General features: G+C 40.8%; 6 protein-coding genes across 6 annotated transcripts in view; 2 read left to right on the plus strand and 4 right to left on the minus strand.

The window, feature by feature from the left end:
• mast1a (microtubule associated serine/threonine kinase 1a) overlaps nt 1-1650 on the minus strand; it is a 72393-nt gene extending 70743 nt beyond the window's left edge. The window contains exon 1 of the mRNA XM_061060766.1: nt 808-1650. Within this exon, the coding sequence (XP_060916749.1) occupies nt 808-846 (39 nt within the window). The 5' untranslated portion in view covers nt 847-1650. The remainder of the gene's footprint in view (nt 1-807) is intronic.
• A 14870-nt stretch (nt 1651-16520) lies between these two features.
• rnaseh2a (ribonuclease H2, subunit A) lies at nt 16521-21463 on the minus strand. The gene is made up of 9 exons (XM_061060788.1): nt 21367-21463; nt 21048-21182; nt 20215-20286; nt 19214-19340; nt 19030-19117; nt 18788-18925; nt 17539-17626; nt 17327-17450; nt 16521-16897 (listed from the first exon to the last, which is right to left on the minus strand). The coding sequence occupies exons 2-9, from the start codon at nt 21172-21174 to the stop codon at nt 16735-16737; spliced, it is 927 nt and encodes a 308-aa protein (XP_060916771.1). The 5' UTR covers nt 21175-21182; nt 21367-21463; the 3' UTR covers nt 16521-16734.
• A 1592-nt stretch (nt 21464-23055) lies between these two features.
• Nucleotides 23056-27266, minus strand: LOC132991861 (transcription factor Sox-10-like). Its single transcript, XM_061060802.1, has 4 exons — nt 27120-27266; nt 26030-26710; nt 25355-25623; nt 23056-25195 (listed from the first exon to the last, which is right to left on the minus strand). Exons 2-4 carry the CDS (start codon nt 26467-26469, stop codon nt 24408-24410), a joined length of 1497 nt encoding a protein of 498 aa, XP_060916785.1. The 5' UTR covers nt 26470-26710; nt 27120-27266; the 3' UTR covers nt 23056-24407.
• A 16653-nt stretch (nt 27267-43919) lies between these two features.
• Nucleotides 43920-54586, minus strand: LOC132991867 (ATP-sensitive inward rectifier potassium channel 12-like). The gene is made up of 3 exons (XM_061060814.1): nt 54340-54586; nt 47999-48177; nt 43920-46506 (listed from the first exon to the last, which is right to left on the minus strand). The coding sequence occupies exons 2-3, from the start codon at nt 48088-48090 to the stop codon at nt 44865-44867; spliced, it is 1734 nt and encodes a 577-aa protein (XP_060916797.1). The 5' UTR covers nt 48091-48177; nt 54340-54586; the 3' UTR covers nt 43920-44864.
• Nucleotides 54587-66656: 12070 nt separating this feature from the next.
• Nucleotides 66657-69502, plus strand: LOC132954807 (serine/arginine repetitive matrix protein 2-like). The gene is made up of 4 exons (XM_061027422.1): nt 66657-68040; nt 68470-68609; nt 68967-69120; nt 69211-69502. The coding sequence occupies exons 1-4, from the start codon at nt 66973-66975 to the stop codon at nt 69304-69306; spliced, it is 1458 nt and encodes a 485-aa protein (XP_060883405.1). The 5' UTR covers nt 66657-66972; the 3' UTR covers nt 69307-69502.
• A 360-nt stretch (nt 69503-69862) lies between these two features.
• The window catches only part of triobpa (TRIO and F-actin binding protein a), a 5797-nt gene continuing 4623 nt past the window's right edge, over nt 69863-71036 (plus strand). Inside the window, exons 1-4 of the mRNA XM_061060825.1 lie at nt 69863-70170; nt 70388-70456; nt 70667-70756; nt 71022-71036. The exon at nt 71022-71036 is cut by the window's right edge and continues 80 nt beyond it. Coding sequence (XP_060916808.1) covers nt 70144-70170; nt 70388-70456; nt 70667-70756; nt 71022-71036 — 201 coding nt within the window. The 5' untranslated portion in view covers nt 69863-70143. The remainder of the gene's footprint in view (nt 70171-70387; nt 70457-70666; nt 70757-71021) is intronic.

Genomic DNA, 71036 nt, shown 5'->3' on the forward strand with positions numbered 1-71036 from the left:
AGCTTTTACCTCTGCCTTCCTGTGTTTGTTATAATGTACAAGATACAGTATGGGTTAAGAGACCAGCATGCATAATGCAAATGTTATGAAATAATCTCAGTCTCTATAAACAGGCCGGACCCAACTAGTTATTTTAGATTTATAGACATTTTATTCATTAAAAACAGGTCTGTTCTAAAAACTACATTTACTCTACTGTGTTTACAGGTTATGAGCAAACTTTATTGTTAGGGGAATTTATCTCAACTCAGGGTGTAGATCAGAGAAAATGTGGATGGACTTTGTAAGGTATAACAAATGTGTTTTTTATAATCCACAAACAGCTTCTCACTTGGTTTACCAGCAGTGTTGGTGTATCACTATGTGCTGCTGATATTGCCAGATTAAGTAACATATACTGCCATATTTGTTTTTTTGCCAGGTCACCAAGTCATATCTGACATGTTGCATTTTCCATGTAATAAATCAAATGACTTAAGGTCTTTCTTTAAGGCCTATATGTCACCTTTAAGAGTGCCTTTTCACACTATCGATGATACATAGGACAGCAGTTTGTCTGGGCATGTCTTTTAAAGTGCACATAAATATAAAACCAAGTTCAAACTGTTAGCATTAGCCATGTTGATTTACATCCTCTGTCCTACATCTGTGTGGACAAAGAACCACCATATAAGATTTTTTTTTTTAATCTAATAATGACGTGCCATTGTAGGATATAGTTAAAAACCTTCTCAGCTGCTTATATCAGTAATATGTGACCCGTGCTACAGGAATAACTTTTGAAAAAGGGGTCAAAAGAGTTCTCACCTGCAGCCTCCGTCTTCGGATGATGCCAGAATCATCCATGGCGCGTGGCAGGTTCACACTTGTCAGAGGGGTCTCGTGGCTCCGGTGGTTTCCAGGTGACGGCGCGAGAAGATGCACCTACTCTCGCGAGCCACAACGGCTCATCAATTCACTAGCAATCAAAAATAAAATGTGTCGGGGCTGCTTTAAACCTCATTAACCGGCTAACACCTGCTATTTATTATGTTTACTGTGTCTTCTGTCGCGTTACAACTAGAACGGTACCACAAATGACAAAAGTGCAAACAAGTTTCACTTTGGTAAAAATGTGACCTGTCCTGCAGACACTTCTGACCAGGTTGTTCTGTGCGAGGCTATACTCAGTGCGGCGTGCACTGCGTGAACTCAAGTCCAGCTGAAAGACTGAGAAAACACACTCAGATCACAGACGAGACTGCCACATCGGAAGCTATCACAGCACAGATTTGATGCTTTGTAAACATCTGCACCCCGACACAAAATAATCACATCCCGTCATCAATACTATTACTTAAAAAAAATTAAAAAAAAATCTCATCGTATAAAAATTGCTTCTTCTATCGCAATGGTCCTCCCTCGATCTGTAGCGATCCTCTACATGTTACAGTATGGTGCACATTCAAACACAGCCTGTGTGCTGGGATGAAACCAATGCACACGGGGAGTTCATTGCATCCGTATTGCACACATCACCACACAGCTGTATCGGATTTATATGACACAACACACGCTGTCAGAGCTTAAATGCATTTAAAAAAGGCAGATCAATGAGAATCTGTAGCGAGTCTATAGGCTACGTCCCTCCGTTTTAAACCCCCTCTCTCTCGCTCTCACACACACACACACACACACACACACACACACTCACTCACTACATACACACACACGTCGGTAGTAAAAGCAGCTCGCTAACTTCACGTTTTCGTCCTCTGGTTGGCAGATGTGTCCGTTTTTGGAGCGCTCCCACAGGTAGACGACGTGTTCACCCTCCTCTTCTTTGGTGTATCATCGCTTTTCTCGCCAAAATTGATCCGTGGAAGCTACACGGGCTTCGCTCCATCCTCAGCTCTTCTTTGCCACCCACTTCCTACTACCAAATCACGTTTAACCCTTTAGACACCAGAAGATTTTTTTTTTTCCTTCTGCATTTATAAGCTGGTGAAAGTGGGTTTTTCAGCAGTATACAAGTTTTTCATGCTTCAAATATAACTGTGTACTAAAATAATTTGAGCCTCGGCGAAATTTAAATTGTTTAATTGATTGATGAAATGTAAAGCAGTCTACAAATCTATTTATCAAATACGTATTAAAGCTCTTGTGCTTCAAGTTTTTAGCAGGCTGTGAAACAGACTGAGATAAATCCTGATGCCTGTATACGACCTACACAAGCAAACAAGTCCAGAATTTACGAGATTTATTATTTCTATGATTTTTTTTTTTTTTACGCCTGACACAGCCTCTGCAGGGTAGCTACCAAACAAAGTGATTGACTTCATAATAACAACACAGATTTTTTCCATTTTCCATGGCAGGTACACAGTGGCTGTTTTTCTTATCGGTTAAAATATAGCAAAAGAAAACACGACTAATGGTGCTTTCACACATAAAACAAAACTCCTGAAAAACTTTTTTTTTTTTTTCAGGTTGAGCTGTATGATCATAAACAGCCACATTTTTTACAATGACTTCATCCAGGGTTACTCCTGCATGCCCCCTTGTATTTTTTCCTCAGAAAGTCTGGGGGAGCTGATGTTAGAAAACAGCAGGTGGTGTTGACATTTATATCCCGTGACTAATGCATGGTGCATCGACTTAATGCATGCGGCAGGTTCGATCTCCGTGCACACATTTAAACGGCGTCATTATGTTTTCTGTTCTTCAGTATGTTGTTTTGCACTCTTGTTCATATCGTGATTCAGTCAAACTACACGTAGCATTGATATAAAGGCATTCAAATATTCTCATAATAGCGTTGCATAGCGGACTCTGTTGCTTCGTCTGTCACTTCCGCATCGTTTTTACATCATGTCTTGCTTCAGAAGACCCCCCCCCCCCCCCCCCCTCTCCAATCTGATATGGATAGTCGCTGTGGGGTGCATATGTGAACAGCCAGGTCAGGAGAATTTCAGGCGCAGTCCTGATTCAATTCTCTAGAAATGTATGTAGAAAACGGCTTAATAAAGGAAAAATCCGCAGACAGATAAGAGGTACAGCTTTGTCCAGAGGGGGCGCCAAAATCAACAGAGACCAAGAGTTCCTCACAGGAGCTTTAAATGCATTTTTTTTTTTAAACAGTCAGATCGTTTTTTTGTGACATCCAACCAAAACAATTTAACTAATAATTTAAAATGTGAACTCAATCATAGGTTGCAGCATAAAATGATATTTTAATGACACAAATTAGTCAACTGCAATATAAATCGTGGTATCAATCCTACATTTTTAAGCATTAATGATCTCATACTGTATTTCAATTTTTATGATGTAAAAACACAGAATTTTTTATCCATATGGCTCGCTGCAAACTGCAACATTGGACTGAATAGACAGCAAATTGAAATTCACAATCCCCTCAATGTTTGACAAGTCCTGTGTTCTTGGCACGCAGGCTGCGGTGGCATGATCCATTTCCTTTGCACAATGTTTGCATAGAAAGTTATTCAGTTACTTCACAGTTAGAGTGCCGGATCGAGATGTGGTTGTGCTGTTTTCTGCACGTGTGCCTGACGTCTGACTGAATTAACGGTGCACAGAGCCCGCCGTCATGCCCCCCCCCCCCCCCCCCCCCCGCTATTCCAATGAATAACGGCATCAAGCGTTATGCATTATTCAACAATCACACCTGTCACACATGGGATTCACTGCAACATAACATTTCACAGCTCCTCGCCCTTCAATCCCTCGCATCCCTGATCCAAATGTTAATGAATGAACGCTGGCCAAGAACCAAATTCCCACCGTGGTAATCTTAAAGAGAAACACTTTCTGACATATTAACTGAATCTGCAGATCTAAATTTAACAAAAGGTGAAGCGCCCTGCCCCCACTCTGAGTCTGCCAACAGATGTCAATGTGTGGTCAATAAAATGAACGCTGTCTGATCGATACTAAAGGAAAGACATCACTAAGCTGAACTAATCACTGACTCATCCCAATCATCAAAGGCCAAAGTCTCTCGGCGTGTTCACACAGTGTAGTTCGCCTGTCAGGATGAAGCCTCCCTGTTAAACATTCTCACTAAAAAGAAAGACATGAGAGGAATGCTGGTCAGAGGTGGCTGGGGGGGGGGGGGGGTCGGATCAATGTGGAGAGAGAAACACAAACACACACGAGGCGGAGCAGCTGGTCCGGCTCCAGCTCCGGGATGGAGGGAGACAAGAGGGAGACTTAGTGGCTTTTAGCATCGTGGCCTTAATGTTCTTCATCTCTCTGAGCAGACAGAGCTGGCAGGCTTTAGTCCCCCCCCCCCCCTCTTGCCCCCCCCTCGCCTGGAGATTTACTGCTGACAGATCACTCTGGTTTCAGCCTCAGCTCCCCACCACCACCTCTTCAGGGCTCTCACTCTCCACAGCACATATGTACATGAAGAACTCGCTCACCTTATGGTTGGTGGAGCAGCGCCATATGTTTGCTTCAAAGAGGACTACAATGGTTTAAAAGCTGAACTGATTATTTTTCCATTAACTGCAGATTACATTTTCAGATTAATAAATTAATCTCTTTATGGTCAGAAACTGTGAATATGAGCCAATCACAATTTCTCAAAGCACGATATTAGGTCCACAAATTGCCTGTTTGTCACATAGAGACTAGAAACATAGACCGTATAAAACATGGACGTAGTCTCAGTGGTGTCACATGTTGGTTTATGAAGAGGCGTTTTGAAGTTGAACAATGGCGATTGTCTTGTTAGAAATGTTTACTCTGCTCAACTTTATAACAACCTAGTTCCTCAGACTCAGACGTCCAGCGGCAGTCAGATATCTGAATGAACATTTTTAGTTGTGACTCTGACTCACGGCTGTAAGTGATGTCTCAAATGGTTTCAGTGGTTTGTTTGTTATTTATTTACTTGTTGTGTGCTGTGATGGTACTGTCGATAATGTTGTCTGTATTTCCATGACATCTCAACTATTAAACTCTAATAGAGCGTGTGGTGTTCAGACAGCTTCGTTACATACGCTCAAGAGATTAAGTTAAGCACTTCCATAAAAGTTGGAAACAGATTATCAACAATGATCAAAATAGGAACAACCATTGCAGAGGTATCCTACATTTTAGAGCCAAGTTTGAGTAAATCTCCAAAAGAAAATGGATCCAACATTTCTCAATATGCAACTCAGTTACTTCATTCATAAAAATAAAGCCTAATGGCAGAACTGAGATCAAAAAATAGTTCAGTTAAATTTCATAAAAGCTGTGCAAACTGTGTTGAATTAGCATTTGTAAAAGCTTCCTTTCTTCAGCGCAGTGAGGTCGTAATAAACTAATCTAATGAGACAAAATGAAACATCAGAGATCCACTGATTTTTAAAAATCAGGGCCGATCTTGATACTGATGTTCGTAAAACAATTAGCAGATTCCAATGTTTTCTTCATTCTTTTTTTTAGTTACTCCTTGTGTCTGCTCTTCAAAAGAGCGATGTGATTGGACGTATTCTCATTGTTGTTAGTAGTCCCTCCTCTTACAATGCCGGTCACTGGAACATGTTTGACAGACTGCATGTGGTTGATCTTCTCCGAGACAGTGTAAGACTCCTACACGGACACTGTGACGTCTTCTGCCAAAATAAGAATCCTCTTCTCTGAATCAGCTGTTAGGTATACTAGCTTGGTTGAAAAAGACAAAAATACAACCGTCCTTTAAATGTTTTAAATGTTGCTGTTGTTTACAAAGCTCCTCCCTGCCTATTGTGTGACAGGGTGCATATTAAGGGACATGGTTAATATTGTAGATATTAAACATGTTGGCATTGGCCTCGGTATATCATATCGTGATCTACCACTAAAGAAAGCACTGGGATAAACTGGCAACACGACTAAATGTGCTTTGGTGTCAGAAGGTGAAAAATGATGTTTCACAGGGTGACCCAGATACCAGCTTGTCTGCCTCCCTTTGCACATTTAGCATGTGCTGCTTTTCTTATTAATATTAAATAATGAATGAAGGCACATGAATTTTACATCTTTTTCTTTTTGTTCATTAGGTGCTCTGAGATTTGGAGAGGGGAGGGGAGGCAGCGGTGTAGAAACCCTTACAAGCACAGTTTGAACATGACAGCGGAAGACTTTTGTCATATTGCTTCGTGCAAAAGCTCTCAAAAATGATGTCATCCCTTTCTCAACGGATGCCCCGAGGGAGGTCGGATGGGGTCAGCCCTCTGCAGCCAAAAAGCTTGGCAGGGCTGGGATTTGGGATATGCCTGCCGCTTGTGTGAATCCCATTTCCCGTCCTGGTAAGCCTGTCTCATAAGAGCCACGTCAGCTCACATCTCTTCATAGACTGCAAGCACCTCCCCCTGTACTCACATCTGCTGTGTGTGTGTGTGTGTGTGTGCGTGTGTGTGTGCTCGTTCAGGTCAAAAAAACAGTCAGCATTCCTCCCTTATTGTTGAAAGTCAAAGTTTTCCCATAGTGATGAATCACTTCAACCAATAAGACGAACAAGGAAAACGAAAATACTCAACACAGTCCAGTCCACAGTCTTATTATATTCCAGTAACAGATCCAAACTTTGAAAACCTAATGTTCAAATAATGTAGTGGGTTTTTTTTTTTTTCAAATTACAGTTGCTTATTTCATTTTTGATTACTTTGAGGCGATGCTTACAGCGCACTGTAAAAACAAAAAGTCATGATAACATAAAATTCTAAGTTTGTTTTACTTCAAGTCTATGAAAATGTTGTGTTAACTCAATATTATACGTTTATGTCACCTCAACTAATTGAAAGATTTCCAATTTTGAAAAGTGATTCATATTAACTTAAAAATGTCTCGCACCTGAGACCGGCGGCAAGTCTCTCTTTCCCTCTTTCCCTCTTTCCCTCTTTCCCTCTTTCCCTCTTTCCCTCTTCTGTACCGTCAAAAGCCATAAAAGAGCAGAAAACAAAAGCAGAAAAACAGCAATTTATACAAAAGACAAAATGGATGATTTCATTGCAGATTTTGTGTGTACATTTTGGCCACGTAGGTGTCCAGAGGGTAGGCTACATAAAAAAGACTAATGCAATCAAATCAATTTTGTTGCTAGTCTTTCACATATCCAAGACTCTAATCACCATTCAACTAATAACCTAGCATTTAAAGGGTCACAATCCTGAAAATAATTAAATGTTTGGTAGTTTTGAGCAAGTCAGAAGTTGTTTAACTTCACAGCAGAAAAATATAAATAAATTTGAGGAGGGCACAAGGATTAATGTTCCACTAGTGGTGTAGTTTTACCTTGATATACTGTAGAAGAAGCTCGTTACGAGGCAGGATACTGCTCTCAGTCACCAGTTAACATGGTAACTCTTTTAAAACGTTACACCGGCACAGACTTTGCCGTTTCCAACGATATAAATAGTGTCCTGTGTGCTGTTAAAGTATCGTAAGTGCCCAAACTCAAATTTTATCTTAATGTCTTAGTTTTGCTGTGGTTGTCAGGAGATGTAAACGTGTCATTTATAGGAGATGTTAAATTAAAAGCCTGTGCTGCAGTTCTACAGGGTTTTCAACAGTGGCCGTTACTTTCCTGACGTCACTGAAAGCTACGAATTAAAGGTTGAAGAACTTAAGTTGGTTGGTTTCTATGATAAAAACAAATAACCTGTAGAGATGATACCTTTTTTTAATTGTTATTTGAAAGGAAGTTGAAAGTTTCCACAAAAGCAAAGAGAATCACTAAAAATGTATAAACTGATTTAAGTTGACTAATATATATATATTCAATTTAAATTGATGAATTAATTTAACTCAATATTTTAGGTGGATTCAACTTTTGATAAAGTATTTTTAATTTTTGATCAAAGTAAGTCAAAAGAAATAGAAAGACCATTTTGCCTCAACTAGATGATTTCACAGGAACTGAATTGTGATCAAATGTTTTGTTAACTTAAAGATTTTAGTGCAACTGACTTGAAGTTAAGTTTATTTGAGTAGAACATTTTATTTCTCTGGAATAATCACAAATGTATCTCAACTTATCTTTTTAAGTCCATTTAACTTAACATTTTAAGGCAGCTAACTTTTTAAAGTTATAACAACTATTTTTTTTCACAGTGTGGTTGAATCTGATTTGATCTGATTTTTCAAGTTTGTGACGTCTTTCTAAATATTTTTATGACTGAATGAAAGCCCTGCTGTTACTCCATACATCACTCCCTCTTATGTCTCTATATTTGACTTATGTGACGATCATTTTAAATGGATCTTTTACTGTATCGATGTGTTAACACAGACTTTTGATTCTTTGGCTGCAGATTGTTTGTGAATGTAAGCAGACTCCATTTCTAAGGAGTTGATGAAGCTGAAGAGGAAAGGCATCTGAGAAAATAAAGTCCATTCTTAATTTTGTGTATATATACACATAATATACAACAATTACACCTTTACATTTCTCCACACAGTACCTTTAAAGGACTTCTAATTTCACTTTTACGTCCTATAATGCTGAGATTTTACGAGTACTGCACTCAGCGAAATGAAGGGGCAGGGACCAAACAACGCAGACGAATTAAAATATGATTCATTCCAAATTCCCTAAAGGCCAAAAGCTACAAACTTATTTTTATATTGGTGGGGTCCCACGGTGCATTTTAAAAGCACCCCTCATAATGACTCCAATAAAGCATAACACAGGATGTTCCCTCACTAAATGACTATATTAAGATACTCAATGCATACCAGCGGCCGCTTACCCTTTGACGCAGTAACTTGCACAGTCATCTGACAGACGCTCCTTCATGTGAGCAGTGTGGATGTGGCCTCTGCCTCTGTTTCGTTGATAAATCCCACATTGCCTCATCTGTATTAAAGTGTGGGAGCTGCTGCTAATTAGCATTAATGCTAACATGAGATGACTTTGAAGCTGTGATGAAAGGAGGTTGTGTGAGCATTGATTACTTGTACAATCTGTGCTATCTAATCACAGACGGGGTATTTTTTAACATTGCTGCATTCTTCTTTAAGTGATCAAAAACAACTGTACGTGTAGTAGACAAACTTCAACCCTCCATAAACTCTTAAACATCACATATTACACATATATTTTTATCCCTGCACAGGTTATGACCATTTCTTAAATCTATTCTTAATTGCACAGTTTAAGTTTGATTCATCTCGGGGTATTCTTTAAATCTTTTTTTCAGGTTAATATATATGTATGGGAGGGGGGAGGGGGGGCGTCGGTGTTACGGTTTTATTGTAACAAATGTTTCATGTCATGTACGTCTTTGTAACCTGCTACTGGATGCTTTGAATTTCCCTCGGGATCAATAAAGTATCTATCTATCTATCTATCTACATTATGACTTGTCGGAGCAGGTGAGGCACACTGTTGAAGTTCTTAAATTGACATCTCAGTGTGCCTCACCTGCTCCGACAAGTCATAATGCGTGTTGATTTAACAACTTCAAAACTCTTCTGTTTGTCTAACTTTATTTAAAGAGGACATATTATCCCCCGTATCCAGCTTTTCAAACAGTCCCCCTGTGGTCTTAGTGAGACATCTGTGCTGTGCTTTGTTCAAAATATAACATGAATTAACCACCAGAGGAGGTTTGTGACCCTGTATAAACCAGCTCTCTCAGAACGCGCCGTTTTGGTGTGTGTGTCTCTTTAAATGCAATGAGCCCCGCCCCCTGAGTTTTCCTGGTAGACATCACTCCTCTGTAGCGAGAATAAAAATGGCGGACCTGCGCAAAAGTTTTGTTCTAGGCTGGGGGTGGAGATACCAGGGGAGGGGAGGGGATTTTTTTTACTAGTGAACAACCACTGTGATGTCACAAGTTGAGCAAATTTGAAACGGAGCATTTTTCTCTGTGTTGTAAGACTTATGCAGACCACAAACAAAGGACTGGATGGGTTTATTTCACATTTTGTGGGTCAGTAGACTCTCAGGTTACCCAAATATATGTTCAAAAACACTGTCAAAGTGGATTATTCATCACATGTCCCCTTTAATTACAGTATTGACAGAGTTCTGTATGTCAACAATACCTCGTCTTTTTCCTCGGTTCAACTTTGGATCAATTAGTCCAACGCTTCTAATCTTTTGTCCCCGGCTCTCCATTTGAATCCTCCTTGATCCTCTACCTCTCCCCGTACTGTCACCCTCACTGACCCTCTTCCATCACCTCTTACTGTCCTGCATATCCGATGTGTTAAGCACTTACACCTCCTCTCTCCTCCTCCTGTCAGCTCCCAACTTCTCCTTATTTCCTGACCTGTGTGTGTGTGTGTGTAAAAGTGGGTCACAGACTACAGCTGCGGTAAGAGCCGTGTCTGGGAAGAGGAGCTTCTCTAAATAAAACAGCATATGATCAGCAGTCTCCGGAGCGCCTCATCACACATACATCAACTGAAAAAGATGGAGGGAAGAGGGGAAGGAGTTCAGGAAGGAAACATGATGTACAACCAGCTTGAAGGGATAAGTGGGTCTCTGGCCTTGTAGTCTCTTTAAAGATAGAAGGACTCTCCGCTCATAAGTAATATATATTATATATATTATACATTAAGGCGAGCAACTGCTTCTATAACAGGACTCGCATGATGGATAGCCATATGAGGTTTTCTAATAGTATCTGAGCCGTGGTGTTTATGAAACTAGTAAATCTGTTGTGTGGTTTCTAATCGGCCACAAGCAGATGGTTTTTGTTGATGATTCTGTTGCTATAGCAACACCTGCTTGTGGAGTTCTATAGAGATAAACTGAAAGTCACATCACAGGGATCCCTCAGCATCTTATTGGATTCATTTTAGTGGACCAAACATATTTTAACAATCATCTTTTGACTAATCCTCACCCCCCGTTTTTTTAATATTTGTCCTCCATTTATATTATTGATTATTTAAAGCCCTCTGTTTGAGTTTTAGTTAACTTGTTTGAGGCTTAAGACTTGTTTATAACCATAACAAGCGACTATAATGGGCTAACTGTTGTGTGCACGTTAACTTTCTTTCCTTTGCATCGTGCAGCTTATCTTAACAAGATCAATTACCGTGTGGGACTTCCTCTCCGGACTCTCCACTGGGTGATGCTTTTTCGAGCATAAGGGGTTAGTGTCACTAATGTGACAGTGGGTCAGTATTCTAGCAAATCCGGTTACCTTGTTAATGTATTAAAGTTACACAAGCGGCATGGCTAAAAATGACTTTCACATTTGAGAAAGTGTTGAGTGATCACTCGTTGCATATTCTTCCCTTAAAGCCGAGGCACACATCCAGACACTTTCCTCTCAGTTACTTAGCATGGTGTTAAAAGAGACCAATGCAAAAAAAAAGGGAGAGCAGTAAATCTATATAAAGTACAAAGACTAGTCTCTAAAAAGTGTGAAAGGGGCGCTGATAGACTAGCAGTAATGTTGCGCACCCCATGACCCCTTGTCACAGCGACCTTGGGTCTGACCTTGACCCTTTGCTTCATGCCATCCCCCACTCTCTCCACCCAACGTGTCCTGTAGATCTTCAGCTGTCCTATCTAATAAAAGCAAAAAGGCCCAAAAATATAACTTTAAAAAAAGTTAAAGAATTTCAAAATAGCTCGCTGATTCACTCGTGTGCTCATGTACAGAGACTGTTGATGTCTCTCCAGATATAGAGCAGTTTTTATTTTGAGGGTAATAGGGACACCATGTGGAAAGAATCTGCTATTCCAAGCCAAATGAGCAAACATATGTAGAGCAGGTCTAAAGAAGAATCAGGGCAGGGCAGGTGAGGGGGGCTCGACAAAGATAATTAAATCTGAGCTTCAGGTCCAACAAAGTCTGAGGAGACCAGTTCACACCGCTGATCCAGGTGAGCAAGCAGCTTAAAACCAGAGTCCTGCTCCATGTAGACCTGAAGCTTTGAGATCTAATGTGACTCAAAACGCAAACTGAAGGCCATGTAAACAACAATTATGAAATTGACGACTTCAGAGGTAATTGCTGAATGATCTTTAAATTTGTTCACGGGGGACTTCGCAGTAAAGATTCACTGACGAGGCCAGCATGAAATGCCAAGCGGAAATTTCTGCAGTTTAATGAAGAAATCCTCAAAGGTCACTTCTGCACATGATGACATTTACAAAGATGCTGCAGATTGCCATTGATTTACTATTGAATAGGCATCATGAGCGACATTATATACATCACTACATGTTTATTACAGTATGTCATAGAGACCCAGATGTTATCAGGAATGTGTGATTTTTGTTAGTATTTTATCATTTTTCGGAAAAGCGACTAGTAAACCAGTCCTGGTTTCTGTAATTGGGATGTGACTGTCAAACGACAAAAAAGCAAAAGGCAGTTACGTTGTATTTCTGCGACGACGCTCAGTCATAATGACTCTAAACACAGATTCCCTGAGTGGGCGGGGACATCACTCTTCCACATAGTTGTACGAGGGCTAACGGTTGGAGAGGGAAAAAACATTGAACTTGAAACAAACATGTCTGAAACATGTTGGAACGTCTGAAATAAAATGACAAGCCGAAGGAAGCACCGCCATGTCTGTTTGAACACAGAGCCGGGAACAACAAACCAACAGGAAGTTTGACTTCACTATTTTATGTTTTGACTTTTTGTGCCTTTATGTAGAGATAGGACGGTGGATATAGACAAAAATCAAGGAGAGCTAGAGTGGGGAATGACATGCAGGAAAGGAGCCACAGGTCGGATTCGAACCCGGGCCACCCGCTTGGAGGACCAAAGCCTCCATATGGAGGCTTTGGTCCTCCAAGCGGGTGGCCCGGGCAAGCACTTACCACTAGGCTATCAGTGTCCTGACTTCGCTATTTATAGGAAGTCTAAAGTCTGCAATATATTTACATAGGGAACATTTGATCTCAGTACTATTAATATTCAGAATGTCGTATATTATGCCTTTAAATATACCTGGGCTTCACATGCAGGTACAGTCTATGGTTGGAAATCACTTTCATGGACAATAACGTTTCTTGGGTTAGTTTTTCAGGTCGGAAAATTATGAATTCTGGATTAATCCAGAAGAATCAAATCTCTGCTGTAATGAACTTTTTAAAGAAATAATCCTCTGATAAACAGACGATACATGATGCACTTCAATCACAAACACTGTTCAGTCTAAAGAGTCAATAAACTGATTTGTGCACACAAGTTATAAAGTCAAGGTTGGACTAGAAGAAGAAAATGGTTGCGTCTTATGAACATATTTCACTGTTAATCCTTCTTTTCTTTCGTTCATAGTTGAAGCATCTCGTCCCGAGGGGCGTGGCATCAGGACTGCTCACTCATTCATGACAGCTTTCTGTGTCAGGAGTGGAAACCAGTGCAATCCAATTAAAGGGAAGCCGTCAAAAAAAAACTGGGACTCCGTGTCTCAACCTGAGGGATTAAAGACCTGCTGACCCCATGTGAGCGAGGTCACGGTGAGCTGTCCCTGGTGCTGAAAACAGTGGCAAGCTACAGCTAATGGAAGAAGACGGTGCTGTTTTAAAGGGTAGAGGAAAACTAAATATTTATGTATAAGCATTGTCTTAGTTTGTATGTAACACAATAAAGATCACAGCTAAAATAACAATGGATCAAAAATTCAGTTTCAGTCAAGGTAAAGTGTTTGATGATTATTTTTTGGTCTTCTTGCCTTTATTGGATAGGACACCTGAAGAGAGAGCTGGGAGGAGAGAGAGGGGGATGACATGCAGCAAAGGGCCGAGGTCGGACTCGAACCCACGGCCAGTTTTAAGAGCATTATTTTTCTGTTTACGGTTGCCAATTTAAGCAAATTAATAAACATGGACCATCACAATTTCCAAGAGGTGGAGGGATGATTTAGTGAATTAAAAACAGGAGATTATTTACATTAATGATACACTTCAGGGTGCCTAGGACTTCTACTTTTGATTCCCTGGTATCAAAACTGGTATTTATATTGTTTTCTTTATTTACTAGTATTGTGTTAAAGTTTACAATCCTGTTGATCCTGACAACCTCGATATATAGATTTATACAGCAGGGATGAGGAGCAAACTATTACAGTTTTGTATTTTTCGTCTAATAAAAAGCTAAAATGATGAACCCTTACAAAATAGACTGTGTGCTAATTGTTTCAGCTCCAGTCTTCGTTAATATCAAGAATGTCGTCGAACTGTATTTAGCTCCTTCTCTCCTTTAATGTAGGAGGAAATCTTTCAGTTTTTGCACTTTATAAAACTTTTTAAAAAAACTGGATCGGATAATTAAAACGTAGAGGATATGAACGAGAAAAATGTCTAAGACAGTAGGCGAAGGTCAAGATTTATTCTTTTACTTTTTAATGAAGAATAAATAAATGACATTAATATAATGTAAGAACTAGTTCAATATCTTAACAGATGAAAAAGTATATATTTAATTAACAACAAATTGTGTTTATGGCGGTTTAAATCTAATAAAGAAACTAGAAACGTTGGAGAACCTTCAGGTGAAGTTTTATTGTGTAACTGTTTTGTATTATTTCCTAATCAGATGAACTCAGCTCGCCCTGATCAGACTTTGATTAATCTTTTTAGTCTGTCTACTCTTACACCATACGAGAGGGGAGTCGTCTTGGGTTATAGTAGTCATACACTGTTATTCTGGCAAACCTCTGGAATCAGTTACAGACATTAAACAACGGAAAATCAAACTCTAATCTGCCTAACCGGGCGAGCACCTTGGTCCTCATCTTCCTCAAGACTGTCTGAGTCCTGTTTCTTTTTCTAACTCTGAAATTTCCCTTTCTTTAATAGAAACTTTCAACACTCATGTCTTCATCCAGAAATACTGAATATCGTTAAGATTGTGTTGAGAGGAGTGCAGAGCTTTCTTCTCACCTCTGATGGACATGATGGGGAAAATGTGCAGCACCTGTTCAGGACGTAAACAAACACTGTAAGTTATATATGTGAAAATGACCTCTAGGCTTGACGGTTCATTACTGTTTATGCCTCATATAATAATTTATTATACCATGAACATTTCCATTCATTCACTATGAAGAGGAGTTGATCTAATAGAATTAGATCACGACCTTAGTCCTCTTCCAACACTTGCTAACTATTTTTAATCCCATTGACGCAGTAGGAGCTGGGGCTCTTTAGAAGGATTAGATGAGGAGCGTGGGAAGGTTATAAACGGGTGTAAAGGAAAGGATCAGGATCAGGGTTCAGACGGGACACACAACAAGCCCTGCATCCTGAGGTTTGAGACAGAGCGACCCAGACACCTTCTGCAGAGGCTGCAGCAGAACCCAGGACACCCAAGACACGCCGTCACAGAAACCAGCGCGTGGATCTTTTCACTCCGACCAAGAAACATCCACAGCGATGAATCCTGTGGTTGAAGCCGTGACCAACGCCGCCGCCTTCGACAGAGAAACTCTCACCAGAAGAGCCATGAGGGCAGCACCCCGAGGAGCGTCGTCTCATTTTGTGGGGAGCTCGATCGTGATCCTGTCCTCGTTCGCCGTCTCCACTCTAGCTATGAACTGTGGGAAGAGGGTCCAGGAGTCTAGACACAAACCCAACACGAGCTAGCGACGGTGGGCAGATGGATATATGCATTTGATCTTCTTTTTTTTTTAGTAAGTCTTTGTTAAGCTAGGCAAGTTGATGAATATTTGTTTTTCTAACCATGTATTGGACACCTCGCTTAGCACGCTGCCTTTGTGTGCCCTTGGGGGGGAGGGGGGGGAATGGGATGCGAGTTCAACTTTTGAAGCGGCGATAAAAACCTGCAGAGAGTCAGGAGAAGACGACACTCTGGGCGGACGGGAGGCAGGACAACAACACTGCTGCGATCTCTGAGAGGACGAGTTTTTTTCGACAACCATCTCAGCATCCATCCATGACGTGCCTCGCATGCTCTGTCGGGCTAATACTGATGCACTCTGGGATTTAAAAGGAGGGGGCACAATATGCAGTAATACCATCAAACCTTGTCTTCTTTTCACGTCAAACCTGTAGAGGGTAGTTTTGACTCTGAATGAGAGACGGTGTGGACATACTGTGGACGTTTCAGCTCAAATGTGCAAGTGTTTCCCCTTGCAGAGCTGTGCATTGAACCTCCTTCATATTTTGGGGGCTGACTGAAATGTTTGTATAAAAAGAGTGTGTAAGAAAGTTATCCAGTTTGAAGGCTGTAGGATATTACTCTGTGTATACTAATGCATGATTACAGTGATTTTATCCAGACGTATGACGGTATGTAATGAAGGTGACATTTGGCATCTCTCAGTACAACTAGTACAGAATAAACAATGTGATATGCTATTCGGGAGACTTTTTTTCACTGAATCAGTGTGTGTGTGTGTGTGTGGAACAACCTTTACCGAGTAGTTTGTCAGCAATCACATCATTCTCATTTTGGGACCCATAATAGTCCAAATAAACTGGTTTTCAAAAACCGCGGTGTATTCTGCTGTATGGCCACCAGAGGGCAGTATTGGCACACAGCCGGGTTTTCTTCTTCACAGACATGTAGGAGACCTCTAACAAAAGGCTCTAAGGAAGCAAATCACGAGGTTTAGAACATTTTTTATGTATTAAAAAAAAAAGAAAACTGGTGAACACAGGGCAAGTAAAGATAGATCTTCACTCTACGTCACTGAAGATTCAAACATCACATATCTGTAATGTTGCATTCAGGTCCATCGTCATCAGTGATGTGAAGTCATTGAGCATGTTACAGGTTCCTTCTAAATGAAGGAATGTCCTCCGACGCGCTGTCTTCAGAGAGTGTCGAGGTTCTTCAGTCTCCGCTCGGTGAAGAAGCGGTGCGTCTGTGGGCTCGGGTTTTGGGTGTTACCTTCGGCTGATGCACTGAAGTAGGACAGCATTGACTTGTTGTTCTTCCGCTGGGCTGCTTTCTCCCCATCTTCTTCGTCATCGTCCCTGAGGACAGATTTAATAAAACCATACTGAATTTTTTTTAACACTGTGATTAGCAATGGTCTCTAAAAGTCCAATGATTTGTACAGATATTAAGCGTGAACTGTTAAAGGGGGGGTGGGGGGGTGTTGTGGTTTAGTACATAGTACAGTAACACTTTAATTGATTCTCAGAAATGAGCTGATATCCAGCAACACATCTAAATGAAAAACATTTTTTACAGACAAGCTGGGAAACTATGTTAAAGCTCACTTTCTGACATCATTATATCGTAAATCACATTTTAAAGGAAGAATGTGCAACTTTTTGATCCAGTAGACGTCGCCCCTTGAGCTCCAGCATTAAACCAAAACAAACTGCTTTCTGGTGACACCTCCGCTATTCCTAAATCAAGCTATGTTTTCTTAAACGTTAAGTTTGAATGCTCTTTACCAGTGGACGGCCACGCCCCTGTTGTCCATCAGGGTTCTGGCGGTGCTCCAACTGAACCGAACAAACTGAGGGTAACCGAACACGGGCTCCAGGTACTTTTGGAGCCATGCTTTAGTCTTTGGATCTAAAAAAAAAAGACAGGAAGGAAAACGGTCTCAGTTTATCTTAATGCAAGAGAGGATTATGATAATGTTTACAAACGACGGTTATACCGTTAGGATATCCTGATCCATAGTCTGCATCCACCTCTCCCAGGTCCTCTTGGAAGTTCCAGCCTTTTACGGCACGATCCCTCGCCACCTGGACATTTGAAATATCAACAGGAAAGATTGATTAAGACTTCTTACATATTAATCCCAGTTCAGTCAGTGGACACTGAGCTCAGTAGTGTCACATTAGCTCTATAAAGGTTAATGAAGAAAAAAAAAAAAAAACAAAGCTCAGAAGACAAGATCAGTTATCCACTCATCTTGCATTGACTGCCTTAACAAAACAGTCAGACTGAAGAAACTCAGGACAATTTCCTGACTGTCAAGCAATCAACAGGTTTAAGAAAGACACACTACTAGACTATCTGTTATCCAACATGAGAATGAACTGAGCTGAATTTGTTGTCTAAAAACTCGTACTTCAATACTTTCAATACCAGGTTTTTTTTGTTTTTTTAAGATTTATTTTGGGTTTTTTGTGCCTTTAATGTAGAGTTAGGACAGTGGATAGAGTCGGAAATCAGAGAGAGAGAGTGGGAAATGACATGCGGGAAAGGAGCCACAGGTGGGATTTGAACCTGGGTCGCCCGCTTGGAGGACTACAGCCTCCACACATGAGGCACGCGCACTAACCACTGTGCCACCAGCGCCCCCAATACCAGGTGTTTTAAAACACAGTCTCAGTTATTAAAAAAGGATCAATGTATTGAAGTGTCCTGAGGCTAAAAATAAAATGCCGGTCTCCAGCTGCCACGATGAAAGGGACACAGAATTGTCTAGCTCTCACAAACATGTCGGCAACCTTTTGGTGCTGAAATGTTGCACAACATGTTTGTGCAATCTAGTTGCGGTAATTGCAATTTTGACAGCGTGCAGAAGTTGGCAATTCAAGACAAGAAAATGCCCCAACATTGGAAGCCCAGGAGCTGTAATTGAGTTGCCTTGGTACTGAAAAATGTGCCAATACAAAAGTTTAAAAATATGGTATCGTGCGAACCCTTAACACTCTGTGGTGAGTGCAGTGCATCTCAGATTAGTTACACAAGACTCACTAGTGAAAACCGGATGTGGATCTGACCGGCTGTAACTTTATAAACACACAATGAATTAAAGGATAACTAATCCTGTTAAGATATCTTTGCTTCAACCGAGATCAACCAGGGGGACTCGAAGGAACCGTACAGCCTTCTAATTATACGGGGTGAACGAACACTTGGTCAGTGACATAATGAGACAGCTTGTTGGAACTAACCTTGGCACAGATACTGGCTGCACTGACGACGGGGAAGAGCGAGTCAGCCTTTGGCCTCACGGTCACCTCGATACCTGGGAACAGCTTTGAGAGTTTATCTTCATACTTCTCTGCTGGACCAACTGTGTCCACAAATACCTGCAGGAAAAACCAGAGTGTTAGGGATCTCATTCTGTCATGAGAGACATTAAAGTATAATTTATGTGTAGTGGGCGTAGACTATAAAGATTTCAGTGACGTACCTCTTTGAGCTGCACGCCACTGTCCAACGCATACTGTACTAAACCGATCGCTGTGTCATGTGACAGGGCGTTCAGGTTGTATTTTGTCCTGAAAAAGCGGACATTTTACTTGGGAGTTAAAATACAAAAAATGACAGATTATGAATGTGCATTTAATGTGGATGATACGGCACGTGGCACAAACCTTTGTAACATACTGGTAGAGATGGTGTTTGGCGAGAGAATCTGCAGAGCCCAGCCGACAAAACTGCTGGCTTCGTCTATTTTCTCGAAAAGGTTCTCTCTTTCCTCCTCTGTTAGAGTCTTTGAATCTGACGACAGAGGAGACAAGTTCATCAAAAATGATTTCAACTGTGAGAGGTTAGATGTACTCGTTCATTTACAATTATGGAAGGCGACTCTGATGTTTGTTATCAGCGGATGGCATCATATAAACTTCAATGGTAAACTCTGAAATTGTCACAAATCAACCTTTTTTTTATTTTGCATGCTCCAAAGCTCCCAGTACAGGCTCTTGTGATATCACACATTGACAATTACAACTCCTTACTGGCAGGTCTTCCTTCATGCACTATCAGAACCCCTGTAGATGATCAAAAACGCAGCAGCACGACTGGTTTCAAACTACCAAAAAGAGCGCGTCACTCCGCTGTTCATGTCCCTACACTGGCTCCCAGTTACTGCTCGCATGAAATTTAAAACTCTGCTGCTCGCTTACAAAACAGCGACAAAAAAACCCTCATCTTTACCTAAACTCGCACACTACGCTCTGCCAATGAAAGGTGTCTGATCCAACCTTCACAACACGGCCCCAAGTCTTTAGCTAAAGTCTTCTCCTCTGTCGCCCCCCGGTGGTGGAACGAACTCCCAAACTCCATTAGATCTGCAGAATCCCATTGCACCTTCAAGGAAAAGCTAAAGACCCAGCTCTTTCATGAACACCTACGGCTACACACTTAATTATACGGATGATGAAGATGGTTTGTTTGATAATTACGATGACGATATTTAGGATGGTTTTCATGCTGCTTAAAACTCTCAAGAACAGCTGTTGATGTGGCGATTTGCCTGTCAGCACTAAATACGTTGTTTCCTCCTTTCTAGATCTTTGCTTGTGTTGTACTTACGTCGCTTTGGATAAAAGTGTTCGCTAAATGGGTGGTAGAATTGCATAAGTATTTTTACCTGCCACTTTCAAGTCCTTCAGCTCTCCCTTTTTGGAAACAGGGCAGAAACATATTCCATACACCATGGGCCCTGGGTAAAAAAAAAAAAAAAAAAAGACATGAAGACTGGACGTAAAGCACATACAAGTGCTACAACAAATTAACAATACATTGTTTTCTCTTTGACCAATAAGGAATGACTGCTGCAACAAAAAATATACGCATGCAGTCTTGTTCACTCATAAGGTAGAGATGTGAGATATAAGATAAGATAATCCTTTATTTATCCCACAATGGGGAAATTTACAGTGTTACAGCAGCAAAGAGCAAAGATTGCAGACAAAAAGTGAACACAGTACAATTTAAATAAAAAAAAGAAAAATTAAGAATGTACGAAAAAAAAAAAAAAAATAGATTAAAAAAAAAAATAGATACTAAAAAAAGATTTTAAAAAAAAATACATTTAAAAAAAAAATTGATACTAAAGAAATGATTTAAAAAATAAAAAAATGATTTAAAAAAAAAATTGATACTAAAAAAATGATTTAAAAAATAAAAAATAGATTTAAAAAATAAAAAATAGATTTAAAAAAAAAAAGATACTAAAAAAATGATTTAAAAAATAGATTTAAAAAATAAAATAGATCAGCTATTGACAAAAGTGTAGTCCGTAATATTCCGTGTAACACAGACATGCACATAAAGTGTAACGTGTTATTGCACAAAGTGGATTTGGTAAATATAATATAACATTAATATAACATTATTATTGCACAATGTCAGAGTGAATTGTCCGGTTGTGTGTGTGTTTATTATTTATTTATATTCTTCTGTCATAATAATTGAACATACCCAGCACAGGCCCTCTGCCTGCCTCGTCGATGCCCAGACAGCAGTCCTCAGTCCGGCACACATCCGGGACCTGAGAGGCCAGCCTGCAGCTGACCGAGTTGTTTGAGTCAAAGTGGCTTAAGTCCATGACCGAGGCTGAGAGGACAACACACACACACACACACACACACACACACACACACACACACACACACACACACACACACTCATTATCTCTTAGTGTAAAGTCTTCACTAATGCAAAACCCAAACATACATGTTTTATCCAGAATACCCGGATGTTTTCTGTTTAATATAAAAATGAATGCATTTTTTCTTACCTTCTTCTAGTGCAGCGGAGGAACTCTGTGCAACTCTCGTGTTATGGTTCTGTGCTGCAGATTTGGCGCCCTTTGAATGACGTCACCTGCTTCTTCTTCTTCTTCTTCGTTGCATGTTAATAACAAGCCCAATAGCGCCACCAGCTTGTCTGGCGGGCGGGCTGGAGATTTACTGCTTTCCTGCACACACACTTAAAATCTGTCTTTTTATGACCTGTACACGAAGCAGGCTACTTACTTACACGTTTTTCCGCAGTTAAAAGTAGCAGGACCACACCTCTTCCTGGTAACAGTCATAATAGGTAAAGTGCACATCTTAAGAGGTACTGAATATTTCCCTCTGTTAACTATTCAGATTCAGAGTGTTGATTAAACACATTGGCTCCTTTCAGTTTATGTGTTTCATGTTGACAGCATTTCAGTGCTGCGGCTTGTCAATGGGGAGTTATGTTTAACTATTTAATACACTTCTGAATGTATATTGGAGTAATATGTTCCTCTCTGAAATGTGGCATAAATTAATTAGGACAATGGGGAAATATAAAACGTACTTACCTTATAAGGCATTTTGTGATTGACTAATGGTAAACAAAACATTAATGCATTACAAAATATGAACAGTTATTTTTTAATGACTTGATTATTTCACTATATTTTTCAGTTTTGAGCTGTATGTATTCTTTAGGTCATCCACTGTCACGTATCCAATGGTCCTACCTGCAAAGATGTAAATTGTTTGAAACATGATACATTAAATATAATACAGAAGCGCATTAAACCTCTTGATTCAGGGAAGAATTACAAGCCACAGGCCGCAATTGACATTCTCTGTGATGTTATTTAGTTGAACTTATTTAATGAAAATGCTTTTAAAAGTTGATAACTCATTAGTTCCTTTCCGTTTACACCCAAATAAAACTCCTCTGAGTGATGGTTTTCTTTATATGTGTAATCCCGTTGATCCAAATTTCTCATAAACAAAGTGTAGTTTGTGAAATAAAAAGTGTTTTTTTTTTAAGATGGAACACCTACCAAAGTTTAAACTGTTCCATGATTTAGCTTATCTTTCTTTTCTCCTAAAATACTAACATCACTTCTTCTTTTGTTATTTGCCAGTACAATGAACTTTGACATTTTGATTTTGGATGCCCTCTGTATGTGTTTCCCAGCAACTGAATGTGGAGGCAGGGAGGGAGCCTCAGGTGGAGAGGAGAGAGAACAGAGTGGACGGAAAGCCATGTACAAAAGTCCAAGTGTACGCTGGTTACTGAGCTGAAATTGGCCTTGCCTCTGGCTCTTTACACCCACCCCGTCCCTCGCTTTCTGTCCCTATGCCTCGCTGAATGGCTCTCTTTGTCTTTCGCAGTAACACGCAGTCCCCAGCCGATTAAATGTGGGGAATTAGTAGTCAATTTTAGCCTGCCACACACACAAACACACTAAACAGCTTAGGCTGGTGGGGCGCTGATTGTGCTGTTATTACAGTTCACACGTCAGCAGCGCCTTTTTGATTTATTTTTTCACCCCTCAGCTGCTAATTGCTTCTTTACCTATCTCTGAACCATCACTGCTGCATGAATAACTCTCTCAGACTTTGATTTTTTTTTTTTTTTATAAATAAATTGATTTAATAGATGACAACAATAATATTTCAACATTGCTTTCTTGTATGGAAGCAAAATACTCAAGTGAATGTATAGCAAACACTTTACAAAACTATCCAGAATTATACAAAATGGAAGAAGCAAAAGTGTGACACACGATGCATTATTACTGACATAAAAATAATATGGTAAGAGGGTCAGTATAAAATGATAAAGTATGCATCACTTCATAAAGGCGAAGCCTGTGGTAATGACCATTATTCACATTGCAGAGGAGAGGAAGAAGAGGGCAGTTTGGGCACATTATAGGAATAAACAGTAACATGCTTTTGGCCTACATGCAGTGCAGAACAGTCGTACATGTGATTCTAATCCTTAAGTAGGACCCAAAGCTGGCCAATTATCTGGAAAGATTTGGTTGAGTCTTAGTACTTATAGATTTTAACTCAGTTATGGATAAATCAGATGTGAATCAGCAAAAGGCACTTAAAATGCATAAGAGTGGAGGTCCGCTGCTATAAAGTTTGGATATCATCAGCATTGTTTTATCAGGCATCCAAAAGTCTTTTTTCTGCTTGGCTATCGGCACAAAATGAAAAGAATTGAGGTAAATGTCCAAAACTCTGGATAAGATGCATCATAAAGAGCTCTCTTTCCCTCTCGTTTTCCTATTTTTTTCCCCTTAAATGCTTTTTTTCTTCAGTTCAGTGAAGTCAACGTAAAGGACAGAAATACAGAGTGTGCTATCTACAAAGAAAAAAAGGTTGCAATTATCCTTTTCTGGCCACCAACGAAAGAAAAAAACAAACAAAAAAAAAGGGATCAGGGATCATCGAAACATGCTTTTCCCAAAGCAGTGGTGCAGATGTATTAGTGTAATATCAATCAATAAAGTTACACCCTAGGATATCAACAACGACAATAAACTTACTACTCATATAAAATAAAACAAGAACATCAAAAACATCTGCTTTAGTTTGGTTAATACAATTTGATTATGTCAGTCGAAGCCCATCGTTTCTGGGTCAAATCAGAGTCACTCGTCATCATCAATGCAACATTTGTTCACTCAGCTACAGTCTTGTATACACACTTTCTGTACAACCTGACTTACAAATTCATGATGGCACACGTTTGTTAGGGTTTGTTTAATTTCTGATTGGCTGTTTCACACTTTATGTTCAGTCAGTATGTGGCTGTTTCTCTTCAAACTTCGTAAGGCCTCATGGTTGCATCTTGCAATGTATTGGCTAAAAAAGTAAAAACCTCTACTATAATATCAATATGGCACGGCGCACACACACACACACACACGCGCACACACACACACACACACACACACACAGATAGACATACATGCTCACATATTTGCACACCCACAGACACACAGATCCACTCACACACTTCCCATATTTCCTTCTGCTCGGCTGCTCTCCCTCAGGGTCTTGTGAGTGTGGTGTAAACAGGCTGCTCCCAGTGTGTGGGGCTGTGGGAGGGGGCCACGCCGGAGGGGTCTCCTATGGTGGTGTACAGAGACCTCTGTGTAGGGCCCATGTAGGAGAAGGCTGAGTACAGCCCTGGGGCCTGACTGGAGTGGGCATAGTATGCCCCGGGGGCCTGGTGCTCTCCGTACTCGAACTGAGCCCTGGTGGACAGCGAGGGGAAAGCGGAGCCGTAATGAGGGAGGCTGAGCGGGGTGTAGGTGACGTGGGTGCCGGAGGAAGGGGAGGAAGACGCCTCAGCGTAGTGGCTCCCGGACGCAGTCTCGCTCTTGATCTGGGCCTTGGTGGGGTCCGATGAAGACGGGGAGGCCTGAGGCTGCTGCTGCTGCTTGGTGAGCCAGGCGGAGTGGCCACTCGCGGCGGCCAGGGCGTAGGCGTAAGACGAGGCCGAGGACGCTGCCGCGGACGCCCCGCTGGCGCTCTGTGGGTGGCCGTTTGGCGGGAGGTACTGGTCGAACTCGTTCACGTCAAACGGCTCGATGTTGGACATCACCTCGTGACTGATCTCACCGATGTCCATGGTGCCAAAGTCGATGTGGGGTTTAGCACTTGATGAAGACGGGCCACCGGTGGCCCCATCAGCTCCCAACCCCAGGGCTCCCCTGGACCCTCCTGATCCTCCGGCCGCCCCTGCTGCCCCCTCCCTCTTGGCATCTGACAGTTTCCCAGTCTGGAGCTCTGTCTTGGGGGTGGTAGGGGGCGTGGGTGGGCTGTGACCCTGACCTAGAGGAAATCAGAAAAGAGACGACATTGTAAAGTGCACTTGGACCCCAGGTACAACAGGTACAAAAGTTTTTTTTTGTCTAATCAAGGTGTTTGCAAAATATCTTTTTGAAACGCACAAATAAACGATACGCATAAAGAAGTCACTGGGCCTCGTACCTGCAGGATGGTGGTGGTGATGGTGGTGGTGGTGCAGGTCACCCAGGGGAGACCCAGCTCCACCGTTGTGTTCTAGGTGCAGGGTCTTGTAATGGGACTGGGAGTGGCTGGCCTCCCCTTCTCCCTGGCTGTCGGACTCTGTAGACGCTAGTTTGCCATTCTTGCGTCTCCGGGGCTGGTACTTGTACTCCGGGTAGTCCTTCTTGTGCTGCTTTCTCAGCCTCTCTGCCTCCTCGATGAATGGCCTCTTGTCGTTCTCGTTCAGCAGCCTGGGGGGGGGAGAGAAACAAGGAGTGACTTTTAGTCTGACGAGCCTTCTGTGTGAATGTAAAAAGTGTTTTCTCAGAAAATGTCTGAAAATTAAAATTATTTTCACTCTCAACACCATGCGTAATGGATAAAAGCAGGAAAAGGGAAATGCCCCACCAGTTATGCAGGTACAAATCCAGGTTTAAGATACACTTTTCAATTGGCTTAATCTAATATAATAAACATATGAACATAAAAAGTATTTCAGTTTTGAGACTCTTGTTGAAAAAAACAAATGTGAGCTCATATGTTGCCGTAATTTGCATTTGAGTTCACCATCACCCCACTTATCCTTTACGCACAGCTTAAACAGGAAATGTGCAACTGTATGGCCACACTGTTCTTTGTCACAACCCCCAAACAAACCTCCACAGTTTGCCCAGGGTCTTGCTGAGCTCCGCGTTGTGCAGGTGGGGGTACTGGTCGGCCAGTTTTCTCCTCGCAGCTTGCGCCCACACCATGAACGCGTTCATGGGCCTCTTTACGTGGGGCTTGGCTTTATTTCCGTTGTTTACGCGCACAGGCATCGGCACAAGTGTCCAGTCATACCCGTCCAGCACCTGACTGACCGCCTCTCTGATGCCGATAGGGAAGCGGTCTTCCTCTTCTTCGGATTTGGCTTCAGATCGGCCATCCTCACCGCTGACATCCCCGACGCACAGCCCGGCCAGCTGCTGTGGTGGCCCGGTCAGAGGTGAGCCCTGGCCGGGGGGCGCTCCTGCTTGAATGGGTGACAGTGAATGACCATCGTCTGACCCTCCGGGACTCAGCTCCGCCTCGGACAGGCTGTGCTCCTCGCCGGACATCTTTTTTTTTTATTTATGTTTTTATTTTAAGCTAATGTCAAGTGAACCCTCGAATTCAAATTATGTTCAGAGAGAACTCCTCTTTGCAATTAACTCGATTTAGTTGAATAAGATGTCTGGCGTCTTCGACGAGCCCAGTTATTGCTGACTCTCCGGCAAAGCCATAGTCTGCTGCTGCGTAAAAGCGGCCAAATACCGTCCACCGCTGGATGGAAATCCGCTTCAGGAAAGACAGTTACACCTAAAATTCAGAAAATGTAAGATAGAAACCATTAAGTAGGCAAACTTTTAAAACTCACAAATGGCTATGAAAAGAATCGGGTTTCCCGTTCAGAAAAAAACGCCTCGGTTTAGTTAAAGCTAAACAAGTAAGGAGATTTAGCGGATTAAATGTGACCATAGAGGCCGAACTGCCGATACTGAATCTCTGGACCTATAATCATATTAATATAAATAATTAATTATATATGCACTAACCATATCCAGGTAAAGTAAATTCCGTGGATAGAATATTATCCTTAAATCTAAATTATTGTTTAACTTCTTTCCAAAAATATTACAAATCCTCTGGTACACGTCTACACCGATTTGAAACATTCCCGTTTAATGTTAGCTACATTTATTATTTAAAAAAAAATTACATAACTTACCAGTTTAACTGTCCAGTGGTTCGACATGGGAGTGTGTGTGGCTGACTGTAGAGCCGATGAATGGCTGCTCTGTGTGAACAGCGGAGCTTAAAGAGCGCCTTGTGAGAAGGACTGGTAGAAAAAAAAAAGTGATTGAAAGTGGAAAACATTCCCAAAGAGGCAGAATTCCAGCACACAGCCAGCCCCGCCCACCAGGCACAAAGCCACGACCTGATTGGACCTCTAATTATCCTGCTGCTCTGGGATTGGACGGAGGCAATCCACTGTTAATGCCCGTCTATCCGTCAGTGCAACATTTCCAACAGAGAAGAGGTGAGATTTTACATCGGAGTGGCTTAAATGACTCTACAGTGCGTTCATTTAGAGGCAGGAGAAGGCCAGCTTTGTGTGGCGTGTTGACATCGTATATCAAACAAATAAACAATCAGGAGGAGAGTTATTGCCTCGTGTGGTCACGTTCCTCCTCCGAAAGAAAAAAAAAAATCCCCTTTGATTTGTGAAGTTCAGCTCTGATTAAAACCGAAATTAGTTTGGTGTGGATATAAAGCCAAGCCTGTAAATGTTAAAAGTAACGTCTTAAAAAAAATAATATAGGCTAAATGAGTGAACCATATATACAAGTGAACCATAAAGACTAAGTTGACAGGGCATGGGTTAAATAGGCCTTAATCACGTTTTTGTTTTTTTATCAAATCAATGAATTTATATTAAACATAGCCTAGAATCATTTTTTTCTCCTTTTTTTTTTGGTGAAGAAACCCGTTTATTTGATACAAAAAAAAACCCTTTTCAACTTCCCAGTGAACATTACACTGCAAGTAGGACGGTCAACAAGATGACACATTTCCCCATAGCCTACAGCATAACAATATTTTCGGCAGCGTTTCGGCTTAAGAAAAAAAAAGAAGCTTTTCTTCCAAGTTTTTATGGGATATCTCTCGTCCACCCAAATAATAGCCTAAAGTGTTAAAGACAATGGGCTCCACTTTTATTTTTCAAAGATTTCGACCAATTTGCCCAGTTTGGTTACTTGGGGCCTGAATAGAACTTACACACACACACACACACACACACACACACACACACACACACACACACACACACACAAATATGCATCAACTCAAGAGATGCACCAAACATGTTCTGTGTCTCTCTTCACGTGAGAACGTAAAGTTCTGCGTCAGGTAACTTGAACGATTGCGCTTCATATCAAAATGTGGTAGATTATAAAAAAAAACAAAAAACAATATTAAAATGTTTATTTGTACCTGGAAACATAACAGCCTGCCTCACTTCAAGTTTCAACCACGCCCACAATGATGATGTCACACAGGCAAAAGTGACTTATGAGTGACAGGTATAGCCTGTAATTATTACACGATTTTAAATAAACGCAATGTGTTGGTTTCATTGAAGGAAAGTGCGAAACAACGCGATAGTTTGACCCACCCTGATGTGTTGACAACATCCAGTCAATACGTATCACCCGTTAGACTTTACAGGAACTTACAATCTTTATCTTGAGGTAACATCGGAGTAAAATGTTTAAGCAGAATTCATTTAGTAAGGTTATGTTTTATCCTGATAAACAAACCTGCATATTTGGCACACATAAAGCCGGTTAAGAGGTTAGAGACTGAAAAATAGGCCGCAAGTGATAAAGTAGGTGACATGAAACTGATTCCTTTAAACAAACACAAGTAGTGTCTCCTTAAATAAATGACATACATGATCAAAACAATACTTATTAATTGTTTCTTTCCACTTGTAAATCTTGTGAAAACAAGATTTTATCCTTGAAGAAGTTGCCTTTTACACTAGTGCTTTTGTTGTGGCTGTTAGAGCAAGGCCTGATGGGAAGAAAGAGAATCGACTTAGAGCAGAATCTGATGCACCAGGACACACACGCACAGGCACACACACACTCTCTCTCTCTCACACACACACACACACACACACACACACACACACACACACACACACACACACACACACACACACACACACACACACACACACACACACACACACACACACACAGACACGAAATGAATGCAACAATAACCCCTGTGTGTCCGTTGCCTCTCATGTTGAGCTCGCTCCCTCTCTCTCTCTCTCCTCTCTCTTTGCTCTCTTTGTCTCGCGCTCAGGTGAATTGTAGCCATGTGATCAAACGCCCAAGCCTCTATCCATTAACCCTCGTAAATGAAAAAAATGGGGAACAAAAAGCAGTTTTGTTGCCGCAAACATGGAAAAAATTGATAACAGAGAGCGATGTGTGCGTCTTTCTCCCCTTATGTCCGAGCAAAGACACCAGTGGCGCACACATAGAAAACACTCTGCAGCAGACGGGACACACGGATATCTCTCTGTTTATTATAGATAGCCAACTTTTCTATCTGTCTATACTCTCTGCAGCACCTGGATGTGAGAGAATGGTAGGGGGGATAAAGAGGGGAGATGGGTGGATGGTGGGGTGGTGGGAGGAGGAGGAGGGGGGTGGGGTGGGGGGGCACCTCCATGCTGAACCCCAACGACCTTCAACATCAGTGGGATCCTGCATGAGGCCTCCGAGGCTTAAAGTGAGTGTTTATGTCTGTGTCGGATGATATATTAAGAGGGGTTGTTGTTGTTGCAGTTTTCCCCTTTTCTTTTCGTTCTGCAGTGAAGTGTTGACGGTGTATGTGTGTGTGTGTTTGTGTGTGTGTGTGTGTGTGTGTGTGTGTGTGTAGAGCAGAGAGCTGCTGGAGGAAGCTGCGGTTTTACGCACAGTGTTTAGTTTAGTGCAGCTGGGGGTGCATGGTCCCCCGGGGAGTTTGTATTTTACAGTAGAGGCCGGATAGACAGAGGAAGGTGTTGTTGACATGTAATCAGAGTGCGGCGTTAATGACAGCTCAACAAACTCTAGAAGAAAAAAAAATACAATTTATGATAGTCCTATTTTGATATTTGTTCAATATTTAAAATGACCTCTAACAAGTTAAATCGTGCTGCTGGATTATTGCTATCTACGTTTTCATAAATATTTCCATACAGTCATTATATGGCAACGAATTCATGTTTTACAAAGCATCAGTTCGTTTAGAAAACAATCCTGTCAGTCCTATCGTCTCAGTAGTACGCGATATGCCGGAGGCTTTTCATTTTTTTTTTTTTTTGCTGTGATGTCGTTTTGTAGAACATTATATTCGCTTTGTCGTCAAAATTATGGAAAGCCTTAAAAACAAACAAACAAAAAATTATAAATGTTTGAAGTTTTTTTTTTTTTTTTTAATCTTACGAGGTGATGAAATCAATATTTGGTCGCACCTGTGTGACGGAACAATTCATAATCAAGGTCGTAAAAAATGTTTTTTTTCCCTCCTTTTTAAAGAATGAAGCCTTTGTTTAAAAACGCTGAAGGATATTTTGTTATTACTTTTTATTTATTACCCAAACGGATCCGTACTTTGAAACACGAAAACACGGCTGTAACATGTTGAGCTTTAACGTAAACGTGCGTATATTATGTACATTTATTATGTCGATTTTTTTTAAACATGTAATAACCGAACAGACCATAAAAAGGAGCGTCGTGGCCTTCAATATTTTCCCTAACGAGATATTCAACCTCTCGTTAATTATTTTTGATATTTCAGTGTTGTTTTTCACGTTCAATTATTTCCATGTGAACGAACGAGTTATGACTGAGAGGCGGACTTTTCTCTAATTTACAGAGAATTTGTGCCTTTTTTTTTGTCAAATAAAATTAATTTGACTGTAAAAAAAACAACAACAAAAAAACCTCGGCTGAATATTTGAAAAAATGCTGACGTCATATGAGGAACGAAAACAAGATGTTATTTTTTAGAAATGTGGTTTTCTTGATTATATTGTCAAAACTGCCTGCAGGTCATTTGATCTTCTGATGAGAAAACAGTCTGGAAATGAAGCTGCGCTGCCTTTAAAATATTTATATTTCAGACGATTTTCTTGTAGTTATAATGACATGTTCTTTAAACTTCTCAGAATATTTGTTGCTAATGTTTGGAATAATGCTGAACTGCAAAATGTAAACTCTCCAGTAAGAGAAAGTGGCTGTCAGCAACAGATTTAGCCTTAATGAAACGAGAACCCACAACTACTTCAATAGAAACTTTAAATAATTGAAGATTATGTATAACCTTTACATTTCTATCTCCAGCACTCTGAGTGTATATCATCTGGATTTTAAATTAGATTTTGACAATTGGACAGGTATTTATCTACTTATTCATGATCTGTGATTTTGTTAATTATTCAAAACGTGTTTAAAGATGTAGCCTGTAAAAAATATGACATGTTAGAAGTCATATCCTGGTATTCAGTAATTGAAGCTCATAGTTTCTCCTTCATTTGACGTTTAGTAAGAAATGGAACAACCTGTGGATCTTTCACCTGTTCACCCTTAAACCTAAGCCAAGACAAAACACCTGTGCACTGCTTCAACCTGAGTCTTAATGTCTCTATATGACTGAATCTAACACCGAGGAAACAAAAGCAACCATGCGTTTTGAGACATTTTCTGTGTCCTGTGTGAGACATTCATCGGCCTCCGGGGAAAGCTGTATCTTGTTAAATAGAGCTCACATGGTTGTCTCCGTCCCTGTGCTAACCTGCCATGTGACTGCAGTAATGGGCCTCTCCATAACTACACAGACCGCTGGGTCACAAGAGACGGTTTCCTGCAGCTCCTGCGGGAGAGAGCGGGGAGAGGATGGCAGGACCAGGTCTCATGATCGGCAGGGAGGTCAAAAGAGGGTTCAAAGAGTCAGCCTTCAGGTGCACACTTTAGTCACGGCCATACTTCTTTTTTTTTTTTCTCCACGTGGGATCAGGATGAAATTAAGTTAAGAAGGTGAAATTATTTCTGATTTTGTTTCAGATGTTTTTCAGACAGAAAAATGAGGCGATCACAGAGAGGACACGTTCTCTTGCTTTGGCCTTTACACTTGAATAACTCCCAGGGGAAATTCATGAAATTGGACGGATGGAGAGAAAAAGGCCAAAGTCAGAGAAAAACAGAGAGATGCAGATAATGTGAGAGGGATGCAGATAAGAGAAGCATGCACAGCGGTCAAATATTCACATGCTGGGTCACATTCTGCATTAAACTCATGTATAATTGGTGGAAAGCATTCATTCCCATGTCAATGGGCACATTGGGCCTGAAATGAATGGCGTCATTTGTTCCCAATGATGACGAACTCCACAAAAGGATCTAAAATTATAATTCAGAAATGGAGAGATTCAATGTATCAAGCATGTTTTCTTCTTTTGGAGTTCCAGATTTCTTCCCAAAACGCCCTTTTCAGAATAAAAGAGGCTGTTTAAGATGAGTTTATCTGCACTTTTCTCAAGCTTCTGATGTCTAGGTTTGTGAAAATCACCATACTTAATTCATGAAGGCCATTTCCTCTCAGGGTCTGTGCGTAAAACAGTTGAGGTCAGTGCTTTTTGACCGGGGAATTCCAGCTCTGACACTGGACTATCAATAAAAGCGAGCCTCATGTGACTCTAATATTTTGACTCAGGCTTTCACAAAGTAATGTTACCACTCATTAAGAATAAGTCCTCCTCCAGAGGACTCAGAGTTTTTAGGAAAGTAAAAGTAGTTGTACCACAGTGTGAATTTAGTCTTTTACAAGTAAAGTCGTAAATTCAAGTCAAAAGTTTCTTAGGCGTAAGGACTCATTTCGCAGCATGTCTCCTTCAGTGCTTTGCTGCTATACTTTTTGTCAGACTCTGTGTTCATTTTAAGTTCTTTAAAATCTACTTGTAAAGGTTTTATCCAAAGCAATGCATCATTGTTTAAGATGACGATATGTTGTCTGGCATCCCTCGACTCTTAAAAGTCCACTATTCTTGAGTTCAAAAAGCAAGCTTTGTTTTCAGCGTTCAAAGTGAGTTTCAAATAGTTGAAAAAAGCATCATGGAAGTCAATTAATATCTTAAATTAAATAAATGAACATCTAATTGAAATCCACCACATTTGGATAAATATTATATAGGTGATATGATCAACTGTAATATGAAAATATGTAGAGATATAGACAAGTACTGGCCGTATTTTGAGATTTAACAGAGCAGAAGCTTCTGTATCAAATCTTTATCGACCCTCGTGGGGGAATCCGATTGACGTGAGAGAGCGAAAACAAACACAAACATACCATGCAAGAGGGCACGGGACATTAAGAAAAAAGATAAATTAGCAAAAAAAGGGGAAAAACCCAATCAAAATACTCTTGAAATAGTTGAGTAAATTAATTCAATTTCCTTCCACCATTCTTTAAGGCCGATAATTTACGTCCTAATGGCTAATTAAGAGTCTATTTTCAGAATCAGAATCAGAAATACTTTATTAATCCCAGGGGGAAATTCTGTATATTTTGATAATGCCTGATAGCAGACCACCTACTCAACACATCTATTGAGATTCTTCAAGTAATCACAGTTGGGTTGGAGAACTTGTCAGTCAAATTAAGTCATGAACACAAATGGTCACGAGAAGTTTTGAAATGAAGAACATATATTCTGATCTGAAGACTTTTCACTCTTGAGTTGAGCACAGAGGTCTGTCTGTGCACAATGGCGATGTGGTATTCTTCCTCTGGTGTCGGGAACAGGTCGTTTCCTCTCAGTCCCAGAGGAAGATCCAAAATGTCCTCTGGGTGAAGTGGAAATGAAACAAACCTTTGGTTAAGTTGTCTTTTGTATCACATTCTAAGATTTTTTTTTCAGATTTTCTTCTTTTTTTTTTTTTTATGTCTGATGAAGATGTTTACATACAAAGAGTTTCAGCTCGCTCAATTTGTGTTAAGGCCTCCCAACAATGCAGAATGACATTTTATGTCTGATTTATGAAGATTATAGAACACTTGACAAGTGCTGAAGTTTGAATGTGTTCTAAGTTTAACATGAGATACGATAAGCTACAATAAGATACAATAAGATAAGACAAGATAATAGATATGACACAATAAGCCTTAATCGATCCAACAGAGGGGAAACGTGTGCAGGGATGTATTTTTCTGTCTCAATGTGCTTCTTTTCCTGCTTTGTTTTTCAGTGTCTTGTAAGCCCATACAGGCTGGACACCGCTTTTGGTGCATAACACGTCGGGGGAAAGAAACTAACCAACTACATTGATATTTTTAAGTAGATTAAAATGTTCTAAAAAAATCAGGGCTTGATGCGACTTCTAACAGCTCGTATTGTCAAATGATTTGAAGAGCACAGGAAGCAGCTCAAAGTCTGACTTTTATTTTGGAAATTACACACAAAGTGTTGACTTATTCACCCCAAAGGCTGCAGGTGTTTACTGGGCTCATCCCTGCATTTATCCATCAGGCCAACTCTGTCAGTGTTGATGATGACGGTGACACGCCATGCATGGGGATGAATAAAAAATGATTCTGCTATCTGACCTCTGCCACTCCCTCTTTCTCCCATTTTCACCCAGTAAATTAGTGCAGCTGCACCACCCTTAAATGGGTCCTGGTCTTTTTTCTCGGGGAGTGTATGTAAGCAGCCATGAATCCTCTCTTTGTGCTCTTGGTCTGCACAGTTTCCCCCCTCTATAGTTTCTTGCCTTCTCCGTCTCTTTTATTTGGGGGAGAGGGGGGCTTCGGTTGCGATGGCGGCAGCACTGGTGAGGTGGTGGCAGTGATAGCAATGGTGGTGGAGGCAGAAGGAGGTTGGGAGGGAGGTTGGGAGGGAGGGAGGGTGGGGTAACTTGTTGGACCACATTCCTGTGCAGCTGTGGAGGCTGGTGCAGGCTGGAGAGGGGAGGGGGGGGGGGGGGGGAGGAGTGGTGGAGGGTAGAGCAGGATCATCATTGCATTGCAGGGGCATCATGAATGGCCTATTGTTGGGAGGTTTGCTGTGTCCGCATCTCTCCTCCACAGCTCCAGCTCCAAATGGAGGAAGAGAAAACACACAGATAAAGACAGACATTTAAGAAAGGACTTGTAGTTCTGATGAAGACGAGAGATCGGAATCACACGGAGAGAAAACGTAAAGCAGGACACGTGTGTGTTTGTGTGAGAAGGCCTGAGTTAAATACCGGCCTGATATTTGTGACTCAGATGCAGGAGGATGTGGAGAGTCAGAGTGTGATGGTGATGAAGATGGGGATGATGGTGACATGCACAATGGTGGCATTCATTTAGTGACTCTCTGACGGTTTTTTGCCCCTCAGTCATACATGCCAGCACGCTGTTTAGTCATGCATATATGTCGGCTGTTAGCTACACTTTAGATTCTTCTCTGCAGTGATGCAAAGATTAAATCAGCTGTTGTAAATGTTTCCTCCAAACATTTTTCAGAATATGAGTGAACTAATACTGTTTTATTCCGATGGATTTAATATAAGAAAGTCATACTTGTACTTATTTATCTGTATTGATGTGAAATGTGTTGTCATAATTGTTGATCTGTGATATTTGAACAACCTAATTCTTAAAAAGTTGGGACATGAAGAATGTGAATATTAAAAAAAAAAAAAAAATGAAAACCACATACAACATATGAAATGATGAAACTGAGAAATGTCATTGTTTTAAAAGAAGAAATCATACGCCCATTTTGAGTTAGATGCCTGCAACACGTTACAAAAAAGTTGAAAGACTGGCAAAAAAGACTGGAAAAGTTGTGAAGCTTCAAAAGAACGCCTGATGGATCATACATCATAGATAATAAAGTTAACTGGCAACAGGTTAGTCACATTATTAGGTATAAAAAGAGAAACTCGTTGGAAAGGTGTTGCTGAGTTTAAACATTTGACATGTTGACTTTTTGCCATTTTCAATTTAAAAAATGGGGTTTCAGTGTTTGGCTAATCATAATATTCTGTTTTTATCTGGTTATATATATTTGTCAAGGCTTGGTATTGCTTTCTCATAATTTCCTTAAATGATTGTTTGTGTCCCTTCATACTGTGCTTCTTCATTTCAACGATGAAACAGACAGAAATATAAAATAATGAGGATCTTAGGATTGAGCCTTGATGAACTCCAAGGTCTTCAGTCATCGCTCGACTGAGCAATTAAGCACAAGTGTTAATTTTGCAAATGGAAATCTGTTGACAGCTTCATTGAAAGACCTTAAATAGAACACCTGAATCCTTCTAAGTACAAATTCATCTACTGATTTTGTTTTTGACTCATTGGACAAAAGTGATGCTGCTTAAAAAAAACTCCCAGAATCCAAAGTGGTATCTCCCAATGACTTGTTTATAAATATCTTAAAAAGAACATCTGACTGTCTCATTTGAGAAGCTGCAACTGGAGAATGTTTGGAATTTGTTTTGTTGTTTAATTTCAAATGAATTACTGAGAGGGTTCATGAATTTTAACAGAAGTTTTCCAACTGATAGATGGTCTAACAGGAGCAGGCATCACCTCCTAACTCACCTGCTTGTTATAGAAAAAACAATAGAAAATGTACTGAACCTATTATTTAAGTTTTTAGTTTATCAAATTAACTTTTGTTGTGATTGATCCTTGTCCTTTTCTATCTCCTGTGCATGCAACAACTAATTCAAATGTTGGTTATTAAATTTGCCTGACCCCAAATAAAGAGATATGTTTAATGAAAACAAAAATGGTGTCCTGATTATTAAAGCAACATTAAAGTTTTACAAGAGCCGACGAGTCGAACCGATACAGGTTCTACGAGGGTAAACCAGGCACAGAGAGAAAGTAGCGCAGACGTCCCAATCATGAGTTCTCCTCTGAACATTTAATTAGCCTGTGTGAAGGAAAGAGAAAAGAGGGAGAGAGAGAGCCCGAGGCCGCTGAGGAAAAGATGTCCACATGAAAGAGTCTGTTGTTGTCGGAGCAAGAGAGAGAGAGATAAAAGGCAGCAGGACAGAAAGATGGATGGGATGTTACGGAGCAGAGAGCGAGAAACATTGAGATTTATGGCATTCATTCAATCACATTTTCTGATTTCTGTCAGTTTTTAGTTTTTGGAGCACCAGACAAACATGGGAAACCCAAGTTTGCTACCATTGAAAATGAATGTATGTCACGTGTATGTCTTGTAAATAGCAGATAAACAGAAGAATCACCTGCATATCAAACATGCAGACGTGCCGAGAGGAGCACAGACAGGTGTTCTCAGAAACTCAGACCAGACAGACAGGCTGGTGAGCAGACGGACAAGCGGAGGGCATTAATAATCAGAATCAAACCCTGCATAATGCATTCGACTGTGTGGCGGGCTCATGTGGGGTCACGTTTAAAACACAAGGAGATTTCCGACTGGCATGCTAGATTTGAATTTCATTTGAGATTTGAATTTGGTTCTTCGGGTTTTAGAAGACCACCTGGTCTCAGATCGACTGTTTGGTAATTACTTCACACACACACACACAATTACAATTCAGCAATATGCAACAATCACTGGAAGTAAGAGAACCAGAAATTGTCTGTCTGTTACAAATGGACACTGGAGGCCTCCTGCTTCAAGACTGAACCAAGGTCAAAACACCAAGCTCATCTTTTGTTTGACTGTTTGGAAAAGCTTGAAAACCTAGCTGTGACCACCGATGCCACTCTCAATGTAAACTACCGCAAGCAGCCATTTTGGTTAGCTTAGCATAAATATGATAATAATGACTTCATTTGTATCGCACTTTTGAAAAAACAGGGGTTTATTTTTGGAAGTGCTTTGACATTTGTGCAGAGGCAAACATAACAACAAACATAAGAAACCCAAACAACAACAACAACAACAGAGCAACCCACGGAAGAGACACACAGCAAAAACCCCAACAGGGAAAGAATCCAAAGAACAAAGAACCAAACATCATCAGAATTCAAGCAAAAATAAAACTCACGAAGCTCGTGAAATTCTTAAAACTCAAAAAAATTCAGGCAACACAAATATGTCAATGAAATTATGTCAAAACTGCCATGGCTCTGACTGAAGGAAACAAAACCCAACCACAAAGAAGCCCCTGAAGCTCAATTTTTTTTAACATGCTTTGTCTAATTGTAAAAAGAATTTGTTGACTCTTGACTGGAGGTGCTGGAGGAGAGCGGAGGCTTCAGGACAGCGGAGGTGTCGCCAAACAGCACTTTGTTTTGGTTTAGTGCTGGTGCACAAGGTGTCAAGGGCAACATCTACAGGATCAAAAAAGTCGCACATTCTTCCTTAAAGCAAACACAAGTGTTTTCCGAAATAGCTTAATATCTTTATTATGTCAAATGATGTTGTCATTTTTAGTGTTGTATGTTTTTGTTTACATTAACAGCATTGCCATGAAATGCAGGATTTAATTGTATACATCCAAACTGGTATAAATCTTAAAACTTATTTGTATTTTTTGCTTTTGAAAGCAAACCAAAAATGCCGCTGACAGCCCGTGACAGAGTTGCAGGACTGACGTAAATTAAAAAAAAAAAAAGGTCAGACAGACTGGGGAATCAGACAGAAGCACCCAGAAGATGTTTGCCCTGTGGTGCTTCCCAGCCTGCTTCTGTCAGGCCTCCTCCGCTGAAGCCGAGCTGTGGTTGAGCAGCTAACAATGCTCCTCTGTCCAATTCGCTGCGAGCTGCTTCACGGCTCCACAACACACAACAGCTCATTATGCAGCCAGAGATCCCCCGGCCACAGCTCCCAGCGTCTAAATGCTGTCCCCTGCCGAGCGCACACACTGTCACCAGCACTCTGGTTGCACAGCCCGAGGCCGCAAACAGCCAGTGAGGCCAGAAAGGGCACCCAGATGTACAGGGTGTCACACACATGAAAGCACACGCACACACTCACACACTTAACCTACATGGGGATGAACACACACCACCTTATTAGGCCCGATCCTAGTCGGCCATTAGCATCTTTAACAGAAGTCACAGAGGTCACCCAGCTGCTCTCCCTCACCGGCGCTGATGACAGGGGGGTGTAACGGTGCGGTTAATTAACCAGCATCAGAAACGAGCGCGAGACGAGATGACAGCAGGAGGAGAGAGAGAGAGATAGCACAGAGGGGAAATTGATGGTTAGAGAGGACGAGAGAAGATCGGTTGATTTGATTAGTGGAGAAAAAGATGAGTGAGGGGTTTACCTATCATTCAAAGTGATCTGACCAATACGTTTTCTCCTTGCTCGGTCTTGTGAGGATTGTAAAGACGGCAATAAAAAAAGCAGCAGGGGGAATTAGAGCATGACATCACACCTATTATCAATCATGTTAATGAGGATCAGTGGCTCAGAGGTTAGTATCTTTACTTCACAGCAAAACAGGCCAAGGTTTGATCCTTCCTGTGTGGGGGCATGGCTTTGCCTTCAGTGTATAAAATATGGACGTAGTGTCAGTGACGTCACCCACTGGTTTACGGAGAGGTGTTCAAAGCTGAACCATGGCAGACGAATCTTGGAAATGCTCTCTCAACTTCACTTTCAATCAATCTAACAACAGGCAGAGAGGTGGGCTTTAAGCTTCCTGGCAAACAACTACAACATACCACCTGTCGGTAAACTCAACCACGCCCCTTATTATGCAAACGTATGAGCAACTCGTATTCCTAATAATACAAAAAAGATGAGTTATAGAAAAAAATCATCCTCTGACTCTGCACAAATAAAGAAATGAGCTGGTCTGAACAAAGAAGGTGTTTGAACGAGGCTGTAAATATGTTTATTTCTGCTGTCAACAAGAAGTAAACACTGGGTCGGGGGGGCTTTCCTGGGCTTTTGCAGCCAGCCTCAAGTGGACACTCGAGGAACTGCATTGGCTTCACCGGGGGTTGCTGCTTGTTGAAGCAATCTGCTGCCTCTGCTGTGCTTCTTACTATGGCAACCTTATTTCTCCAAAGGGGATTAAAGGTTACGTTTGCTTTTTTAAGTTTGTCTGCGAAATGATTTAATTCAAGTCAACTGTATTTCATCACAGTTCACTTTACAATAATTAGACAAAGAGAAAGATGCTAAAAAGGACGTTATATAGAGTATTGTGTGTATGCACCTTTTTGGTGAATACAAGTAAAAAAAAAAAAATCAAATCAAATCAAATCAAATCTTTTTTTTTTTTTTACTCTCAATTATTAAAACATTATAAAAAGTCTTGTCTTTTAAGTGTTCACCCCATCTCAGTGGTCGTGTATGTCTATGTCATTTTATTCTTAAACTTTTTTTTAACTCGTCATTGAATACCTCTTTGGCTTACGTTCAGGGTTACCGTTCTTTTTTTTTGATGAAAAAAAAAGTGTATGGTCACATTGTGGTTTCAGGAAGATAATAAGAAAAAGAAAGGTATACTTTCCCAAACTGTGTGTAAAAGAGTCCATAAAGTCCATAAAAGAGTTTTTGACCTTCTTATACGAACTTGGACTAGTTGTCCAATGAGCAAAGAAACTTCACAATTATTGAAATACCATCAGTTTCTATCATATTGCAGCCATGCTACAGCTGGGTTAAATACAAGGTAGACATACATTTTTAAAAATAGTTTTTATATATTATTAAATATTGTATTATAATAAAGTGATACGTGTATCTTATGATGAAGACCAACATTTGCATCAACGTTAAAATAATATATGTTAGTGGACAACAGCAGCACTGTGGCTCAATGCAATGTCACCGTTCAACCACATGAGGGAGCTTGAACAACAGGCAGAAACACTTGGTGCTCTGATGGACTTCAGGACTTCTGAAGTTTGTTATACGTCAGTCTCCATTTTGCACTGAGCCTCTTATTCCTCTTAAAGTCTTAAATTGACTATCACTGGGTCAGAGTTTGCCTGAGTGACCTAACGCTCATTTGTCTTTTTATTTATTTTTATCGGCCTTTTATTCTCTGGGATGATTAACCAGAGACCAAACCAGACTGTAATATTGTATTTATGTCATTTACAAGTGATATTTGTTTTTATCGTTGGGTCTATTTTAATGCCTTTATTCAGATAGAGTCAGAATACAGGGCGAGAGAAAGAGCCAGGAATGACATGCAGGAATGAGGCCGCAGGTCAGAGATGAACCTGTACACGGGGCACGCGAACTAACCGCTAGGGCAACATGGCGCCCCAGATTGGGGTTGTTTAGTCTGTCCTTGTTTCCACGGTGGATTAACCGGTTTAAGAGCTCCTGGTTGGAAAAAAGTTATTGTTTGGCCCATGCTACATCCAAGTTTCTAATAGGACGACTCAGCACAGTGTCGAGATCAGCTCCATTATCTTTTGTGTAATATGTTGTCGATGGCTGCCTCGCACAAAGGTTCATTGGAAGATTATCTTCTAATAAACCAACACTAAGTCATAAAAATGTCTACCAATGAGAACTTTGGCTTTAGAGATTTGGACAGTTCTTTGGCAGATAGTTTGATTTAGTCTTTTGTTGCAGGTCAAACATTTCTGTCACCCCTTGATTCATGTGTCAGGGATTGAAATGTGAGAGAAATAAATATTAATGACTGAAAAAAGGACAGAAGTTTGTGTTATTTATTAAAAGAACAACACTCATAATCTATTTCAGCTTGATTGGTCTTTTTTTTTTGGATAAAGTTTGAACAGATTTACTCGACCAAATCCATCATCGTAATCTGAATCTGAACCTGAGGTCGCACTGGACTTTGTCTGTTTGTTTTCTTTCTCTCATTCTGCCGGACTGGGTTATAAAGATTCTAATATTATGTGTTTTTAATGATAATGAGGCTATCACTGGATCAGTATCTCAACAAATGTGAAATCACATCTCTTCATAAGAGATAGAAAGTTCTATATAAAGTTAGATTTCTTGTTCAGCCCTGTCTGTTTTTGTTGGTATTAAGATAAACAACTATCAAGACTGCCTGACAAATAGCTTGTAGGTTATTCATAAAATAGAAAACAGTTTGTACTGTTTGCTTGACTCAGAGTTTAATAAAGTAAAGTCCCATAAGGGTGGGTCTGACATTAAGATAGCTTTAAACTGAATGGTTCACGATGTAATGTTAAATTTGATTTGTGACAGAAAAGAGTAATCATGAACAGGTTAGCCATCTGATTCTGTGGTAACTTATGTTATTATTGAGAAAGGAGCAGGTTTTATACGTTTTCTTCTTCCTGCTCCTGTTTGTTTGTTCATGGAGAGTGTATATATATTCAGACAAATATCAAATAATTTGGCTATGGTGTTATTGTGTTGGAAAACATTCACTGAAATACTGTGCAAATAAATAAAATATGAAACCTATGGGGGAGTGCAAGTACCACTGATGGCTCAATAACAAGAGTATGTTAGCTTTAGTATCAGCTAAATGACGTCACAGAGCAGCTGGGAATAAAACAGCTGATTAACTGTTAAATATCCGCTGTCCCGACCGCGGGCCGGAAGTGTGATTAGATATTACACGTAACTATACAGCTGCTGCTTATAAATATTGCACATGCCATGCCATACATCGCTAGAAAGCTAAGATTCACATGATTCCGAGTACCATGGAAATCATTTCGAGATACAATCCCTACAGCAGCCACAATCTAAGCATCTGTTAAGCCTACTGGAAAAGAAACACAAGTATCTACTGTCTTTAGACTTACCATTTTACTTACCAAACTGGTCATCATAGTATTCCAACAAAAACGGTCCTGCTGAATCAGCGTGGGTCCCCATGATCCAAATCCAGGAAAAGATTTAATCCAAACATATAACATCCATAAAGATCCACGGATTGATTCAAATTTGCCACCCAAGTTTTCGTCTTCCTTGTTATTGTGTAGGTTATTGGTGGTTACAGCTCAGAGGTGCATTACTGCCACCAACTGGACTGGATTGCGGCCCAGGAGATTAAAAAGTTAAAAAAAAAGGTCAGAAAGGCCTTCTAAATTCTTATTAGTAAATCAGTATCTCACATCCAAGTAAATAATCTCACTGTATGTTTTGTCTGCCGTTTTCTCAAATTATTCCTGAACAAGATGTCAGCGCGCACAGACGCTGCGGCTCAGAGCTCTCTATGTCAGGCATCTTCAGGCTCGCTCCAACAGTATGTCGTTGTTCTTGTACTGTCACAATAAAAATATCTTATCTTATCTTAATCTTGACAGTGAAATGTTGTGAGAGTTCCCGAGAAGGATTCAAGCCCCTAGTGGCAGGTAGTTTCTTGTATTTCGATGTTACATATTTTATTTTATTAAAACTTTATATTTTGACTTTCAACATCAATTTTACCTTTAAGTCCTCAAAGAAATACGCTTAAAGGATTTCAACGTTGCCTCTCTGTTATGTTACTTTTTAAAGTAAATTTTTTTACCCATGAATCAAAAGATTATTTCAGATCCTTTTTATGTTAGTTATTGAAGTAGATGTGATTAGTGGATATAGAAAGGGTCAATACTTGTTATTGATTCCTGTGTTTGAATATGAATTTTCACACTCTCTGTGTTATTTCAAAAACTTCAACTTCGCCCTTACCAAGGGTGGTTACCATTTTACTCAGGTCACTGGTGCGAAACATCCTTCCCCCTCCAAGGCAGGGCCACTGGTGTAGCATGTTCGGATACTACTACAAAGTACAGCAGACGCTAAAGGCTTATGTCAGTGCTGTAGTTCTGCAAACATATATATGGTTAACAGTGCTGCATGAATTAGAGCGATGATGTTATATCTATGGACTTGCTTTGTAATCCAGACGTGCTTCTTATGGAGAAAATAAAGGCATACATGCTTTGTCAAATGTCAAGGCACTTTAGGTTGTTGTGATCTTGTCTAATAAGAAACAGATGGTAGTTAGACCATTGAGAAAATATGCAATCGAGACTCAAATAAGACCATGACAGCGTTGACATGTTATTTATTGAGTTCTTTATTCATACAAAACAACAAACTGTTCCAAAGTGTTCGTATTCACTGATAAAAGAAGAATAAAGTGCTTGTTCATAATCCGTACATATATGTCAAACTGTTTTCATTCTGTTTTATGTTTAATTTATGGGGCGCCAGTAGCCGAGTGGTCAGTGCGTGCGTTCCATGTGTGGAGGCTTTAGTCCACCAAGCGGGCGGCCCCGCCAAAATCCAACTTTTGGCTCCTTTCCAGCAAGTCATTCCCCACACTCTCTCTCTCTCTCTCTCCCTGATTTCTGTCTCTATCCACTATCCTATCTAAAATAAAGGCATAAAAAGCCCAAAAATAAACCTTGAAAAAGATGTTTTTAGTTTATTATTTAATATGAAAAGTAACACAAATCAGGCAAGGAAGACAGATGATCAAAATACAGAAATAATTTATTTTTTACACAGAGAGAATGAGTGTGTTTAAGTTGAGCATTTGGTCATGTTTCCTTTATAATAAATAGATGTATTTCCTTTTAACAGTTACCTGTGTATGACGCATAATCATTTTAAAATCAAAACAAAGCATATTTACAAAAACTGAATGAAACCCAAGAACAAAAAGCTTGAATTAACATAGGATCACACTGTCATATTAAATAACACAATCAAACAAGATACCTCTTTGCAAGATACCTTGTGATTTGCGAGAGAAAAAAAAATGGTCGCCATTTAGAAGATGATGAGCTGTGCGTTGTCTGGATGCTGATGATACAACTGAATGTGCACCATATTTGAAATCTGTGCAAGTCATGGATATACGAGCAGTAGTCCTGCAGACACATCCTTCTTTCCCACAAGATTTACGGTTTGAATTGTGTCCTCCATCTTTGTGTTTTACATTAGCTCAATACTTTGGTTGGATGCACGCTGACAAAGAGAGGAAACAAATGGAAGGGCAACCATTACCATTGATTAAACTCCTGACTCTCTGCTGATGTATAAAGGGAGGGTGGGCTGTAGTCTGTCAAGGCTGATCTGATTCTCTGAGTCCAGAACACAAAGCATCTCCACCGTCTGTTCCTTTACAAACGTCTCTTTGAAACCCAAGTGAATGTCCTCTCTCATCTTTACCTCTCTGTCACTTCTTACAATCATACTGGTCGCCTCCTCTTTTATGTCCCCCTCGTCCTCGTCATCCCCACAGCACAGCGCCACCTCGTTCTCGTAGCAGAAAGCGCTGGGGGAGTGAGGGCCCAGTAGGTGGCGGGCTGCCCTCGGGGCGAATGGTGACGGAGACTGGGAATAACTTGAACTTGAGGATGATGACTCCCCCCCTCCTCGACCTTTCATCTGGCTCAGTTCCCTGGCACTGCAGTGAGGTGTAGATGGCACTTCGTAGGTCTTATGAAAGCGTGAATAGTCCACATGGTAGCGATCACCCTTCTCAAAGACCACAGGCTCAAAGCGGTGACCCCACAGGATTTCCTTGGCCAAGTATGAGCTACGGGCCTGAGTGGTCATAGCCGTGGCCTCCACCATCCCTTCCAGAATGACCACGATCTCAAATTCCTCCTTCTGCAGGTCTTTGCGACTCAAGTTATACAGTGGACTGTTCTTGTTGATCTCGTGAACCACCACCAGCGGCGATACCAGAAACAGTCGATCCAGCCCGTCGTCGTAGCCTACATCAATGTCTGTTTGCTCCATAGGGAGGTACTCGCCCTCTGCTGTCACATGTGGCTTAATGAGCTGAGCGCGAACATGAGCTTCGACGATGTGGCTCTTGCGCATGTTCCCCAGGCGCCACATCAGGCAGAGCTTACCGTCCCGAAGGGCGATGACAGCGTGATGCGAGAACAACAAGGTCTGCGCCCGTTTCTTTGGTCGCACCATCTTTGCCATGATGGTGCCGATCATAAATGAGTCGATAATGCAGCCCACAATGGACTGGACGACCACGGTCGCCACAGCAATGGGGCACTCTTCTGTGACACACCGGAAACCATATCCAATGGTAGTCTGGGTCTCTATGGAAAAGAGGAACGCGCCAATGAAACCCTGGATGTGGAGAATACACGGCCGCCATTCGTCTTTTTCTTCATCCGCGCTGCTTCGGGGATCGCCTTCCTTCACGGGAATACGAATGTTAAAGTCACCATGCGCGAGCGCCACTCCCCAGAAGATGATCCCAAACAACAGCCAAGAGAGGAGGAAGGTAGTGGTGAAAATGAGCAGCAGGTAGCGCCAGCGAATGTCCACACAGGTGGTGAAAATGTCAGCCAGGTATCGTCGTTGCTTATCCTCCATGTTGTTGAATACCACATTGCACTGACCGTTCTTTTTCACAAAGCGGCTGCGCAGGCGGCCGACGCTTAGATCCAGGCCCAGACGATACGATGGAGAATTACGGCAACTTTTGTGCATGATGGGCTCATTGGTCACCCTCAGAGACAAAGCCCCTCTTGTCTCGTCACTTCCTGGACACTCTTCACCATCTTCTTCATCCCGCATGCAGGCCCCCGACAGTGTCTGCTGAGCCAGAGGACTGTGGCCATTGTGGAGGCCCAGGCTGGAGATCTTGAGGGCATCTTCATCTGTGGAAACGATGCTGTATCTGCAAGAACAGATGGAGGAGATAATTAGTCCAGCAGAATCAACGTTTATTAAAAGGCTGCTTAAAGAGCCCATATTACGCCCTTTTTTGGGTTCTTATATTTAATCTATGTTCCTACTTTTGTACGTTCACAATAACTAAAGTCAGAAAAAAGTGTCTGTTTTCATGTACTGCTCCTCCTTGCTCCCTCTCCGCTCTGAGTCCGTCAGCTACACTCTGCTGAGCCCACACTGTTAGACCCAACGCGGGCCAAGTCTGCTCTGATTGGTCTGCCGATCCGCTCTGTCGTTATTGGTCAGTTGCTCAGCACGCTTCTCGGAAATTTCAACATGAGCTGCAGGGCTTGCCACAACGAGCCAACGGGCTTAGATCAGTGATCTCACACTGACAATGACGCCTCACTGACAAATTTGTATCGAGGGGGGCTAGAAACGAGCGTTACATGCGGCTAATGCTACAGCTAACAGGAGGACGTAGGAGAAGCCGCGTTTCCGCGGACTTTGAATTTTTGCACATAGATGTGCCTAAACATGCACAGGACACTTGGAAAACACACTAAAGGGCATATAAAACCAGAAAAAGCATAATATGGGACCTTTAATGAATATAGCCACTTCTGTCAAAGCCTGTGTCACTGGCAAAATAAACAACATCTTCTCAATGGCATTGGCTAATAACCAGCAAATGGTGCTAACATTAGCATTAATTCCAAGGACCACAAGGATTTGTTTTCATATAGTTGGGTAATATTGAGAGACAAAATACACGGCATTTTTAAAGAGATGTAACCTGACAACCCATGAGCAACCTATGTCGTTACGTAATGATGACAAAAGGACGCTGTGAGCTTGTTAGTTGAACGTGCAAGTGATTATTTTAATGTTGGTACTTGGATTGTTAAGATGCGATTGGATACTTGATGTGTGGGGGAGGGGTTGAGGGGTTATTTAATTGGATGTGATTCAACACTTGAAAAGACTAAACAGATGGAAAATGATGTGTTTATTTTGTGTTTTTAAATAATTTAACTTTTTAATGGCACTTAAAGTCAAGGGAGTCCCACAAAAGTCTTTAGGTCTTTTAAATAAAAAGTAAATGGCAATATATCATTCTTTTTTTTTTTTTAGATATTTTAATAAGTCTGCAAATGAAAATGTAAATAATAGATGAGTTGTCATCCAGATGCCCTGCAGCCATTTTCCAGAAGGTAAAATGTTAAATGATCTATTTGACAGCTCTCATGGACAGTGTTCATTTTTCACATGCTGGCAACCCAAATTATTTTTTTTTAAAAAGGGCTAACAACTGTTCTATTAAGGAATAGAGGATGATTAAAGACTTTAGATATATTTTCATGTAATGGAGATTCAGCTGCTACTCATGGGTAGTCAGAAGTTCAAAGTATCCTAAAAAACCCAAGCGTCCCTTTTTCATTCCTCCAATAAAGCCGTTGTAACCATTGGCATAGTTTTTATTATTCAACCTCTCTTACCTGTTGACTCGCACCGCTCCCATGGCACCGGTGATCATCAGGCTGTGTCTGCGAGGGCAGTAATGTAGGTTGGGGCGGGCAGTTCCAACCATTAAAGTACTGTAGCTGGACAGGGAGGCAGTAGGAGCTCAGGTCTGTCTTGTGTTTGTTAGCAGCGCTGCCTCCGTATGATACATTTTCTGCAAACAAGGAGAGCAAAGGGGATATTTCTTCACTTATCACGACTGATGGTATACCATATTTAAAAGAAAACAAAGTGTAAGAACATCTGGTTCATTTTTAGACCCACTAAATAATCTACGAGCTGATAAACCTCTGATGCTTTGAGTTCCTATTTTTGGGAGTCATAAGCAACTTAAAGGGTATCCATTAGCATTTCTGTCACTTTTGTGGAAGAATAAAAACCTTCTACCTTTAAAAAAATAAAATATGCCAAAAATTGTTCTGCAATATACAAATTAAGTTTTGACCAACAAGCTAACCTCTACGTTTGCTGCCATGTTTCTGCACAAGATATCATCAAGTCTGTCAACATGTCAAGTTGTATCCTAATTTCCCACTGACTTGAGTGAGCTTTCAAAGGAATTCTCTCAGTTGCTAAATCTCTCTGTTGACATTGACGATGTGAGCATGCTAACATGTTCACATTGTCGATCTCAGCATGCTAACATGTTCACATTGACGATGTCAGCATGCTAACATGTTCACATTGACGATGTCAGCATGCTAACGTGTTCACATTGTCGATGTCAGCATGCTAACATGTTCACATTGTCAATGTCAGCATGCTAACGTGTTCACATTGACGATGTGAGCATGCTAACATGTTCACACTGTCGAGGTCAGCATGCTAACGTGTTCACATTGACGATGTGAGCATGCTAACATGTTCACATTGTCGAGGTCAGCATGCTAACGTGTTCACATTGACGATGTCAGCATGCTAACATGTTCACATTTACAACGTCAGGGTGCTAACATGTTCATATTGTCGATCTCAGCATGCTAACATGTTCACATTGACGATGTCATCATGCTAACATGTTCACATTGACGATGTAAGCATGCTAACATGTTCACATTGTCGATATCAGCATGCTAACATGTTCACATTGTCGATCTCAGCATGCTAACACTAAAGTGGCAGGCAGTGTTTATTATGGTTAGCTTTGTTTAATAGCGCATAAAAAAGCCCAAAAATAAATCTTTTAAAAAACAACTTTGTTGAATGTGTGCACGCTAACATTTGTCAATAAATGTAAACCAAGCACAGCTGAGGTTGATGGGAATGTCATTGCTTTTATATGTGTTTGTTCATTAACCAAAATTAAAACTTTGTCCTTTTTCTGGCATCAGATAGACTGTTGAAGAATCATCACAGTTATTATTTTATATTTGTTATGTTTTTTTTTGTTGGTGACAGATATAGTATACATAGAAGAAACAGCCATCCAGTGCAAGCATCATAGTGTTCATAGTGAACCCATCCCTAGGAGGGTTTCTGTGTATTAGAGTTCACCCTGAGGGGGGGCAGGAACTAGATTTCACAGCTCATTCAGTAATTGTTGGGAAATCTCCCTAAAAATTAAAAAAGTTCATGGTTTCAGAATAGAGGAAAAGCCTGGGATAAAAACCGATGTGTCCTTTGTAGACCATGAGTATCTATGAAAGAAATCAATAGCCATTATCAGAAAGTTGTAGATATATTAGTGTGGATAATAGTTGTTAACTGACTGACAGGATAATGCGATCCAATAGAGCTATGACGCCTGCCTGGTGAAAAGTCCGAATAATCAAAAATCTCTCTGCAAATTTTAGCCCTGCTCTAATGCACGGGGCAGACCAGACAGTTTTGTGTAACGCAAGCTCATTGATCGGGGCCTTGCTAGTGGTTAGCCTTAGGGACCTTCAGGCCAACCAGGGGTGGAAAACCAGACAGGCAGTGGAAGGGACACAGGTCTAAAAAAGAGATGAATCAGTGGTAATCTACTGTTAGAGGAACAATTGATCTGCTGTTTGGCCTGATGACAAGGTTGGAGGGTGCGTGGCTTATTATGTCAGCACGCCGGGGGAACAGGAGAACCAAAAAGCACCGGGTTGCATAACCGATAGAAGACAACCACACGCAAGGCAAAATGGCACCAGCGCTCTGTGTGTTATTCTGAGTGAATCACTTTGGCGGTCAAATCAGTTTAAAGGGCTGCGTCTTGGGGGACATTTCAGACAAGTGCTTTTTAAAAGTCTTTGTTCAATATCGCTGTCACAACAACAACAAACACAAGCACATAGAAACACAGCTGCACACAAACACACACGTACAGATTTGATGAGATTTGATGTCATGTAATGTGTGCTACCCTCGTGTGTGTGTGTGTGTGTGTGTGTGTCATCCTTCCAGACTCTTTTTTTTCTTCCTGTTACACCAAGGACAGATGTTACGAACTGGCTGCTGATTGGCTGGATGAGGAGCGATTTGGATGGGATAATCCCAAAAGGGCAGATGATTACGTCAGCTCAATGACTTCCACAGCTGGAGGAAAGAGTCCTCTACGTGGAACACAACATTTTTTCTCACAGAGTCTTTGAAGACGGCAGCCAATACGCCGGGCCACTCAGGTCAGCACGACGTCAGTGCCAGCAGCACCGTGTGTGTGTGTGTGTGTGTGTGTGTGTGTGTGTGTGTGTGTGTGTGTGTGCGAGCAGAACCACACAACACACAGTTCACATGTTTGTCTGTATCAACTGAAACTGTTGAGCATGCTTTCATAAGAACGCTTGTTTGTTGTTTGACATGTTGGTATTGTATTTTCTTCCAAGCCTTAATGTTAGTATCGATTTCAAGCCGATCATTTGATACACTAAAAAAGCCTCCTGTTCTTTTGCACAGGCCAGAAAGAAAAAAATCTGTTGAATCAATGGATATATACCTCATAAATTCTTGTGTATGTTTAAAATAAGTTGTGCTGGGACAAGGAAAGGAGGGTTAATAAAATTGACTTGCTTAAATGTATTCTGGTTGAAGCTTATTTTACCTGCTACTCTAACTCAGCCTGTTTCATCAGCAATATTCACAAAATTAGTTTGATTTTTATCTTTTTATTGTTACCAGTAAAGAGGACAATCGGAAAACAGAATGAAAGTCTAATTAAAATGGCAAACTAAAAATAAATTGGCAATTTCTCAAGGCTGTAATCAAAGGAGTATTTTGTCTGTGTTGTTCCACAACGTTGTAAATGATTGTATAATTCATTCCATTGTATTGGGGGATAAAAGAAAGTGCGCCGTGTTATTACTAAAAAAAAAAAAAAATAAATAAATTAAAATCATCTTAGTTGATTTTCACACAAATAAAACTTCAAAATCTCTTCATAGCAGCCACCTGCGTACAGCTGGTGAGGACATTACACAAAGCTGTGCTCAGCTGAATAGGTTCAGTTTCTGTTGCACTGTTTGGGAGGTGTTGAATGAACTCTCTTTTTGTCTACCAGCCTGGCGAAAATAGGGAAAATATCTGATAACACTGTATAATAGTAATGTGCTGTACAGTTACATAATTTTATATACAAAAAACAAAACAAAATAAAGCAGGCCACATAGTTCCTTCCTGTATGTTTAGCTACACTCAATGTCCACTTACTATAGTTTGGCTTTCAGACCCACATAGACCAGAAGGTGTTGAAGAGTGTCAGGTAGAAGTCAAACCAGGCAAACTCTCTTTTATAGCTTCATAAACGTCTGTCACATGCAGAACTTTGAGATGGAAAGCTAAAACATCAACTACAAATCTGTCATGTGTTGCACTCAGATGCTAAACAGCATCCATGTTAAAGCTTTAATGTTGTTTGTTTTCTTATCTGTGACCCATCAAGGACTCATTAACCACACTTGATTCATGCTATGTTTACATCTACGTAGCCTGGAGCTAAAGTTAGATTGTTTTGTTTTACAAATGCTCATGAATGTAAATCTGTTTGCCTCCAACTGTAATCAGTTTATGCCTTGCTGAAACATTTTTCTTTCTCAGATAACAAAGATCCCCATGGGCGAGAGTGGCAGTAATTAATGGTTGATCGTAGATACAGTTTTAGCCGTCTCCATAGGAACCTCTCAGCACTTTCTTTGGGGATGATTTGCAGTGATGTGTATGTGGTGATGGTTTAAGCACGAGAGGCAGATCTGCAGATCAGCCACAAATAAAGATTCCTCTGGTGACACAGTGTGAGACCCTAAGACGAGCACTCATGCTCTTCTTTGAATACGTCAGACGAAATATACTGACGTATGGTATAATCCAATACAAAGGAGAGGATGGAGGAAGCCCTTATCAAATAGCAGATTACTTCATCCCTTAATCTCCAAATCCAAACAATACCAAAGGTGGATGGTATTTGCTGTGTGACCTGGCTTAAGTCCTTATGTGTAATCTGAGATCTGATGATAGGAGAAGGGGAGGGAGGGGGATAAGACAGAAATAAAGAAAATAAAACAATCCACAAAAAAAAGAAAGATACTAAGAAAATTCAAAGAGAAATAAAAAATATAGCTCAATAATTTGTAAAGTATGGGATTTGGAGGTATTGGGTCATCCCGTTTGAAATGGTGTCAGAATGGATACAGATTAGGATGACGAGATTATTACGTCAGAGAATGTTACTACAACGCTTAATGCTATTTACAAAACGGGGAGAAGTACATGTCATAGGCGTGACCAAGAACAATCTATAATCTCAAAAAAAAAAAAAATTCACATTTTACAAAGGCGAAAGACGGTGTGCAAATTTGTGAGAGAGTTGCGATTGGTCATGCTCTGCTGTTTGGAGGTGTTTGTTTTATGTCTTCATCTTTCATTTTTCTGTTTCTTTGTACAACACATTGAAGGAGACATTTAAAAAAAGGGCCTTTATGTTTCTCAGGACAGCTGCTGGTCCACAAGCTGCCCCGTCCTACAGATGAGCAAAAAAAAAAAGGGATTTTTGTGCATTGTCAGTTAGTGTGAATTTATTTTGAGAAGACCTTATTTCCCCCTACACACACACACGCACGCACACACACACACACACTCTCAACCACACACACCGACGAATCATCAAAACGACACTGACCTAACCGTGTGCAAAAAAAAGGTGAAACGAAGGTTTTGAATTTCACTAAAGTCTGAAGCTCTGTGCTTCAACCTTACTTCCACTGGTGTCTACTTTGTACTTCTACTACAGCCACATTTCAGGGAAAAATATTTTAGTTTTAATTCAATTAACTTTTTATTTTTAAGGCAACTTCCTTTCATATAAAAAAAACATCAGATTATTATATGATATAATATTTTTTAACTAAATAGTGATTTAAATTTTTCTCCAAAAATGTTAAAATAAACAGATTACATACTATAAAAATATTTTGCATGATGATTGACTTTAATATTCCAATTTTGAAGATACTGAACAAAAACAATGCACATGTAATAACTTCTGACTGGAGTCCTTAAAAACCCCAACAAATAACTGTAAAAAATGAACAACAAAGCAGATAAACACTTTTTTCTTCGAGATGTCATCTTCAATAATCTGATGTTAGTGATTTTATGGAAGTTATATTTAATACGCACGTCACAAAAATAAAAATAAACGTGCGTTTGTCTCCTTTGAAATGGCCGACAGAGCAGCGCCTCCACCCTGACCGTGTGTGATTGTTAGGCCAGAAATGTGTCTCACATGTATGTTGAAAACCACGCAGCTCAAAGTGAAGTTTCCATCTTTGCACATGCATCACTGCAGTAGGAAGTTTTAAATGCCAATCAATGGCTCACGCAGTGCGAGCAGAAGTTATGACGGGGCAGTTTGCAAACTAAGCACCAGCTGTGACGTGTGTTGGTTTCATTGAGGCCACAGGAGCTGTCCAGTGCTGAAAATCAATCTGAAGCCTGCAGGAATAATCGACAGCTGGGAGTGGAGAGGGGTGGGGCATGGTGGGGCATGGTGGGGGGGGGGGGGGGGGGGGAGCTGAAAACTACCCTAACCTTGAAAATGATTTTGGCCTTTAAAATTTTTTCCCCTATCTGTTTACACTCTGCACACTTTTTTTTTACAGTCGACTTACTCAGCCACATGAACGTTTTAAGGATTGATTGTTTTGTTTCTGAGTATTTAGTGAAGTAGGCAGAACATGGGTAGAAAACCTCTGCAAAACTTTTTGGGCTTTTTCAGATTTAAAGTTCAAAGTAACTTAAATTTAATCAATACAAAATTCAATAAATCCTGTTATGGATTATTAGTTGGGTTTTTAAATATCCCATGTGATGAAAACAGACAAACACAAAAAGAGAATATGACGATATAATCACTCACCCAGGTGTTACTGCAGACTGAATCACTTGAACACTACCATTGGTTTCATCCTCATAGGAAGCTGTTCTCAGTTGGCACCGTCCTCTCTTCTTTTCTTCCTCCTTTTCCATTAATAGAAAAACGCTTTCTCAGTTAATCTGCTCCCAGTTTTCTCTTTCACAAACTTGTACGTGTCTCCAGTCTGAGCTCTGTCTTGCTGCTCCATGGTCCCTGTACGGATCGCTGCTGCCTGGTGGTTGCTGCCCGATCCTTGTGTGTGTGTGTGTATGAGAGAGTGAATGTGTGTGTGGGAGGGAGGGAGGGAGGGAGGGAGAGAAAGAGAGAGTGAGAGAGAGAGATCTGATTATGTTCCTATTTATATATGCTTTTGTTTTCCCTGGAGTGTTAGGATGTGGATTGTATAATTTAGACTTTAGCCCACTCAGACTGATACTTGCACTGACATCCAAAAAACACAACACAAGAGGAGACAACTGTAATCCTAATTTAAATCCAGTGGAGACTTGAAATTGTGTCTGAGGCATTATACAGGGATTGTATGTTTCTTGTTTCTTCAACTTTTTCTGATTTAATACCACTCTCCAATGACAAATTTAGCGTTTTCACATTTCTAAATAGAAACCGATTTATAAAATAAAAAATAAAAGAATATATAACCTCCATTTGTTTCTGACTTTTCATTAAAGACAGTGATGCATGTATTGCTTATTTTACTTTTTAATGTCTGTAGATGGAGCAGCACACATCAGCTTTTCAATGACCAGTCAACTTGGGCACCAAAGTCAGATATATCGATCAAACAGTTAATCATAGAATATTGCAATAAAAAGCTAAATCAACTTTAGAATTAAATTTCAGATTTGAGTTTATCTGAGAAGAAACTCCTGGAGAGGGGCAGGAGTGGTTGCAGAATCAAAAACCTGGGCAAGGGAAGAGTTGAGGAACACTATGGAGAAGGACTTTTGTTCAGCCTTAAGGAAGTTCTGGTGACCTATCTGAGAAGGAGAAAGAAGGGTGATGTATCATAGAGTGGTACAAGGAACACTTTAAGTCCCTTGAACCCAACCAACACAGATCCAGTCTTAAACTTACTTTGACCCTTTGCACAGGTTGCTCAGACAGACAAGAAGCTCCTCAGTGGCAAGGAGCCAGTTGACATTAGCTCTGAGATGCTGAAGACACTGGTGGTCTGTCTTTGCTGACTTGCCTCTTAAACGTCATGTGGAGGTCTGGGACAGTGGCTGGAGCAAGTTTGTGGTTCTAACATCTCTTCAGGATGTCTCTTGGGAACCTCTCTTTGGAAGTTTTCAGGAGACATCAAACTGGAAGGAGATAGACCAAGCATGCACAGGAAGGATAATATACCCCTTAAGGCCTGGGAATGTTTCTAGATTCAACAATAGGAACAATAGGAACGTGCAAAAAAAAGACTTATTTGACCATCTTATTTGATGGTTAAAGTTTCCACTTAACATTGACTATACAACCTTTCTACAGAGTCAGGAAGAGTAGGTGTCTCAATTTTATATTTTGGGAATACACAAAATTATTGCAATGTGAACCTTCATGAGTGCACAGCAAACAAGTAACAAGAGGAGACAGAAGAAAAATAATTGGTATGCAACCTCTTCTATATTGTAAGCCACCTTTAGACTGGTGAAACATCACCAGACCAACAACCACAATAACATAACAAGTTATATTAAAGTAAAGTTAAAAAGCCTACTACATCACAATTTTTTTAAGTGCACCATTCATCTTGTGCTCTGACTTGTCAATACAGGAATAGTTCAATAAAAGTGTCAAAAAACAGCGATGATGCTGAGACGTCTCTCAGCTCATTGTCATCCTTTCTTAGGCCTCAGTTCCTGCAATCCCATGCCAGGGAAGGTGATTACGTCTGAGTTATTTGAGTGACCTCACATGAGTGTGGTATGTCTGGTTAAACTCAGGTTACATAACTGTGATTTGTGTTTACTTTCTTTTGCAATTACTGCAACCTTCATTCGCCAAGAAACTCAAAGGGAGGAATTAACAACATGCGGGTTGACTGAAAGACACAGTAAATTTAGAGATGCAATCATCTAGTCTATCCAAACGAAATTAATCAGCGACTACTTGTAGTGGCGTCTTTTGTTTTTTTAAGTGAACTGCAAATTTCTTGCTGGTTGTAATCTCCAAAATGTGAAAGTTTTTCTTTGGTTTGCAACTTGCTGTCAAATAAAAAAAGGCTATTTTAAGAATTTTCCTTTGGGTTGTGTGACGCAGTCGTTAAAAACTTTTACATTTTTTTGCGAAATGAAAATTTGAGAAAGTCTTCTTATCAGTCTAAAAAACAGCTGTAGCTCTTCAGAAGAATCAGAGTTAAGATGTATTCTTGGAACCTGAGGATCCAGTTTTTTTTTTCTAAACATGTTCAATAAATAAATTGATTATTAATAATAATAATAATAATAATAATAATCAAATCTGTGTGTTGAATTAAAAAAAAGGACAGTTTTTCTGAAAACGAGTTAACCTTCTCGTTAATTCAGGAAAAAAAAATTCAGCACCTCTGAGATGACACGTGTATATCTACTGGCTTAAATGTCCAGTGGGTCTAAATGCTCTCATGGACTGAAGGATTTTCTTTTGGCAGCTATGGTTTTGTTTCGTGTGCCTGTTTGTGTGTGTGTAAGCATTCGTGCATCTATGTGTGTGTGTGGGGGTTTTTGTGTGTGTGTGTGTGTGTACGTGTGGGATGCTGAATAAATCTGGTGTGCTACCTTTGTGCCAAAATAATCTCTCCTGTTTTTGTTTCGGGTAAACGTTCATCCCAGAAATAGACCAAAGAGAGAAATGGCATCCAGAGAATTGCAGCCAGAAAGATTGAACACTATCATTGTTTTGATGAGTTAAATCATTAATAGATGAAAAACAGTAAAGTTGTTTGAACGCTATTGCCTCTAAATTGATTGATCATGTGTGCAGACAAGATATTTGATAAATAATTAATAATTAAGTCCAAGACAAATTTCCCCAAGGGGACAATAAAGTATCGTATCGTATTGTAATATCTTTTTGGGTTTAGGCCTATGGACAGTACTGAAACAGCTTTTGTCAAAGTTACAAATGGCTTTTTCCTTGCAGCTGACAAAAAAAAAAGATATTTCAATCCTTCTAGATTTGCGGCCAGCATTTGACACTCTGGATCACACCATCCTGCCTCAGCATCTTGAGCCTTGGGTTGGTCTCGAAGGGGCTGCTCTAAACTAACTGTGCTCCTTGGAAACTGCACATTATCTGTCTTTTTGTCAGCCAAGGTGTTCCTCAGGGATCAATTTTAGGTCCCTTACTGTTTTCCCTTTAAATGCTTCCTCTGAGACACATCATCAGTAAGTATAATGTATGTCACAATACGATAGTGCTTTGAACTTTTGTGTTACTTTTGATTCTGAACTCTTCTTCATTAATGAGATAAAAAAAAAAAAGGTTGCTCAGACAAAGTTGTCCATGCTTGTATTTTGTCACGGCTGGACTTCTGTAATGTCCTTTCCTCAGGGATATCTCAGGCTTCCCTACACCGACTTCAATTAGTTAAAAATGCTGATGATAACCACTTCAAGTAAACATGATCACATAACCCTAATCCTGGGCTAGGTGTGTTGGCTTTAAGGAGGGGGGGGACTTTCAAAGGTCTACATGACCAGGCCCCTAAATATATAATTTACTTATTAACTCCTTATGAGCCTAGGCACCCCCTCATATCAGCTGATCAGGGTTTATTGGTTTTACCCAGAGCCTGACTGAGGACAAAGGGTTGTCAGGCTTTTGCAGTCCGAGCTCCTAAACTGTGGAAAGACCTACCTGCTGAAATCCAGTTTGTTAACTCTGTGTTGGCTTTTAAATCTTCTTAAAACATGTTTAAAAAAAAGGCTTGTTTCTCTGTGTAAATTATTATGGTTTTCCATTCTTCATTTTCATTTTAGTAATCGAGTTTTCCTTTTAATGTGTACAATATATATATATTCAAACTGTAAATCACATTGTAATTTTTTTAAGAAAAGTGCGACATTAATAACGGTTATAATTATAACTCTTATTGATCCTGGCCGCACAGTGTTCACCATATACAATACGGCTTCATGGTTTCTTTTTTCAGACCTCTTTGAGAAGTTATTGCAAATCAGACACAACTCTTTAGTTTCCATGGAAACCTTATTCTTTCCTTCCATCTGTACTTTTCCCAGCACATAAATACACATGCACGCTCTCTATCTCCACATGGTTTATTTTTAAAAGTCCTGTCTTTGTAGTTTCATGAGACAACAGGTGGGTGTTGTTTGGCGTAGGTGGGGACGTTGGGGCACAGTCATATAGGACTGAGTTTTAAGTGTGGGCACAGGTTAGAGGTGAGGGGATTAAATAAGTGGGCACACAAAGGGAGTGGGTGGGCTGAGAATAACTCCCAGTTGGAGGAACATAATGTCCTCCATGTAACGGGTGTGAAGGAAGTTGTTATTGTTGTGCTAAAAAGTAAAAGGCAGCAGTTTGACCATTTATGTACACAAAGTTTTAAAGTGACAGTTGGGAGGAACTTGAACTAAACAGCAGTATCGTAAAAATTAATGAATTTGTATTTTAAAACATAAATTCTATTAAAAAAAATGTTGCTGAGGGTGTTAAATGATTCAGTGAGATGTGAAGCTAAGAAGGTGAAGGAAAGACCGCCCTCACTGCCTAGCTGTGTGTAAAAATATCAGGTATCTAGGGGGCAGATATTTATGTATTTCAGTGACATGTTTAGCTAAAGGCGCCTCTGTATTTATTTCTCCATAAGGACAGTCCCTCCCTCCATCCATCCAGCACACTCACACTGACATGTTGTCCCAGAGCATTCCTTCTGTAGGTGATCAATGACACAAATCACCTCCATTATGAGAACTTCACTGTTAGTCATTTGTTTGATATGATAAGCAGATGATGGGAGCTATTTTCTGTAGTGTTTGTCGCCTCTGCGGCCCTTCTTGATGACTCCCCCTCGAACGCTAGGAGAGCCAGTTTACTCAGGAGCAGGTGGACACCTCATTACTCACTTTGAGAGCTGATCCAGGTCAACGTGTTTTAAGTAAACTAGGCCGGAAGAGGCAATAGGACAAAAGGAGATTTGTAATGATTCCCATATTCATACATACTCAAAATAAAAATAGGCCGTAATTCTGTACCATTTTATAGTGACACTCCTGCAGGAAAATAAAACACACAATACTGACTCCAACAACACACAGCACATATTTGGGGAACTATGTGTCAAAGTCAGTGCAGCGTATATCTCTTTAAAGGTAGGGTTAAAAACAAATTCAAATGGTATTACAATGCTGGCTAAATGTAACAGAAGTTTTAACTAAGTAGGTAATTTACAGGCATCACAAGTTCAGTTTGCAGGATGCTCTAAAGTCTAAATGCTGAATTTCAGACGGTTTATTTCCAAGACTAAATTTTGCAATGTTATAAAGTAACAGATTTATCCCACGAGAACTAGCAGGCACTAGCCCGAGTTAAAAATCCAACATGGCTGCTACATGCAGTGACGTTTCAACTGTAACTTTTGTGTTTATTAGCAACGTATTCCTCTTTTTGTGTGATTAAATCAATCACGGCATCAGCGTCATGCAAGTTCTATCTGTGGACATGTCGTCTTATTTTTGCTGGTGGCGTCCGTCTTGCAGGTCCAACTTGCAACTGGAACGCGGTTTAACTCAGGGGTAACGTTATTCAGAATTAAGAGGTCCGAGTTCCAAGGTAAATGGAACGCAACATAAATAACACATGAAATATAGATTCATAAAATGTGTCGATTTGACACTTAAAAAGATGTTTAAACTGGTTGAGTTCAGAAGGATGCTCTGAGCAGACAAACTGGTCACAATCGATACTTGCCTTGGGTGAGGGGTAGGATCAAGTTTAGGAGTGCTGGATCAATGTTTGCCCTCAGTGCTGAGGTGATCACTGTGGTGATCTAATTAATTCTCTGTGATCGCTCTTGAATGAGAGACTCTGTTACGTAGCAACTTGTTGTTTTGTTAAAATAAATGTTTTCATGCTTTGTCTTTAATCTCCAGCAGACACAGTGATGCAGATAGAAATGATTTACTACACGGGACGATGTTTGTAACTCTGATGAAAAACTCACAACGTTAAAAGCCCGCGAATCTCTGCAGGGTGGACCACATACTGTGACAGCAGTTTAAAATGTAGATAAATGATTGCTTTAATAAATGTAGACTAAAACTTATAAAAACATCTGCACAAGTTACAAATAATTAAAGGTCACATATTATTGCATAATACACACAACCATGTTTGTCAAACATTAGTATGTGTCCTTAGTCCGTCTACAAACCCCCCAATCATGAGAAAAGTCCATCCTCTCCGTCTTTTCCCTGCTCCACTTTTCAGAAAATGTGTGCTCAAACAGGCTGTGTGGAGATTTTCCCTTCATGACATCACAAAGAGCAGTAACCCCTCCCCCAGGTGGGTGACACTCCCACAGCTAGGTGTTTGTTCTGACCTCTGAGTCTGCCTTCTCACCGTAAATAATAGGGCATGGACAGAGGCGCTGCTCGTCAACAGGCAAGGCAGGCAACTGCCTACTCCCAGTAGGGGGCCCCTGAGGGTTCACAAACTTAAACCAAGGCAGTGGCCAAAATTTCAGTATAGGAAACCTCCCTAAGGGGGCCCCATCTGACAGCACTCACTCTCATGAGTTGCATGCATTATCGCAGTAAAAGACAAAGTTTGTCAATAAAATAAAGAAAGAAAATTGAAGAGGAATTATCCGTCTATAGGAGAGAAAAAAGAAGCTGGAAAAAAAGAGGAGTAAGCATCGTCTGGCAGACATAATACGGATGAACGCTGGATGGCCCCTCGATTTTTGCCTAGGGCCCCACCAGACTCTAGCATCACCACTGGGCATGGAGCGAGAAAGCCCAAGCTAACCAAGCCCTTTCAGAGAGGGGGCGTGGTCAAACAAAGCTCATTTACATATTTAAAGCTACAGACACTGAAACAGCCTGTTCTGAGCAGGGCTGAAGTAGAGGGGTTTATAGGCATGATCAAATACAGGATCAGAGTGGATTTAGAACAAGAAACTTCACAGACATGTTTTTGTGGGAGCTCTGAGACTTATTTAAAACTTGTTGAAAATGAGGACAATATGTTACCTTTAAGTATTATCATCAATAATATTGCAAAATAGTTGAATACAGAAATTTCCAAACTATATTGCCGTCATTTTGTGTGACCGTTCTTCTCCTTCATTGAGTAGTTATCTTTGGTTATATTATGACCCGATATACAGTTTATAGCACCTTCACAATTAAACGGAAGAGGACGCTAACGGATGAAAAGAAGAGAAAACGAGAGAGTGTTAGAACAAAAGAGTAGACGAGAGATAATATTGGTTTGGCTTTGCCTTGTCCATGTTGGCCAGAGCTTCATGAAACAGTAGCCTGATGCCAAGCTGGCTGTTTTGCTGTTGGATGGTTGCAAACTGATTACACTATTACCCAGCAAGTAGGTGTTACAAGCTGTCTCGCAGCTAATGGAAGAGCAACAATACAACAGCAGTACTCTGCAGGTATTATTCACAACAGATTGCGACGTAACATTAGGCTGTATTGTAAGCGGGGTCTTCATTATCTCATGTTTAGGAGCTTTACTGGGTGCAGAAAGTCATCTAACCCAAGTCATGTTTCAGGTTTGGAACAAATCAATAAATAAGTCAATGTTACACCCCAAAAAAAGTTGTCTCAGTCCTTGTGGATCTTCAGGTTAGCTTTATACATTTTTGAACCTTACAAACCAGGTCCCATGCAGTGATGTCCATGATGATACTTGTCTGTTTTAATGCACGTCTGTCTGAGGGCCTGAAAATCAAGGCCATCCAATATTGGTTTTTATCCTTGTCTCTTGTGTACAGATATTTCTTTAGAATCTCTGCATCATTTAATGATATTATGTACTATATGCAATGAAATCCCCAGATCCACTTTTTCCACATACCCTTTTTTGTTTTGTTGGGGGGGGGGAGGTGGACTTTATTGGACAGGGCAGTGGATCGAGTAAGACACCAGGGAGAAAGAGTGAGGAATAACATGTGGGAAAGGAGACACAGGTCAGATTTGAACCCGCCCACTTGGAGGACTACAGACTCCACATGGGGCGGGACTTACCGCTAGGCCCCAGAAACTTTGTAAATACATGTCAATAAAATATTTAATTTGTATAAAGTGTTTACTTTTAACATAACGTCCCAATTTTGGCGGAAGCGGGGTTGTATTCAAGGTAATCTGCGGTTGCTTTTTTTCCTCGATTCTGTATTGTATCAAAACTCAAATGTATTCTTTAATTTCACCTTTTCTTCTCATTTCCGGGAAAGTTAACTCTCGTCAATAAGTGTTCTACGTGACATCACTCACAGAGCAGCCATCTGTGCAGCAAGCTCACCACTGTCCATAAGACATCTGTCAGGAGGAGTCAGCGCTTTGTTCCACTTTCTAAAGATGTTGATATGTGATAGGACACAGTCACCATATGTGTCAATGGGAGAACCAATGGATTTTTGTTTTCTGGATGAGGGTCCACGGCCCTCTGTCGCCTGCAGTGTCAGACCAAACCATTTTCACCCTGGTGTGAAGAAACCTAGCTTTCAATGGAGGATCTAATTTTGGGCATAAAAACATAAAACGCTGTCTCTACTTTTTTTCTGAAGACTTCCTAAGGTAAAGTGTCTTGTTGTCATTAAGTGCTTTTCTTATATGTGTAACTTGTCATTGATACCTTATACTGAAGGATTCTCCTATGTAATGGTTACATTATACACTGTCACAGTTTCTGCTCAGAGTGTAAAACTACCACACCAGTAGTGGTGTATGTTTCAGCCAACAGGATATCTGAGTAACAGTTCTCACAACTCTCTTTTAGAAATATTACACTGTTGATGACATGGATGTGTGAGTCATTAAGTTCTATTTATAGTTTAAAAAAAATCCCAAATATACTTTTAAGTGTTAATCAGTTGTATTCAAATTAATTAGCTTATATGCAATTAAATAGAAATCAAAAATAATAAATGATAATCTTCTAGAGCCTGCCCACGCATAGCTAATAAGAATTAAATTGTTTAAATAATAGTTGTTATTCATATTATGCTAATGAAGGTTATATTCACCCAGGGTCCCGTGGGAAATAAAGCCCCTCAAGTGTTGATAAAAACAAGTTAATCAGTCTGGTTGTTTGCATAGATACCTGAGAATATCTGGTCAAATACCACAGATGACGGCGTACATTCATCATGGCGCCACCTGCTGATTACTACTGCTGTCAGTTCCAGCCCAACACCTTTGACCCCTCCCGCTGCAGCTCTTGTCTGAGGCCGGATCATATGCACCTCAGCACAGACACCGCTGCTGCTGCTGCTGGACAGGACGACATAGAAGAGTGGGTATGTTCATGGATGAATCATACGTCTTCTTTAAGAATTTAAAAAACAGGCCTGTATTGGTCAGACGCCTAAGATCCAAACATCCAATAAGAATGTGAGCACATTTTTGCTGGGATTTAACAGGCAAGATGTTCATGCAGCAGGGCGGTAACATTGACTATAAACATGAATGACCACCCCCTACTGAAGCCAAAATGCTCCCTGCTACAGCCACTGATATACCACACTGGTTATTATGTCAGAGTAGAGACTGTGGTGCTGTGGTATTGCAAGGGTTGTTTGCTTCATGTATTTTAGAAAATTTTAAGAAAAAACAAGCTAAAGAACAACATTGCCAAAATCATAATAATGAACCAGGCTGTAGAAAAAAAAAAATTCTGCTGTCAAAATGGGCAATTTAACGCGGGTGTGTATGTGACTTCTGGGGCTTGTGGAGCCTGGAGTGGACACGGAGGAACTGCACTTATTTACACTTCTGCATTGGCTTCATTTTTTGTTGCCAATGGGGAAAAAAAGTACCAATTTGTCCAGAGGGGGCGCCAAAATCATAGCCAATTGAAATGTACTCACAGGAGCTTTAATTTTTTAAATAGGAATAAAAGTGACTGATTTTTCTGTGAAGTGATCTTCTAAATTTCCCTTTCAAATCATTCACCAATGCAGACGTTAATGCTCACTATGAGCCAAAGCTGAGTTTCAGTCACCAGTGATGTAATTACTATATATAGCCTACTGTGCTGGACAAACTAACTTGTACATATTGCTCTTGCTCTTTGGAGGTTATAAGTGACAGGGTCAAGTGCTTTTTAATGGCTTGCAACGGCTCAAAGGACAGGTGTGAGAAAATTGTTCCACATGCTGCACACTGAGGTCATGATGTCATTTTATCACAATATCACCCAGTGAAACCAGTGAAACCAGTGTGGCTCTGGGAGAAGGATAACACAACAAGTTGGCATTTGATTCCGTATCATTAATTAATAAAAGCTCATTACAAAGGAATGGATGGTTATCTGATATGCTCGTTGAACATATGCAAGCGTATCCCTTCAAACAACACTGGCCCACCTAATGTAAATTATACACTGGAATAAAGTCCCAGAAGCTCTTTATTACATTTAATTATATTCTCTTTTTCACTGTTATTACTGAAATGTTGATTTAAAACGAAAACCCACGCCATGCAGTCACAGGTCAAGGCGCTTCAACACATTTCTTTAATCAGTCTGTCTGTTAATGAGATAACAACTAAGGGAAGCGTCGAGATAAAGATGAGAAAGAAGCTGAATGGGCGGTCTTGGTAATGCAAAAGCACCAGAGCAATGAAATAATGATGAGCGTGAGCAGAGACTAGCTTAAGTTACGTCCTGTGCAGGCTAAAAGTGTTGGCTTAGCTAGAAAGAATGGTGAGAAGGAAGGAGAGCCGCTGAAAGCCTTCACTGAAGACAAGGAGCGGATACAGTAAGTTGAATATGTGCCTTCATGTTTGGACCTGGGGTATTAGTTAGATATATATTATTGTTTTTAGGTTCATGTGTTTGTTGCTCTGTGTTGATTGTTCTGCTAAACCTGTAAAAGACATTCATCATGTAACTGGGTTCATTTTTTGTCTGCTACATTTTACACTGAAATCAAGTCAAACAACTGTGACCTTTTAAATTAATATTACATTTTCCAAAATAAATCTAAGAAACTGTTCAATTATATTATTAAAATCACCATTTTTTATGACAACTTGTCATTCCCGTCTGTTAAAGTCTGATGTCATTTTAATCTTTCTTTGTTTTAAACATTAGTTTGACTCTCACAGATTCATCACATAGCTGCGTTTCTGTGCTCCACATACTAGGATGCAGAGGATGATAATCGCTCTCAGTCTGAGGTGACCTCAAATGCCAGCAGCGATGACGTCAGCGGTGGTTGGAACTATGAGTGGAGTTTGGTCCACAGCCTGAGTCCTGAGTGGGAACTTAATATCTGTGACCCTGACATTCAATCCAGGTGACTGTATCCTGTATCCTGATTTTAGAAACCCATTTTTTTTTTTAGCAAGAACAGTCTGTCTTTATAGTGAGCGCATACATACCATGAATAAACAAAGTCTCACACAGAGAGACTCTTGAACCAGCGAGGTTTTCCCTGCACAACATGCTGCTTAACACATATAAAGGTTAATGTTTGATAATACATACAAATATAGCCAAAAGCTACATGAGTCCGTCTTTTAAAAAGGTAACTGGACTTGAGCTTGTATATCACTTTTCTAGTCTTCTGACTACTCAAAGCGCTTTTACACCGCACGCCACACCTACACATTCACACACTGATGGTAGAGGCTGTTATGTAAAGTAACCATCAGAAGTAAATAACCCCATTCACACACACATTCCTACATCGCAAACGAAGCAGCGGGAGTGCTTTGCCCAAGGACAAGCTGGGGATCGGACCCCCGACCTTCCGGTTAAGAGACAACGAGCTCTACCAACTGAGCCACTCCCCGCAAAAAAAAACAAAAAAGAAAGTTTTTAAAAAAAAATTTAAATGGCTGGGTTGGCAGGGTTAAAGGCTCTCTCTTCGTGCGTGCATGTCTGTGTGTGTATGTAAAGACCCCGCAGTTTGTTCACATGTTGTCCCTCTTGTTGTTAGGCAATGCCATAATGCATTTAAAACACTGGGACACCATTATTACATCGTGGGGATCTTAGTCAAAGTACAAAGGCATAGACATGGTGGAGCTTTCTTTTTCTTCTTGCAAAAAGAAGCTGTTGTTTGCAAAGGAGTCATTGGCTTTATATCTGTGATGACCTTGAACGACCTTCCTGCAGCTCTCCAAGTCACTGCAACGGTCCAGAAAGGAGCGGATCCCTCAGCGCAGGGAGCTACGGTGTGGCCCAAAGAGATATGACCCGGTTGGACCCTTCACCTCATCGTGTAAGTGGCAGCTCCTGGATGGATGAGAGGCGGAGCAGAGACAGGTCCCGTCGGCCATCAGGTATATTGAAATGCAGATTCAAAAACAGTAGTTGCTTTGTTGTTAAGCATATAGATGATAATCTTGATCTTGAGTTTTGATTTCAGAGTCCAGAGGAGACAGGGAGCAAGAGAGTGGCTACTTCTCCCCAGACCGGAGAGGTGACGGCGAGCGGCAGATGGAGGAAGTCAACAAACGGCATTATCGTTACTACGAGAGGGGGCATGCTCTTCCTAGCAACTATATTCCAGAGCCCAAAGCCTGCGTCCCCTACCGGAGCATCAACCTGGGTGTGCCATCCCAGAGGAGGAATCCAGAGACGTTCATGCTAGAATCTTGGAGAAGTGAATCCCCCGAGAGATACACCTACCACTCCAACTTTCGACGGGGAACTGACTCGGAGAGGAATTCGCCGGCGCGCCACAGCTCTGTGAGTCCGGATCGCTACAAGTTAATTGAATCTCCTGTGATGACCCGCCGAAGGAGCTCCCTCTCCAGGAGTCAAGCCCGGTCCCACTCCTCGTCTCACATCTCCTCTAAGCTTCCATCGCATGTTCCCTCTCGGCATACATCAGGCAGGTCCAGTCCATCCCGCAGGAGGGAGTCCCTGTCCTCTCGGACCGTCTCACCCTCTAGAGCCACACCTTCTCACAGGCGCACAGACTCTTTCCATTTGCAGGACGGTGAATATGAAGCACACAGGGGATCCAGCCGAGACTTAAGGAGTCCGTCGCAAGCGTCGAACAAACACAGCTTGGACTCTGAAAGACTCTACAGGAACCTTGAGTCCATCTCCCGCCGAGGGTCGTCCGCCATCCAGAAAAGCTCGTGTGAGGGATCTCAAGCGTCCCCTCGAACAAGAACGGCTGTTGACAGAGCAGCAAGCGCTCTGTCTCAAAACAGCCGGGAAGTATCGCCACCCAGGAACGGCTACAGCACACACAGTCCCACCCCTCAAAGAGGGAGCAAACTGAGCCCTTCTCAAGGCTCCTGGCAGGGGTCCTCACACTCCTTACTCAGCCGCCCTCCCTCTCGTGGTTCTTCAACGTCGAGACATCAACCAACAAGAGGTGTCGACTCACAGGCGCTCGGTGGTTTCCTGTCACCGGTCTCACCTACAGAAACCGATAAAGGCAATAAGGGAAATATTTATGTCAGCGGCGACAGAAGCAGGAGCAGCATTCGGAGGGGGATGGATGCCTTACTGATCTCTGAACCCAAGAAGGCGGAAGTGGAAGTGGAGGAGGTAAGTGTGTGAGGTGTTTCCAAAGCTAGCGAAATGGCTCAAATGATTTTAAAATTAGCTTGATGTGTTTTTGATTCAATATCATTTATGGGCAAAAAGTAGATGGATTGCCATGAAATGTTGTAAATTCATGGTCCCTAGAGGATAAGCTACCGACTCTCAACACGTTTGTGTATTACTAAATAGCTGCATTCAGTAAATCAGCCTCATATACTTTTGGTTTGGTGCAAGTGAGGAAACACTAGCATGCTAACTCACTGAAATAATGTGCTTAACTCTGTAAATGTTATTCCTGGTGAACATCCCCAAGTCAGTGGGAACTTTACAATCTTGTGTCGTTAACATGCCAGAGCTAGCATTTAGCCTTACAGAGCGTTAGTGTTTTCTGTCTGAGATGACTCGTCATACATAAAATCTTTATGATCTAAGGTGGGGATGACCATGGACGACTACGTTGTCCTGGCTAATATTCCAAAAATCCATCTGGAGTCAGAGGAAGAGCAACCAGGTCTGAGGAAGAGGAACCAGAGTCCCAGCCCGTGCAGGGATCAGAAGCTAAGGACGTACAGGTTGGTTTTTACCGTCTATGGTACCTCATGCTATCGTGGTGTAGCCTTAACACATGTCCTACGGCCTTGTATCTATTATGCATTCCTCGTAGTATGTGTGATCTTTAAACTGGTCCTTTGGCGGCTGAGAGATTAGGAAAAATGTAGTGTAGCAAGTAGATACACTTTGAAGATTTCATTTGATCTGACCATAAGTAACCACCTTAGTCATGGCCAAAGAAAGAGAGTTCTTGTGATGCCTCTGCAGAGGGAGAGTTCAGTTAGGATTTTATTACGTTGTAACTTGAGCCTAATGTGTTTGTTAGAGATTTACATACATGTTTAATTTATTCCTAACTATCTGATTTGGGTCTTTAGGTGTCAAGATGAAACAGACTTCTTCAATGCAAGGTTTGAGTCAGACGAGAGGGGGAGGGGCCGAGAGAGAGGCCGGGACAGACGAGAGAAATGTCGGGACTCTGAAAATGGACATTCCTCTAGGAGACAGTCAGCAGCATCACTTCATGCACAGGTACGACGCAATCACTGCGGACACTTTCACAAATTAAAAAAAAACCCTCTTTTATCAATAGTTTGTAATACTGTCAGTTCATTTTTAAAGAGCCCAGATTATCAGAGTGGAAAACACAGATCTTTGAAGACAAAGGACCGAGCTCTTCTTGAACAAGCGCAGACACAGGTGAGCATGGTCCCATGACTTTCTGCATCTTTATAACTCACCCGCCTATTGGGAGGAGAAACAGGTCATTCTAAAGAAGCCCTCTGTATTAATCATGACACTTTTATCTAAGGTGTGCATCTACAGCAGCACCTTGCAGGAAAAAGAAGCCAGCAGTTAGCACCCCATGTTTTAGGGCAGTGTGTTCAAATGATTCATCACCTTTATATTTAGATTCTGGGTTGGTACAAACAAATGTTCTCTGCAGATTTCGCACCAAAAAACTTTTTTATTTCACACCGCAGAGAAATGGTTGACCACAAAAATGAAACAATCAGAATCGTATTATTGGAATACTTTTCAATCACGTGCAACAATTGAATCACTTTCCCTGAGTTTTTAGACGACGTGTGCTCTCAAATTGTTGTAGATTTTTCCAATTTCACTTCATTTTTCTCAATGTGAATGTCTCTCTCTCCTCTTAACATTATGCACTGGACGTTATGCTGCATGCGTGGTAAGTCTTTTTCCGCTAACAAGCCCTTAATAGTACATGCTTATGCTGTCTTCACCACTTCCCCTTTCACTTCCTATTTCACACTGTTTAACAATGGGAATCAAACTCTGCAAAAGAATACCCGTCATCTTCGTTTTATGTTCCCATTTGGCGGTGTAATTCCCATTTTTATGCTTTCATGTTCCGCATTTCTATCTGCTTCAGAATGATATAGTTATCTGACAGACGCATCGTCTGCTTCTCACAGTTTCCGTTTCCTCTATTTGACCATGATGTGTGAGAAAGAAAACACTACAGAATGCTTTTCAAACAGCTTCATGTTGATACTCTAACTGCAGGTGCTGCTTCTGAAGGGCTGGATGTCAAGACTGGACGAGCATGGCAAGGTAAAAAGACGTTTTTGAAGTTGTTCTTCTAGTCTATTCCATTTCCTGCTGTGACCACAGTCTGACACCCTGACAGACAGTACAACACAGCAGCAACAAGGCTTAGCTCTTAAACTGTCTCTACTGAAGTCCACATACCATAGTAATCAAATATAAGTCGACTGTTTCAACACAAAGACAAATGTAATGTTGACTATTAAATCTGTGTTTTTCTCAGTGGAGGAAGCACTGGTTTGTTCTGGGTGATACTTCACTGAGATACTACAGAGACTCGGAGGCTGAGGAGGTAAGACCTGATTGGTGATCAAAGCAAGATCTTTGCTTTTCTAAGCAGTTTCACATTCTCTCCATACAGTCATTTTCATACAGGTTTAGTCACCATGACATGGCCAATTTGATCAATTGTTCAGTGTGATTCAGTTCATTCAGTTCTTCTTCTGTGTTTGAGAAACAAACACATTATGACTCGTCTAAATTTAAGCTCTGTCTATTGCAGTCGGATGATCTGGACGGAGAGATCGACCTGACATCATGCGTCAATGTGTCGGACTGTGATGTAGAGAAGAACTTTGGACTACAAATACAAGTATGTATTTATTATACTTGTATTAATCTCATTGTGTTGTACAGTTAGACCAGCAGACGGATGGATGGACACACACAGATACCCGCACACACACCTCCCCCGTTTCCACAGTAATGACACGTTTGGCTGCTTCCTGTTTAACACTCTGTGTGTGTGTGTGCGTGTGTGTGTGTGTGTGTGTGTGTGTGTGTGTGTGTGTGTGTGTGTGCGTGTGTGTGTGTGTGTGTGTGTGTGTGACTTTGCTCTGTCTTTTGATCTCCTCCAGACAAAGAGAGCAGTG

Source organism: Labrus mixtus, chromosome 2 (assembly GCF_963584025.1).
Source record: "Labrus mixtus chromosome 2, fLabMix1.1, whole genome shotgun sequence".
In the NCBI taxonomy this organism is placed as follows: Eukaryota; Metazoa; Chordata; class Actinopteri; order Labriformes; family Labridae; genus Labrus; species Labrus mixtus.

What these genes read in the sequence shown, in the direction of transcription:
- rnaseh2a (XM_061060788.1), bottom strand. Translation starts at nt 21,174, where the DNA reads ATGGACTTAAGCCACTTTGACTCAAACAACTCGGTCAGCTGCAGGCTG. An exon ending in AGGCAGAGGGCCTGTGCTGG is followed by an intron (nt 20,287 to 21,047) that starts GTATGTTCAATT and finishes TTTTTTACCCAG; the next exon opens with GGCCCATGGTGTATGGAATA. An exon ending in GAAGGACTTGAAAGTGGCAG is followed by an intron (nt 19,341 to 20,214) that starts GTAAAAATACTT and finishes CTCTGTCGTCAG; the next exon opens with ATTCAAAGACTCTAACAGAG.
- LOC132991861 (XM_061060802.1), bottom strand. Translation starts at nt 26,469, where the DNA reads ATGTCCGGCGAGGAGCACAGCCTGTCCGAGGCGGAGCTGAGTCCCGGA. An exon ending in ACCCTGGGCAAACTGTGGAG is followed by an intron (nt 25,624 to 26,029) that starts GTTTGTTTGGGG and finishes TCCCCCCCCCAG; the next exon opens with GCTGCTGAACGAGAACGACA. An exon ending in TCACCACCACCATCCTGCAG is followed by an intron (nt 25,196 to 25,354) that starts GTACGAGGCCCA and finishes GATTTCCTCTAG; the next exon opens with GTCAGGGTCACAGCCCACCC.
- LOC132991867 (XM_061060814.1), bottom strand. Translation starts at nt 48,090, where the DNA reads ATGGTTGGAACTGCCCGCCCCAACCTACATTACTGCCCTCGCAGACAC. An exon ending in GGAGCGGTGCGAGTCAACAG is followed by an intron (nt 46,507 to 47,998) that starts GTAAGAGAGGTT and finishes CTGTTCTTGCAG; the next exon opens with ATACAGCATCGTTTCCACAG.
- LOC132954807 (XM_061027422.1), top strand. Translation starts at nt 66,973, where the DNA reads ATGGAGGAAGTCAACAAACGGCATTATCGTTACTACGAGAGGGGGCAT. An exon ending in CGGAAGTGGAAGTGGAGGAG is followed by an intron (nt 68,041 to 68,469) that starts GTAAGTGTGTGA and finishes TTATGATCTAAG; the next exon opens with GTGGGGATGACCATGGACGA. An exon ending in CAGAAGCTAAGGACGTACAG is followed by an intron (nt 68,610 to 68,966) that starts GTTGGTTTTTAC and finishes TTGGGTCTTTAG; the next exon opens with GTGTCAAGATGAAACAGACT.